Source organism: Amblyomma maculatum, chromosome 10, assembly GCF_055883805.1.
Source record: "Amblyomma maculatum isolate TAMU_Amacu chromosome 10, ASM5588380v1, whole genome shotgun sequence".
Taxonomy (NCBI): Eukaryota; Metazoa; Arthropoda; class Arachnida; order Ixodida; family Ixodidae; genus Amblyomma; species Amblyomma maculatum.
In genome coordinates, this window is record NC_139353.1 from 111398618 (window position 1) to 111470706 (window position 72089).

At 44.5% G+C, this 72089-nt stretch overlaps 1 protein-coding gene and 1 long non-coding RNA gene across 4 annotated transcripts in view; both read left to right on the plus strand.

Annotated features, from left to right (window-relative positions):
• The first annotated feature begins 20926 nt into the window (after positions 1 to 20926).
• Positions 20927 to 36684, plus strand: LOC146177243 (uncharacterized). 3 transcript variants are annotated; one of them, XM_084581112.1, is made up of 7 exons: positions 20927 to 21152; positions 22321 to 22468; positions 25516 to 25649; positions 26420 to 26543; positions 28121 to 28234; positions 36179 to 36332; positions 36470 to 36684. In XM_084581112.1, exons 1-7 carry the CDS (start codon positions 21062 to 21064, stop codon positions 36566 to 36568), a joined length of 864 nt encoding a protein of 287 aa, XP_084437238.1. In that variant the 5' UTR covers positions 20927 to 21061; the 3' UTR covers positions 36569 to 36684. The 3 variants fall into 3 exon arrangements, with proteins under 3 accessions (XP_084437238.1, XP_084437237.1, XP_084437239.1); XM_084581111.1 differs by having other exon boundaries at positions 20928 to 21152; positions 28121 to 28249; XM_084581113.1 differs by lacking the exon at positions 28121 to 28234 and having other exon boundaries at positions 20934 to 21152.
• A 30745-nt stretch (positions 36685 to 67429) lies between these two features.
• LOC146177244 (uncharacterized) overlaps positions 67430 to 72089 on the plus strand; it is a 4948-nt gene continuing 288 nt past the window's right edge. The window contains exons 1-2 of the long non-coding RNA XR_014701284.1: positions 67430 to 67673; positions 69048 to 69206. This is a non-coding gene — a long non-coding RNA (uncharacterized LOC146177244). The remainder of the gene's footprint in view (positions 67674 to 69047; positions 69207 to 72089) is intronic.

Consider the following 72089-nt stretch of genomic DNA (forward strand, 5'->3'; position numbering starts at 1 on the left):
TGACTAAAAATACTTGTAGTTTGTTGGTGCCACTTAGCAAACTAATCCTTCAGCTCAATGAGTCCCTATGTTGCGTGGGTAAAAGCAAGTGCGTGCAGCCCAAATAACTCATTTGTCGAGATAAGAGCGTCGAAATGAGTCATGACTCACACAAGTAGTTGATTCTAGATGGGTTGTGAGTCCCAGTGAGTTGTGAGTCTGTCTAATCAGATTGAGCTCATGAGTTTGGTGAGCCCGAGCATGCGCGAGCCTGAGTTTGAATGAGCCCATAGGTTGACCTAACTTGTGAGAAAGCCAGAGTGAGTACTCGTGAATTTGCTAAATTATCGATGAGATAGCTTACAGACTCGTGTGGGTTCGAAGCCGTATAAGAACGGCACATACACTGGTGAGCTAAAATGTGCCATGTTGCGCACTGTAATAAATTGCCATGGCTGCCACACGACACATATATTATACAAGCTGGCTGCTGATAAAATCGGCTTAAAATCTTCATGCACGCCTTCAATGTATTGCTTATGCACTCATGCATATCTGGACGTGGACATGCCTGGCTTCCTCAGTATTTCGGCAACCAAAATTTTGTGCCATCATAAAACACTTCACACTATCTACAAAATATTAATCTCATTGAGGGCAATTGGGGTCCCACTGCCCTCACCTTTCAAGGTAATATTATCTACATATGTGTGTTCTCTGCTACACCAATGCAGTGGGAGAACACACTAGACATTTGCGGTTCCCCGGAACAGGATATTTGCAGCCAAGCGAGGAAACATATTGCACCAAAGGCTGGCGTGTAGCGTAGAAGGACAGTTGTTGCTTTTGTTTTCTCTTCACATTCCATCACATCAATTTTCAGGATTATTCACATAATTGTTGCTCTGGTGATATATTTTCACTGGACAGATTATTGATGCACAGTCAGCAGCCCTCGGTGGTTCATTTACTTACCTATCTTGTAGCATTTTGAAAGAAAGCATGTTTTCTATCTAGAACCTTTCATTCGGAGTGGTGCAGGTTTTGTAATGTAAACTTAAGTAATCTGGACAGAGATGTTTGTGCTATACTTGTAGTGGATATTGGCAGTTTATTTATAAACTGATACCTCAGTTTTATTAGCCCATCCAACCACTGTTAAAAACAAATATATTTCATTTCTATTGTACCATTATAGGGTTTGGTAGAAGTGAGGGCTGAGGGTTTGGTAGAAGTGATCGATGTACGCTTTTTTCTTTCAAAGCTGCATGAAAATATCACGTTTTAATGTGAATATAGAATGCGATGTATTCTTATAGCCAACAATTCTCTCTCACAAGTAAATATTAGGATCTCAAGGACACATTTCACACTGAATTCAGTGGGGATGAGCTACAAATTTCTTACTACACACATTTGCCCCATCACACAGAATATTATGCTGCAGGCCACACGACGGCTCATTGTGCACCACAACAATCTGTAAAGGCAGCGTGAAATTTTGAATCCCAGTGCTCCATGCCTGGCCTAGGTGACAAAATCCTTAGGTTACATTTCTCCCATGCACTCCTAGCAAGCACTTTGGTGATATACTAGAACAATGGTATACCGTAAAAACATACGGTTAAATCCACAGTGTATACCCTGCTACAAAAATGATGCGGCGTGGTAGCCATTTTTCCCAGTTTACACGATCCTGCCTGGTTCCAAATTCACAACTCCATCCATATCAGCTGGTTAAAACTAAACAAAACGTTACCTCTGCATGCACTATAGAAGTTCTGTTTATCTAAACGGCACCGATAGCATTGATGACATGGCACAAGGAGCATTTATTACCTACTGTGTGTGATTAAGCGAAAGCAAATACCAATGTTATTAATTGTATAACTACGTCAGCTAAATAGTAAAAGCTAGAACATGAGATCAGCAGCGAGCAATGCAATATTATCATTATAAATTACATAGCCTAATGTGCATGCCTTTGAGGAACACTTAGTGCTGGCAATACGGTGTGCAAATATTGTAGCGTGCTGGTGTGCTTCATATTCATTTCATGTGCTTTGTACACCACTGTGTGCATTCCAAATTTGCTCATTTTTCTAAGAGTATGCTCTAACTAGCGCTATTTTCTTCTTTTCAGGCAAATTTAACGTCCTCTATCTTGCTATTATGCAGTTTTTTATGCCTACTATCCAACGCAACAAAAAATATTTTGCGAAATAGGGAGCTTGGTAGCACATCTTCCACCATTCCATTACTGACTGATTTTTCGAGGTGAACCAATTTCCCTTTTATTGGATGTCTTGCACCATGTGCATCTTTGGAACACAAAATAACTACGCAATCCATATATATAATGTTTATTTCATACATCCTGATGTGTTAGTGTTACAGTTTACAACTATTTCGACAGCTTGTAATCAATTTCACATGTGGTTGTAAAACATTACTCACGGGCGCTTTTCATTGGAAAATAAACTGGTTGATTTGTGGAAGTCTGGACATGGTGTATATTTATACTAAAGTGTAATATACCGGGTGTCCCAGCTAACTTGAACCAAGGGTTACAAAATAATATATTTGAGGTAGGTCAGTGAATCCAAATGCATACAACTGCCAGCCTGTTTGCGCACTAAAGGCAATTTTTTGTTTTGCATTCACTTAATTAGCTAATTAAGTTAATTTCTCTAATTTTTTAAATATCGACTTTAGACCAAACATGTGAATTGGAAAGTTGTAGAGCACCTTCAGAAATCCCCATTCCATTCACTGCGATAAAGAAAGTCTCACGTGTATCTTTTTTTCCGGGCTCAGAAGAAAACGCGCGAAATACAAATAATACCACGCGACTAGCGCATTTGTGCGCCGTGATTGTGGTGCTCTCAGTCGTGGTTTTAGCGAACGAAATCAGCTGCGGCCGTGTCTTCTTGGCCCCGTTAAAGCGGCAGGCCGATATGCCTGCGATGGCTTCTTCGCCCGCGTCAGACAGCCGGCCCACGTGACGGTGCAGTAGCAGCGAGAGCGGCGAGCCGACACCACCGACATTCTAACAAGGCCTCCTTCTCTCCCATCAGCGAACGTCACGACAAACGGATGAGCGATAAGGTATCAGCCACTGAATCTGCGCATACAGGCTTGGGTAAAGGGGCGAGATGACATCATGTAACTCGACTAAAATTAGCGCTGCACCTTCATTTGCCGGTTTTTTATCGCCATCCGCCTGTCGTGATGTAGGCTGCTGCGGTGCGCAGGTCTGGCCAAAATCGCGGTGGCGACGGGCGAGCTCGAGCTCGCTCGAACCATCGCCAACATTTCTGCCTGCCGCTGCAACGGGACCATCGGGTCACAGCCGCAGCTTATGTCGTTCGCTCAAACCACGACTGAGAGCACCACAATCGCGGCGCACAAATGCGCTAGTCACGTGGTATTATTTGTATTTCGCGCTTTTTCTTCTGAGCCCGGAAAAAAAGATACACGTGAGACTTTCTTTATCGCAGTTAATGGAATGGGGGTTTCTGAAGGTGCTCTACAACTTTCCAATTCACATGTTTGGTCTAAAGTCGATATTAAAAAAAAATTAGAGAAATTAACTTAATTAGCTAATTAAGTAAATGCAAAAAAAAATTGCCTGTAGTGCGTAAACAGGCTGGCAGTTGTATGCATTTGGTTTCACTGACCTACCTCAAATATATTACTTTGTAACCCTTGGTTCAAGTTAGCTGGGACACCCGGTATATGCAGATCAAAATATCTGTTGCTGCTGGAATGAAGCATAATACAGTAAACTCTCACTTGAGTGAACTTCAAGGAACCCGACGAGATAGCTCACTTAGTTAAAAGTTCACTAAATTAAATATTTAGTACTAAAATATGGAACAGCATGGGGCACGGCATACATTGAGTCAGCATTGTAAAATGTAATTTATCGTGTTGCATACATCAATATATATACAAGGTTCATAACAGTGACATTGCTGCCTTTCTCATTTTGAGAAACAAATTAATTTTTTTGTCATTTCAAGAAGTAAGAACTCTGTCCGAAGTCTGCTTTCGTGCACTTACTCGAACATAGCTTGTTGCTAAAACATGGAATCTTGGAACTTTCCAAGGCATCCTACAGCCTCCGTTGGAGTTACAGGGTTTAAATATGAATCTGCCACTGCTTCTCCTTCATCGAACTGTTCTTCAAGACAAATGCTGGACACAATTTCGGATCTGTTTGTTCAGCGTAGGTGATGAGCTCACTGTCCCACTGCACATGGTCTTCAAAGTTTGGCTGCCGACATCTCCTCAAACAATGACGTTCTCTCAAAATCATTCATGATTATGGCAATAAGGTAATCAGTGCTAAAGCTATGATATAAAATAAGGGATGTAAAATGAGTTTTTACTTCAATATCTGACTTGATTAAGTGGTGAATTTTAAAGATGTTGCAATAAAATAAATGTCTGGAGGTGACCCTTTTCAAAGTCAGGCTTTCAGAAATAGTCGCTCCACAGAGAGGGTCCTCTCTGTTTCTGTCTCCAAAGAGACAGAGAGGATAGAAGAGAGCTTGGCAGAAGCCAGGGCTCAACGACGGAACGAAGGAAAGAGTCAGTGGTGAGACGAGGAGACTGCGAAAGAACGCGCGAAATTCCTCGAGCAGCATCGTAAGGACGACGCGGCTAGGAAAGCGGCACGTCTGGTCTCTGAGAATGCGTCTAGAGGCAAAGACAAACCGTCGAGTTGGGCATCTCTGCCAGAAGCCACGGCCCGACAGTGGAACGAAGGCAAGAGACATGCCGCTCTCCTAGCCGTGTCGTCCTTACGACGCTTCACGAGGTGTACAGCACGGCGGAGCCCTCGGGGCTAGAGATGGAGGGTGGAGGAGAGGAAAAGCAATACCCAGACGCAGCGGATCTCAGAGGCCAGGCTTCAGTCGTGGATAGAAACCAACAATAATACTCTCAGTCGCCGGTCACACAATAGTCATCAAAAAAAGTATTGCGCCACCGAGAATCTAACTCTGCCCCTCCGATCACCAGCCCAGCACGCCAACCGATTGTGCTCCAGCACGCACGTGAGGTCTACACCTTAAATCTCATTGTTTAGCGTCCCCCAGAGGGAGTGTGACGCACGCCATCGCCCGTGGTGGACCTGCTCACCTCGAATCCGGCTTTACATTCAAGCCGAACCGAAGCGTAGCCATGCAGATGTAGCTCTTGCATAACTCCAGGCTTAACCACAAGATAAACATCTATTTTTAAGTAGTCTGCGCTCACAGAAATAACAAAAGTTAAAAGGAGGTTTTCCGCTTTTCCAGTTTTTAGTTAACTTCGTGCTTAACAATGCAATGAAAGTGCAGGTGTCCTCTTTTGAAGGCAAGCCTGCACATTTAATTGCCCATATTTTTGACTGGTTTGCAGCTAGGCCATGGCAACTATGAATGAACTGATGGGGCATCCTTTGCGTTTGGCTATTGTAAGCACCAACAGCAGAGCAAGCTGGCTGCTGTTACAGCAAGCACGCTAAGCATGCTTATTGACATCCATAGAATATGGAACATCGCTCGAGCTGCCTCGAAATGCTACAGAAGCTAGCTAGTTCAACTTGTGCATTAAACGATTCAGGAGAGCTCAAAAGTAGACTCCGAAAAGCAGCGTTCTACAAATTTTCACATGTGGGTAGGGACTTGTAGGCCTACAAAGTGACATGATTTGTTGAAAGGACCAAGCATTTTGGCAATGCCGGCACGTATACCAGTGGGCTGCAAATCTATGCTCAGCGTGGTGTTTTTGCCATTTCGAAGTTTGTAACGGTCAATGCCATCGCACATTTCGATTTTCATTTGGTAACATACCTAAGTCAGATCCATGAGCTCTTCAAAATAACGAAGGATGTTTTCGTTTGTTATACTGATACGAATACGCCCAATGACACCCTGACGCTCAGGCGCGACTGAAAGCAGCAAGCAGAGCAAGTATAAGGCATTCTCAAATATGGCGGCTGCTTGTTTTGCAAGCCAGAACTGACACGTGCAACCAATGCATAAGTAGTTGCCCATTTTTTTTTTGGTCGCACTGACAAATAGCTCCATAACGGGACGAAAGCCTTGCTTTTGAAATTGGCGCGACAGCATTAACGGCTCCCATCTGCTGTTTTCCTTGCGGATTGTTGTTCATGTTCATACACTTCGCAACTCGCTTAATCACTAATCCCTTAATATGTGCTTCAATTGTGTAACAAATACTCCCCAGCATTCAGTTTTAAGCTACCACAATAGGTGAAAGACCGGCCAACATGGATATGAAGCCCTGCGCAATGAATTCGTACGAGCTTGCGCACATATCCTAGGGGTGGCATGTTCGACTCGGATGGAAATGGTCTTCGGAGTTTCAATTACCCTCACGCTCCCATCTGAAATGAGAAGCCCGAGTTGATAGCTCCTGCAAGTTATTTTGTCATGTGGGGTCACACAACCTTACAACCAATCAGTGTCTGGCCTTGTTTGCTGCCACTACTGCCTGCCAGAGCCATGCCCATGATGTTTCACTCGCAAAACCGATGTAGGGTTTTCTAAAAGGCAGGACCTTTACCGCTGTCATATTAAAAGGGCACTGAGTACAATTTTGGTGCAAAGCAGATAACCATAGTAGTACAGAGCCCTTAATCAGTGTTCCTCAAAACCCACATTGTCGCCTTGACCGTAAACATCCTCCATAAAACTAAATGATTAGCGGTCTTTGTTTCAGCACTACATTTTGAGTGGTGAAAGCCAAAGGAACACCTTCCTCCTGGCACTCTTACAGACACCTTAGGATACCGTGTAGTATTACCATGTGTTAGGGGAGTACCCGGAGCCCGCCTATTGGTGCTCTCATGCGCTGATCGGCTGGTCTGGACACGATGAGCATGCGATGAGCACCTAGTTTTATCTGGCACCCTCAAGCTGATCTGCCGCGTGTCAAGACGAATTGGTGCGTGCATGCTGCGGTCGGGCAGGCTGCGGGTACTCCGGTACGGTACTGGAGGACCTTAGTGGTCGCCTGGGGCATTGGGTGCACCGCCTTCAAGAATACACTTTTTCTGTCATCTACAAGTCCGACCAGCTGTACGCTGATGCCGACTGCCTGTCCCGCAACCTGGTAGATCCATCACCTGGGAGCGAGTGTGACGATGACACATGTGTGTTGGCTATCTCTGACATTTTAAACATTCGCCATGAACAGCGCAGATCTCGAGCTTTGCAGCATTATAAATCGCGTCAGCATTAATCACCTTGATGCAACCCTTGCTTTGTTTGTGCTCCGCAACGGCACCTTATACCGGCGGAATATGCGACAAGATGGCGCCGAGCTTCTGCTCGTAGTCCACGAACACCTGCGTGCCAATGTTCAACAGCAACTGCCCGACGCGCCTACTGTGGGTCATATTGGTCTACCTCGTGCATACGACAGCGTCCGCCGCCGCTTCTTTTGGCCAGGCCTCTACCGCTCTGTCTGTCGTTATCTGGCTTCTTGTGGCAGGTGTCAGTGACGGAAAAATCCTCGATTGTGCCTGCTGGATCGCGACAGCCGATTAACATCCCAATAGACCCATTTTCCTGAGTTGGCCTTGATCTCTTCGGGCCTTTTCTTTGTCTGCCACGGGGAATAAATATTGCTGTGGCTACGGACTATACTACGCGCTACGCCGTTACTTCAGCGATACCCACCACCTGTGCAACTGACACGTCAGCGTTTCTCCTCCACGACGTTATCCTGCTCCACGGTGCTCCACGCCAGCTGCTCACTCACCGTGGTCTCTACTTTCTTGCTCGAGTAGTCTAAGAAATTCTCTGATACTGCTCCATTAAGCAGTACTTCTCCACCGCTTATCATCCGCAAATAAATGGTCTCACCGAACGCCTTAACCGCACACTCACGGACATGCTGTCAGTGTGACCGGGATATTACCTTACCGTTTGTAAACTTTGCGTACAATCCATCCCGTCACGATACAATGAGCTACTCGCCCTTCGATCTTCTGTTCGGCCGTGGCCCTTCACTTCCATATGACAGCGTGCTGCCTCCCACCGCTAACGCAAGTTCCTATGTTCGTGACACCATATCCCGAGCTGACGCTGCCCGTGTTATTGCTTGCCGCTGGCTGGCTTCCTCCCAAAAGTCTCAAAACTTCCGGGGCGATTCTTGTCACCGGGGCATCCACTACTGTTCGGGCTCTCTCGTCTTGCTCTGGACTCCCACTCGCAGAGTTGGGCTGTGTGAGAAGCTCTTGCCACGCTACGGAGGACCCTACCGCGTTTTACGGCCAGTCACTTCCGTCAAATAAGAGGTCACCCTTCGCATCCGCAGCAACAGTCCGCTATGCCACGTACCGAGATCGTTCATGTCACCGGAATGAAGCCGTACTACACCTGCAGTTGTTCGACATAATGCGCACCGGGACTGTGATTTTCTTGGGGGGGGGGGGGGGGCGGGGAGTATTGTTACATATATGTCCTGCGTCGCTGGGCGTTGAAGAAGACTACGATCAACAGTAGTGACACGGAAGGAAGACGAAGCTGTAGCAACGGTAGCTGGTGCTACGAGAAGGCTGGCGCCTACCCGAACAGTCATTCAAGTCATCAGCCGTTCCTTTGTTGAGTTAACCTTCTGGCCAATTATCAATATATATATATATATATATATATATATATATATATATATATATATATATTGTCACGTGGTGGTGACCAGGGTCGATGACACAAATGAAGACACAGGCCAGATGGAACGGACATTAACTCTTTATTGGGCTGACTTGCGCCCGCAAAAGACCTAAGCAACTCGGCGGCGGCGATAGAAACAAACGTGCTCGTCGAACAAAGAATGCTCGTCACACTCGGCAACACTCAATTTAAAGGTTGCACAGAACATTTTAGATAACGTAGCAAACAGCTACCAGCACGGGCTGGAACATTGTGGAAAGACACCCGAGTGGCCGGAACCTTCGAGACAGATCTCGATGCATCTTGCGCTACAACAAAACTGATAAAGGTGTGACTCGTGACATCGAGCAATAACGAACAAAGATTGCGGAACTGATACGCGGTCCAGAATCAGAGTGATAAGCGTGTATGCCGGCGGCTGTTAAAAAATAAGAAATACTGTTTTGTAGGTTTCGCGGCATTACTCCCCCCTTAAAAAAACATCGCCTCGATGTTCCAAAACGAAGAAACTTGAACATAAACACTGCAAAGATTAAACTTACAGATTCCTTAACGCGCGTAATATGGCTTCAGTCGTACAACAAATGCTGGGCGCGCGCTTTGCCGTTGTGATGCTGACGTTCCGATGCGAATGGCCTGCCGTTCTCGCGGCGATACACGATAAGGGCTTTGGCGCAGAGGTCCGTCGTGTTCGTCCGTTATAATGCGGTGCTTGGCCAGTGGTGTTTGTCGTACCTTCGATGGTGACGAGAAGCACTCCCTGTAGTTTCGAAGAAGACTGCGAATCTGATTTTTCCTGCTTTTGGTAAATACTGGGTTGATGTCAAATGTGGGCTGACGGAATTGGTCCGGTGCGTCTTCCAGTGGGTGGTCGTGGAGGGCGAATACGTCTTTGAGGTCCACTAATTCGTCGAGAAAAGCGATGGTCGTGCCCTTGCTGAGATGCCGGTATTCTTCAGTGAAGTTTGTTACGAGCACCTCAGCTTGTCCTCTCCGGAATTTCGCGATGCCTCTTGTGATTCCGATACTTCGTTCCAAGAGCAACTGGATATATCCTTTGACGATGCCTTCAGCGGTTTCGATGTCTGTGACGCTTGATCGAGGCGGCACGGTCGATACTCCGTCGAGGACGTTTAGAGCGACGTGTTGCGTCGAAGTCGTCGTAGCAGGTATGGCTTTGTCTGCAGAGAGCTTGATGAGCTTGGATCGGAGGTCGATGATAGCCCTATTTTCATTTAGGAAGTCCATTCCTAAAATCACGTCGCGGAAAAACGGCTGCAAGACCACAAAGCTGGTGGGGTAAGTACGCCCATTTACGGTTATTCTTGCAGTACATCGCCCCGATGGAGTAATCAGGTTGCCACCTGCGGTGCGAATCAGCGGGCCATTACAAGCAGTGGTAACTTTCCTGAGATGGGAGGCTAACGGTCCACTGATGACTGAATAGTCAGCTCCGGTGTCTACAAAGGCAGTGACTCTGCGACCGTCGATATGAACTTCAAGGTCACTTGTTCGCGTCCTCGCATTGCACGTGGGCCATAGTGTCCGATCTCGGCTCCGTCGTTTCTTCAGGTCATGGCCGGGGCATACCGTTGTTACTTCGCTGGGCGGCGGTGTCTGCTTGCACTCTGGTCGTGTTGTCGTCGATGTCGTCGTGTGGAGCGGCGATGAAATGGTTGCGTCGTCATTAGGGTTCGTCGGCGGCGGAGGCTCTTCGTCTTTTCGCCGTTGAGCCACCTCACCTCCAAAGGTTGCTGCCTTTAGTTTCCCCTACGGGGGCTTGGAGACCGTCCTTGCACGTAACTGCGGCCCGGCGACGCACATCGGGCATTCTACGGCGATGGGGAGCGTGATAGACGCCTTGGCGACTAGTGCTCTCCGCTGCGCAGGAAGTCATTGATTTCCTGTGGTCGCGCGCCAGGACGGGGACGTGGGGCGTCGACAGTGAAACCACGGAGGCCGATCCGCCTGTACGGGCAGTGACGGAGGATGTGTCCTGCCTCACCACAATGGAAGCAGAGCGGTCGGTTGTTTGCTGTTCTCCAGGCGTCGCACTTTCTGGGGCTTGGGGGTCGTTGGTAGGCATGCCGGGCGGGGACCAAGGCGCAGTTATCAGGAACAGGGCGGTAATGATGAGGGCTCTGAAAGTCATCACGTCGGGGCGCAGGGCGACGTAATGCGCCAGCGCAGTTCATCGCTGTTGCCTCTTGTGCTGGAACAGTCGCAGCCGTCGCTTGGGGCACGCCCAGCTCCTGCTGGACTTCTTCAAGGACGACGTCCGCAAGCGTCGCCACCTGGGGTTGTTGCGAGGATGGCATCAATCGGCGGAGCTCCTCTCGCACGATAAAGTTAATAAGTTAAATTGCTTCACCGGAAGGGAAAGGCGCAGTAACTGTCACACTTGCTCTGTGGACACCCGAACCGCGCCGTAAGGGAAGTGAGGAAGGTGGGAATGAAAGTGGAAAGAGAGAAAGAGGAGCCGTAGTGGAGGGCTACGGAGTAATTTCGACCACCTGGGGATCTTTAACGTGCGCTGACATCGCACAGCACACGGACGCCACTTCGTTTCGCCTCCATCGAAACGCAGCCGCCGCGGTCGGGTTCGAACCCGGGAACTCCGGCACAGTAGTCGGGCGTCTTGCCACTGCACCACCCCGGCGGGGCACTCGCACGACCTCCCGAATGAGGTTCCAAAGGTTCTCTCCGCTTGCAGATGCGCTGGGGTAGTGGCTTAAGTAGTCCGGTTGAAGTGGTCGCTCGTAATGTCGGATCCGGTTGTCCAACGTCGTCTCGATGGTAGACGCTTCTGTTTCAAATTCCGCCACAGTTCTTGGCGGATTTCACACAAGACCTGCAAAGAGCGACTCTTTAACGCCTCGCAATAAGAATTTGACTCTGTCACCTTCGGTCATATTAGGGTCGGCGCGGCGAAAGAGACGCTTCATCTCCTCAACGTACGCCAGGACAGGCTGGTTAGGGAGTTGAAGACTTGACTGAAGGAGGGCCTGGGCTCTTTCCTTTCGGACGACGCTTGAAAAGGCAGTCATAAACGCTTCCTTAAAAATGTCCCAATCCTTCATAGCTGCCTCATGATTTTCGAACCAAACTCGGGCATGTCATTTAAGAACAAAGTAGACCTGCCTGAGTTCCGCAGCGTCGTTCCAGCCGTTGAATTCTTCCACAAGGTCGGAAAAACCATCCAGTCTCCAGCATCTTCATCCGGTCGTCCATGGAAGCAGAGGTCTCACGGGGTTGGACGAAATCATCTGGTGCTGTAGGCTGGGCCATTGTCAGCGTCGATGCCTTCCGAGATCGAATGGAGTCAGGCAGCAGACCGTGTTCGGGTTGCAGGCCTTGAAGTCGGCGGCTGGCTCGGTGACCTGTAGGCTGGTCTTCCAGGGCGACAGGAACACGGCTTGGGTCTTCGCTTGAAATATCGAAGGCAGCACCTCCACCAGGTGTCACGTGGTGGTGACCAGGGTCGATGACACAAATGAAGGCACAGGCCTGATGGCACGGAAATTAACTCTTTATTGGGCTGACTTGCGCCCGCAAAAGAACTAAGCAACTCGGCGGCGGCGATAGCATCAAACGTGTTGGTCGATCGTCGAACAAAGAATGCTCGTCACACTCGGCAACACTCAATTTAAAGGTTGCACAGAACAATCTAGATAACGTCGCAAACAGCTGCCAGCACGGGCTGGAACATTGTGGAAAGACACCCGAGTGGCCGGAACCTTCGAGACAGATCTCGGTGCATCTTGCGCTACAACAAAACTGATTAAGGTGTGACTCGCGACATCGAGCAATAACGAACAAAGATTACGGAACTGATACGCGGTCCAGAATCAGAGTGATAAGCCTGTATGCCGGCGGCTGTTAAAAAATAAGACATACTGTTTTGTAGGTTTCGCGGCAATATACCTATATGTATGCGTTTTTTGTTTTCAATGAAGTATGTATAGTATGTGGTGTGCAAATGCCTTGACACAAAGAAATGGGCTTTAGGTTCTCGAGGTACGGCGTAGTTTCCTATATAAACAATCGCATATCACTGATGTAGGAAAACGACGTTTATGCCATTTGGAAAAAGTTGCAAGTTTGTAGATCTCCTGCTAACGTAGTAAAATTGCATCATTTATTATTTTTTGTACCCATACAATTTATCCAACTTTTATTTTTATGGCAGCTCTGTCGACAAGAAGGCTTGTCATCTCGGCTTCTTTCGTGATACAGAAATATCAAGTTCCACCTATGCTATCAAGCTGCAAAGCTGTTTAATCAAGATTGTTTGTTTGTTTGTTTTGTGGGGTTTAACGTCACAAAGCGACTCAGATCATGATTGTAATTATATGCACATGACAAAAATGGTCTTCTAGAATATGGTCAATATTTCTCATGAAGGAGAAACGAAATTATATATTTAAGAAATTAACATAACTCCCATAAAGAAAGATGTTAGGCAAGGAGACGCGATCTGCCCGGCACTATTCACAGCTTGCGTAGAGGAAGTATTCAGAGACTTGGAATTTGAGCAGTTAGGAATAAGGGTAGATGGAGAATACCTCCGTAATTTACGATTTGCTGATAACATTGCCTTGCTAAGTAACTCTGAGGATTAACTGCAAATAATGATTTATGGCCTAGACAGGAAAAGTAGAAAGGTAGGCTTAAAAGTCAATATGCAGAAGACAAAGGTAATGTTCAACAGCCTCGGGAAGGAACAGCAGTTTACGTTAGGTTGCAATGCACTGGAAGTAGTAGACGAATATTCCTACTTAGGACAGGTAGTAACCGCAGATCCGGACCATGAAAAGAAAATAACAAGAAGAATAAGATTGGGATGGAGCGCATTTGGCAAGCACTCACCGCTTATGATTAGCAACTTACCGGTATCGCTCCAGAAGAAAGTATACGACAGTCGCATCTTGTACTCACTTATGGGGCTGAAACGCGGAGGCTAAAAAAGAGGGTTCTACTTGAGTTCAGGACAATGCAGAAGGCTATGGGACGAAGAATGGTAGGGCTAACATTAAGAGTTAGCAAGCGTGCAGAGTGGGTCAGAGAAATAACTCAGGTTACTAACATTCTAGTGAAAATTAAGAAGAAGAAATGGGCATGGGCAGGATATGTAGTGCGAAGATAGGATAACAGATGGTCGCTTAGTGTAACAAACTGGATTGCAATGGAAGGAAAGCGTAGGAGGGGGCGGCAGAAAGCTAGGTGGGCGGATGAGGTTAAGAAGTTCGCAGGGGTCACATGGATGCAGCTAGCACAGAACCGGGTTAATTGGAGAAATATGGGAGAGGCCTTCGCCCTGCAGTGGGTATAGTCAGGCTGTTGATGATGGTGATGATTTATCAAATGGATAGAAACGTACAGCACCTCGCAACAAAAAAACATACTGGATAGAGAAAAAGTTTAACTGTCACCTGCGTCATACTATAAAATTGCTACAAAGAGCGCATTTATTCCACTGTAAGCAATTTTATACATGCCTAACACGCAGGAAATGCCTTTCCAAGTATTGAGAAGGCTTGAAATATTGAATAACCTAAAATGTAACTAAATTCAGCAAACAAAAAGTCTAACTTTTCTTTTGATGCCTACTCCTTAATGGGAAGCCCTAATCGCTTCTATAGAATGACTAAACATGCGTTCAGTTTCATATATATTTTTAATTTTTATTTTACATAAATAAATATATTTGCGTACACGAAGTTTATAAAATACTTAGTTATTATGCGACGTCGTTAAAATTGAAGATGTCGCAGAGTTTTAAATTACAGTCAAAGTTGACCGTCTTTTGTGAATTTTAAATTTGGCTGAATTCAAATGTAAAATGGAGAAAGAACAAACAATTCCACATTTTCCTAATTTGGCAAAAATAAAGAACAAGTCCTGAATAATATTGTGAAGAAATTTCAGTGCCGGAGCCCCGGAGCCGGAGCGTAGGGCTAAATATTGACAATTTTCAAAACCAGACCTCAGTTTTTTACTTATTTTATACTTTTAAACAATATAATGTGTAGGGATGTGTTTATTCAGTAAGCCAACATGGAGCCAGCCGCTCAGGAGGAACTCGCAGCGGAGCGCAGCGCCCAACTTCTTCGTCCTAGAGTGTGCTAGCACGCGATGCATGGTAGTGGCTATGATGAAGATTACCACACTGCATTTTCCCCCCGGGTAGAGAAGGAGCCATCCTGGCGACTTATGGAGCCGACAGAACAGGCGGATCGTAGTATGGCTTGATTCGGTTCACATGAACTGTTTCGCGTCAACGGCGACGCAAGTCCGCAGAGGGCGTAAGAGGCTCAACTACGTAGTTGACAGTGAACGTTCTGGAGGACTCGGTATGGACCGTGATATCGAGCAAGAAGCTTCTTTGAAAGGCCGGTGGTTGTGGCAGGGACCCAGAGACACACCAGGGAGTCAGGGGAATATGTAGAAGACTCGCAGGTGTCGCGGTGGTGTTTTTGTTGCCATTGGTTTTCCGTTGTAAGCGAATGAGCGAGCTGACGGCGTTCTTCTGCGTACTGGGCGGCGTCCGAAAGTGGCGTCGATTCAGAGACATCAGGGCGGTAGGGAAAAAGCGCGCCCATTGTGCAGGTTGGCTCACGCCTGTAAAGAAGAAAGAAGGGAGAGAATCCAGTGGTGGTCAGTATCGGAGTACTATACGCGTAGGTTACAAAGGGAAGAACCTTGTCCCAGTTGGAATGAGCGTCGTTAAAGTACATGGCCAACATGTCACTCAGAGTACGATTGAAGCGTTCGGTCAGGCTATTCGTCTGAGGGTGGTAAGACGTTGCAGTGCGGTGAATGATGCGGCATTCTTTCAGTAGGGCCTCAGAGCTTCGGGCAAGAAAACGCGTCCGCGGTCACTGAGCAGTTCCTTCGGAGCCCCGTGGCGAAGAATCAAGTTGTTGAGAAGAAACAAAGCAACGTCTCTTGCCGAGGCAGAGGGTAACGGTATGTTTCAGTGTAGCGAGTAAGATGGTCTACTGCCACTATATCCACTGATTTTCAGCGAGAGTAGTAGGAAGAGGGCCATAGAGATCTATGCCAACGCGGTGAAACGGACGAGCAGGACATTGTAACGGCTGCAACGAAACAGGGGACGTCTGAGGAGTTTTTCGGCGTTGATAAGATTCGCAACACTTTTTTTGGGTCGTAATATTTCTGAGGTAATGACGAATTCTGAGAGGGAATTTCATAAAAATCTATGGTGGTGTTTTATTTGAATCGGAATCACAGTTGCGCATTTTTTGCTGTTTTGGAAACTGGCGAAAATGATGCGTTGTGGAGAATATACCTAGGTATCTAGAGCTTTAAAATTAGCCTGAAAGGAAGACAATTATCTGAGTAATAAATGGGAATAGACCTAATGCTAAAAACGTAACGCACCTAGACCGTATTTAAGGTTGACAATGAACGTTTTCGTAGCGGGTTGCTGTGCACTCTTTACGCACATTTATCGGACTATGCATTTCATAATTTTATTTCATACTATTACTCCACGATGCACCTTATAGAACACATTTAATGGCCGCATTTTGTATCCCCGTTCATTTCTTTTAATCTCCTCATAATTATTTTTCCATCTTTACCTCTCAAATTCGCCCTACTACACAGAGATAGCATGTCAGCTAAATTTACACGCCGGCTAAAATCTCTGTTCTTCATTAAAGGGTCTCTCTCTCGCTCTAAAATGCCACGAGGCAAAAGTCATTAAGCAAGGTGGATCTGTTGCATTCCTGGAGAGCTGCGATTGCATAGGTGTGTGAATTATATTGTGTTCACTTTTGCTCTTTGCTGTTTTTCTAGAGCTCGCAAGATGGCATAACATGTCTATGTGAAGACTGAGGGAGACATAGGCAACCTAATTGTTTTCGGGTGTAGCTCCTCTACTTCACCACCGTTTTAGAACCATCTGTATAAAACACTCTATGACTTTTATATTTTTTTCTAAGACCAGTGGCTGAAGTATTATATGTTCGTGTTAGGTTTGCGTTTTGTGAAAGGGTGTTGGTTTGAGGACCTATAGAGAGACAAAATTGTAACGAGGTTGATTTGGGTCGGGACTATCATCAGGGAATATTAGGAATTTCAGCCCCGCAGGAGTGGCGCAGCGGTTAGAGCACTCAGCTGCTGTGCCCAAGGATGAAGAACCGAATCCCGGTCTCAGCGCTGCTTTTCAATGGAGGCAAAAAGCTAGGAACCCGTGTCCTGCACATTATCAGTGCATGTTAAAGAACCCCACATGATCTAAATTTCAGTAGGCATCGCCTACGGCATCTTTTATAGTCTCAGTCACTTTGCGACCTAAAACAACATAAACAAAACCATAAACCAATATCCGGAAGTTTATCCAGTATGTTTAATTTCTCGCATTTATTTTCAAAGGGCAGGACGAGTGCTCAGATCGCTTGAAATTTTTTGTTAAACAGTATCCTGGACGGACATATTGCGATACTCTTTACTTTGTAAAGAACCTTAAGAACCTATTAAAATGTGAATATGGTTCTTCTTTCTCCGAGATATGCTTCGTTTTCTTCTACAAAACGACTGTTTATAGATAATATATGAGTGCCAGTTGAGCTAAGCAAACCTGATATTGATACAGATATGAACGCCTTGCTCACCGTACACTATGCAGCCGTAATCTTGGCAAGAGCAAACGCCAGGACGGTCAAGAGTTATACCTGGAAGTTTTTGTTCGTGTTTTACTCGCGATGTCGTTTCATCTGTGGAAGATGGTGGGGTGAATGTAAAGATCTCGTCTAAGAAGGAAGAGAACAGCTCACGATATTTGTGTGGGAAACCTGACAACATTCGTTTCTGCTTAAACTGCAAGCTTATTTATTGTTCGTTATTACCTCTCACATGTTTATGCGCTAGAGGGTTGCAGTTCATTTTACTACGAAATGAGCAGAAATAAAAAGCACCCATGAAACAGCCAATATTCCGGAGTGAGTGTTTTAGAGAGGATAGAACAAAGACTTACTTGAAATGGGCGGCTAGACAGAACTTTTGAACAAGAAATTTTGTTTCTGTCGCAAAAGCCAAGATCTCATAAATCCCAAAGGATCACGAAGCTCCCCGTCTTGTCATAAGCTTTTTTGAGGTCAAAAAAGACTGCAAGGCAGTATTGCTTGCATGTAAAGGCTTCTAAAAATGTATTTTTGAGGCGGACAAGGTGAACAGTATTGTAGCATGTTTTCTTGAAACCAGGCTGGCGAATCTCAATAAGGCTTCGAGATTCAAGTATAAATATCAGCCATATTCAAAATACGGCCAAAAGGGTTCGTGGCACCACTCTTGAGGTCTATTGGGCTATAACTGCTTAGGAAAGTCGGCGAGTTCCTGTGCTTCAAGTGTAGTATTATAACGGTTTTGTTATAGGCGTCTTGTAGATGTGCAGATGTCCAAATTTTATTAAAGAGTTCCAAGAATGACGCTACTAGGAAATCAGATAAATGAGACAACATTTCGCAGTGTATTTCATCGGGCCCTGGGGGAGTATGTTGGCCGGCGCGCTGTAAACTATTTATTTCTTCAAGTTTCACAAAACATTTAAAAGGGGTATTTTCGTTCGAAGCCATAGTAAGTTGTGGTTTCATATCTACAGAATAGATATTCAGCTCTAACCGAGGAGGGCGACATTAACCTTGAAGCAATGAACAATAATTTCAGAGATATCATTACTGAGTGTGCGGTAGAAGTAGGCGGTAGGATAGTTAGAGAGGATAATAGTAAGTTGTCTAAGGAGACGAAATATTTGATTAAGAAACGCCAGAGTATGAAAGCTTCCAATCCAACAGACCAAATCGAATTGGCCGCGATGCCAAAGCTAATCAATAAGCGCAAGGTGGCCGATATAAGAAAGTATAACATGGAGAAAATTGAGCATGCTGTAAAGAACGAGGGAAGCCTTAAAGTGGAAAAGAAAAAATTGGGCATAGGGAAAAACCAGATCTATGCGATAAGGGACAAGGCGAGCAACGTCATCACGAATATGAACAAAATAGTCAAAGTAGCCGAGGAGTTCTATACAGATCTCTACAGTAGTCAAAGTAGTCAGGACCGTAACGAGATAAGCGGCAGGGAAAAACAATCAGACGTTCCACCAGTGACGAAGGACGAGGTCAAGAAAGCATTAGAAACTATGAAAAGGGGGAAATCGGCTGGAGAGGATCAGATAACTACAGATTTGGTAAAGCACGGGGGAGTGGGAGATATCGTGCTAGAAAAGCTAGCCACCCTGTATACGCAGTGCCTGGTGTCATCGACGGTACCGGAACAATGGAAGAATGCAAACATTATCGTAATTCATAAGAAAGGAGACTCTAAGGACCTTAAAAATTACAGACCAATCAGCCTACTGTCTGTTACGTATAAGGTATTTACTAAGGTAATTGCTAATAGAATCAGGACAACCTTAGACTGCAATCAAGGAAAGGATCAAGCAGGCTTTCGGAAACGGTACTGTACTATCGATCATATCCATACCAATAATCAGGTGATAGACAAATACTCGGAATATAACCAGCCCTTATACATTGCATTTATTGATTACGAAAAAGCATTTGACTCAGTTGAAACATCGGCGGTGATGCAGGCATTGCGAAATCAGGGGGTAGATGAGCCGTATGTGAAAGTGCTGGAAGATATGTATAGTGGCTGGACAGCAACCGTAGTTCTGCATAAAGAAAGTAACAAAATTCCCATAAAGAAAGGTGTTAGGCAAGGAGACACAATCTCCCCAGTACTATTCACAGCTTGCTTAGAGGAAGTATTCAGAGACTTGAAATGGGAGCAGTTAGGGATAAGGGTAGAAGGAGAATACATCAGTAATCTGCGATTTGCTGATGACATTGCCTTGCTAAGCAACTCGGGGGATGAACTGCAAATAATGATTGATGACCTGTATAGGAAACGTAGAAAGTTAGGCTTGAAAATCAATATGCAGAAAATAAGGTAATGTCCAACAGCCTCGTGAAGGAACAGCAGTTTACATTAGGTAGCGAAGTTCTGGAAGTAGTAGGCGCATATGTCTACTTGGGACAGGTAGTACCCGCAAATCCAGACCATGAAAAAGAAATAACAACAAGAATAAGATTGGGTTGGAGCGCATTTGGCAAGCACTCGCAGAATATGACTAACAGCTTACCGGTATTGCTCAAGAGGAAAGTATACAACAGTTGCATCTTACCTGTACCCACCTATGGGGCTAAAACGTGGAGGCTAACCAAGAGAGTTCTACTTAAGTCGAGGACAATCCAGAGGGCTATGGAACAAAAAATGGTACGGGTAACATTAAGCGATAGGAAGCTTGCACAGTGGGTCAGAGAAATAGCTCAAGTTACTGACATTCTAGTGGAAACTAAGAAGAAGAAATGGGCATGGGCAGGACATGTGGGGCGAAGATAGGATAACCGATGGTCGCTGAGAGTAACAAACTGGATTCCAAGGGAAGGAAAGCGTAGCAGGTGGCGACAGAAAGTTAGGTGGGCGGATGAGGTTAAGAAGTTCGCAGGGGTCAAGTGGATGCAGCTAGCACAGAACCGGGTTAAGGGGAGAAATATGGGAGAGGCGTCCGCCCTGCAGTGGGTAGTCAGGCTGATGATGTTTATTATTATGATGATGATGATGATCTGTTAATTTGCACTTTAAAAAGAATGTGTATAATTTGCGGAGCTTGAAACTGCTGCAAAATTTTCTCGCAATATTTTTGCGTGTTCCTCTATGCTCGTTTGGGTACCAGGGGTGGTCAAAAGTGAAATTGTTCAGAAGGAGTATGTTCCATCTAGTTTATGAACCTGCCCTTATATGTTTTTGGACGCAGTTGACCTGCTTGCCGACAATATGTAATTCTTCTATAATGTTTTCTCAGATGAGACATGAAATAGAGCTTTTAATGTTTTCATCCACTTCAATGCACGAAGATGCCTCGGATGTGTCAAAAGAATCATTAAAGTAAGATCACCTCTAGGAACGTTATTTTTGGTACTCGTCTTACGCAAAGGTCTTTATACTTATAGAATATGTGCAAACTGGCTTAGCAAGCCAGGCGCTTTCGATAAGATTCGCAGCCAGTTAGTCCGCGGAAGTGGGTGGATGATAGCTGTGCACCCTAATTTGGAAGGGGGGGGGGGGGGGAGGGCAGACATCCGATGAGGAGTAACGCTCTTCAAGGCGGATGAGGGCGTCAGTCTGAACCTGCGTAGAGCATGAGTCTGAACAGATTAGATTTTGAGCGGAAGAAAGAACGGAAATCGCGCAGACATTGTAACTTTCGCATCTCACAGTACTTTAGATTTTAGGGACGAAGGGAGCTGTAAGCCAGTGTGCACTGTAAAAGAGGGTGTTGTGTCAGCGACTAGAAAGAGATGCGGGTCCAACATTTAGTCAGCTTAGGAGCGTTGGCATTCACTGCTAGCTTTGTGCTGAGCTTCTTTTCTGTCGACGCTTCCGAAAATTGTGAGTACCTCAGCAAAAACGTTTTGTTTACCTCACCACCCAAACCAGTTGTAGCATGACATGCAGTGAAAAGCTGCTTAGCATACAATGCATCTCCGCCAATGCGGCGGCAATGACCGAGCGTTCTAAAGTGTAGTAAAACGAAAATTGTCTTTCACTCCCACTATTCCAAATCCTGCTCGTCGGTAAGTTTTCCCACTTGTCTGATAATGAACCGAAAAAATAAATTGAAATTATTTGGGAATGTTCCGCTTTATGTTCCTGCTCTGAGGAGGTGTCAGGTTCGGTGAGCATCTTCATCGTTCTAAAATGATGTGGGCGTGCGTTTGCAGAAAACTGCAGGTTGCATTCAATTTCATCGACTCATTAACATCGGTGTAAACCATGCTGCTAATTGCATTCACTGCCTATGTTACTAATTTCACCCCCTATGTTGAGTACCCAGCTTACGGTCCTCGGGGCTGGGAACTCAAATAACCCGCGACGATCACGGGTTCTCTTATAAACAGGGTGTATATGTTGCTCATGCGTCATCGCCCTTGCTGCTTCGCCGATTACGCGATAGCCGTTGCGAGGCGCGTCTTCATTCTATGTACATCTCTCTTTCTCCTTGCTCCCCTATACTCTACTCTATCCGTAAGAGCCAGTGGAGTTGACTTAACATAGAGCCAGTTGGCAGGGGCCCAGATATGGAGCCAGACTAGGTAACTGGGACGAGTTCTTTAAAACAGCATTGGAGCTGGGCTGCTTCTAGCGATCCATATATCAGAGAGCGGCACGACGCCTCGTTGGCCAGAGATAAGGTGCAAAAGCAGGTATGAACACGGGCCTAAATGCGTGTAAATATGCTTAATCGAGGTTCTTTTCCGTATCACCTGGCTCAGTTGAGGTGAACCACACTAATATTTTTGAACACAATTCTTCCAGCATGAAGGAAGGGGGAGGGGGGGAGGCGGGGTTAGCTTAGATTCGCGAAAGTACCATATCATTACCAGTTTGCCTCGAATAAACCTTTCAATCCGTTTATTGAAAAGTAAGACAAAACAACCGCTTTGTACCGCAAACCATGTGCAGGAACTTGCGCAGAACAACGACCCATACGCGCGCCTGAATACATCTATTGTACATCGATGCCTAAGTTGCTGTTCGCATATAATTCTTGGTGCAGATACGGACTACAAGGGCCCCTTGAAGGAGTGTACCAAAGGTGGGATTTCCATCTGCTACATGCAATACGTCGATATTTTCAACAGTCTGCAACTGCGGCGGAATGAAGAAGGGCAATGGAGCTACGAAGCTTTGAGGGAAACCTGCAGGTATCAGCTACCATATTGCTTTGAGCTCGGCTACAGCGAGGGCACGAAAAGGCAGGGAAGCTCTGGCCTACCGCCCTACCACATTATGGGCGAGTAATTCGGTAATAGATATGCTTGCAGAAAATACTTCTTAAACCCCACAAACCAACAAACCAACCAACTTCCGAAATGAGGTGCGCACATGGTGTGGAAACTAAATAGGACGAAATAACAAAAATTCGGCATGTTAGGCTGTTTTGACACAAACGTTTTATTTAACACACTGCGTGCTCTTAACTTGAATACATTGCAGCATATGCATAGAAGGACACTTTTTCTGCAATTCGTCTTACGTGCCCTGCTTCCGAGCTGTCCATTCTGACAGTTTTTATACCAATGCCCGTAACTGCGCGAATAGGTCCCTCGGGATGTGTGCAGTTCTGATTCGTATGAAGCAGATAAAACCTTGCGTGTTTTGTGTGCACACAGAGTTTACCTGCACAACAAGCAAGCTTTTCTCCTTCCTTTTCACTAAAGCTTCTGGATTGCACGTCACGTGAGAGAACTTTCGCGCATCGTGGAGAAGCGCTTGGCCACTCTCCACTATCTTGTCTTATATATGCATCCTGAGTTAAAAAGTAAAGAGCGTGCCCATTCGAAAACACAACTTACCAAAGTGAAACTTGTACTAGCATTATGGCATAGCCGTACATTCATGTCTTTTATGTAAGCAGAAACACCAAAATTTCGTACAGAAAGTTTATGAACTGAATTTATTTCCTAGAATCTCGACCGTAAAATTGCTGTCTCTCTCTCTCTCTATTTGCATCCGACCGGTTACGAAACTTGCCTGCAATATTATCTAAGGCTGCAAAAAATAGCGCATGTACCTTCTGTCGAATGCAGGATTACTGAGATATGTTTTTCAGATGCATAAAGCGGAAACAAAAAGTAGCAAAAAAAAAAAAAAAACGCCATGGAACTCGGCTTTTACTTTCGCTCGACGTGGAATCTGAGGCTTCTTTTTCTACCATTGCCCACCAAGCAGTGGAAGCATGGGGCCAGGTAAAGTTTTTATCGAATTGATCAGTGAGCAGTACTGGAAACCTCACGTTTATTAATGCGAATACGGTGCTCTAGCCTATAGGTGATCGCAGCGTTGCAACATGACGGGATATTGCTTTTCCTGTTGTTATTCTTCGTTGCTTGCATTATATCTGCAGTGGCTTGAATGGAATTCTCTCTGCATTACATTACATGAGGACAACGCTCCTCCGCCGTGCACAAGTGATGAACAGATTTTGGCTAGCGGAACTTTCAACTGATTGGCTAGATTTGAGGACTCGGTATGGACAGTATATCTGATGTTATCTGAAAAGTATTTATTTATTTTTCTATATCACCCCTAAACGCCCCCCAAAGAGTATTACATAGGGGATGGGTGATACAATCATAATAATGGCGATACAATTATCAAGAACAAATTCAAGAAACATTAATTAATCATGAGGCAAAACATCAAGAGAAGGAAAGAAAAACAATAGTAAAATATTGTAAACATTTCCGTTCCAGCGATGTAGCTCTTGGATTTCTTTTATGTTAGTTTCTGTAGCGATGTGCGATGACAAGTTATTCCGTTCAATGATAGTGCGAGGAATGAATGAATTAGCATCAGATGATGAATGACACTTTGCACGTTTAACTTTGAATGCATGAATCAAGTCGTGGAAGTATGATATGAGGTGACTGAAATAAATCCCTATGCAGTAATGGATGATGATAAAGCTTATGGAAAAGTGTCAACCGAGCGTGTTTACAGCGATATGATGTCTTCCAGTTCAGCACATTATTTTGATTCTGTGACGATTGTGAAAGGTGAGTATTCTGAAAATACAAAACGCACATCACGGTTCTGCAAGGAGTGAATGTTCGCGATAACATGTATGCTTGAGCAGGATTCCAAATAACCGCATAAAATTCAATTTTAAGGCGTGTTAGAGGATATAAGCAAGTTTTTTAACCTGGATAGTAGTGTCTTGGAGAGTAGGTTTAAGAAATCCAAGCGAACGGCTAGCAGTAGCTAGGTTGAAGTTAGATGCCATATTAGATCAAACTGAAGATACATCCCGTCGTATTTGGAAACATTGGTTGTATATAACATTGCCACTAAGCCTATATGTGTGGTAGATATTCGGGCTATACGAATAATGGAGAATATATGTTTTGTTTTAGCGATGTCTAAAGTCATTAACCAAGATGAGCATCATGAGTTCACTGCGTCCATGTCACTTTGTATGGATTGCCGGTCACTGCCATTAGTATTGTTGCGGTAAATTACGCAGTCATCCGCAAAAAGACGAACTATAGATGTTACACAGACAGGTAAGTCATCAATATATATTAGAAAAAGCAAAGGATCAAGCACGGTTGCTTGGGGTGCACCATATGTTACCTAAGTCGAAAAAGAATTATAATTATCCACGGATGTGAACTGAGTTCCAGAAGAAAGAACGTCGTTAAACCAGGCGAGCCCATTAGGGTGGATGCTAAGCTGTGCTACTTTTAGTAGAAATCTGTGATGAGGGACCCAATCAACAGGATTTGAAAAATCCAGAAAAACTGCGTTGACTTGAAGGCTTGCCTTAAGTTATGGTTATAAGTCAGTAACAAAGCGAGCTAGTTTAGTGTCTCATTAAAAACCCTAGCGAAAATCGTGCTGATATTTCAATTAGTCTTTTGACTTGCAACTAAATGCAAGCGTGAGGAAGAAATGTGCGCTAATTAGTAGGTGTGGTCAGCAAGAAGTGGATATTTATTACCTATTTAATGTGGACAAGAGGATGCTATTGCTGGAAAAATATACGTAATATATTGTATAGTAAGATGTAGAAGATAATAAATGTGGCATACTTTTTCCATGAAACTGTCTGGAAGGGGCTCGAGATTAATCGAAAATTCTTTCGAAATTTGTTTCCTCGCGCTGACTCGCATGACTGATGATGATGATGATGATGATTAACGCATTACAGTAGAATGTGTTCCTGTAGCTGTGTAATATTTTATTACAGCTTACTTAACGAAACGTCGTCGTGCTACGTGGGCTTCGCTCGCTGTCCTCTGTCAATGAGAAGCAACTTCACTCGGAGAGAGGAAGGTTACAGAGCGCTTCGCGCCTTGATTTGTAACACAGCGATGTTGAGGGGTAAGATACTACACTGAGGATGGCTCGTTTATCCTATCTGCCAAAAGTACGAAAGCGACGTTTCATTCTGTCGGGGTGATATTCATCAATATTTGTTAGGTGTGACATCGAGGCCAATTCTTAGTAGGCCAATGTGTGTGTGACAATTTTGTTTAGCGACTCTAAAGATGGCTGAAAATTATCTATGATTTCACCGCTACAAACTAAATTTAGCATACGAGGTGAGCTATAGTGTTTTCTGAGAGACATGACAAAGCTGGGAATGGCAATTTGTAGCTTTTCTCCTTCAACCTTGTGGTAGAGGGAGGTAAGGTCAGGCATGTAGTCTAGGCCACTGCGTCAACATGTGTTAAAGTAGGTGCGTATCTCAGAAAACAAATTGAGCGGCTATTTCAAATCAAATGAAATCTCTACCTTTTTTTCTGCCTTGTGCTGTAATCATGGGGCGCTATCGAAAAAAGCTGCCAATAGGCGGCTTGACGAGCCGGCAGTTCTAATCTGCAGATTTATTTGCTTTGTGATACCCAGGAACAGCGGCGTAATTATGACACTCGTTGTGCTGTGTTCAATATTTGTGCTACCGTCGCTGCGCAACGGTTCCTGGGAGTAGCTGCGTACATTAAGTCCTGAAGGGGTGAGCCGTCATCGATGCAGGAAGAAATGATGGCGATCGAATTGACGATAATTACAGTGGGTATGTGTGATCGTCGAAAGAAATGCGCACGTACTGCCATCATTGTAAAACTGTTATATCTCCATTTCATTCGTAGGTGCAGCCACAGCAATTAGTTGCGCAGATACGGCTAAGCTGACCTCTTGTGTAGAGGAGCAGGGTGGCGGTATGGATCCATCCCTCATGGAAACCTATGCGGATTACGAAAAAATGGCTTGCAAGTGAGTTGGATTTCGATGTGACATTGCTGGAGCAATTACTTAATGATATTAGCTAAGGGATGACGTGTTGCTCGCCTAGGTGACGTTTACCAATTCATTTAAGGATCATCACGATATGATCGACATTCATTTTCGGATCTGGCGGCGATATGATAAACTGATCTGCGTGTAAGAGATATACAATAGGGTCAGGGCAAACGCAATACTTCAGCCAGCGAAACTTATAAGGAGTAAAGAATATAGTGCTGAGAGTGGTCGGCAAGGTGGCAGTGTAAGCAAGGAGTGGCAGGAGCAATTTTAGTTTCACCACATTGTCGTGCTACCAGATTTAAGTAACAGAACTGTGCTAAAGCAAATGCATATGTACAGCTGTAATTAAATGTCTACAGACTTTGCTATCAGCAGTCATTTCTAGTACACTGAGGTGACGATAGGTGACGGTTGTGAATAATCGGACAGAAGGTGCAGATTACGTGCACCAATGTGGAATTACGTTTGCAATGTCCCTGTTAGTGGCCTTATTTCACATGATGCGAAGGAAAGAACAAGTATCGCAAAATAAACAATGAATGCTCACCATATTCTAAGTAAGAAGTAGAAGTTCCGCGAAATATTATTTCAAGAACTTGCGCAATTTGTTTCCTGATTCATACCTGCAAAAGTATCTCTTGCAGCACGGAAAAAATTTGTTTTGGGTGCAGTCAAAGTGCGGGACACCAAATAAGTTTTATCGAGTATCACATAGAGATCAGAGCGGTGCCTGCTTATGTAGCAAATGGTTGCCTCTGCAGAATCGTTGTAAGAAGTATGCAGCAGTACAACACAAAGCGTGAGGCGTAACATTTCTCCTGCTCACTATAGCCACACGCAAGTTAAGTCGACAATCAAGCTTCGCCCAGATTAAGGCGCCGCACACATCTGTTTACAACGACAGGTTGGTAGTCTTTGTTAGATATGTACTTGGGTCCTGATCAAATATCCAAGAATATAAATTTCAACTATAGAATTTTCAGCCATTTGAAGAGGCGAATCACAGTAAACTGAAAATGCCCTGTTAGTTTACTCTTCCTTTTATTTAGCAGATGAATACAGCTCCCTCCAGGTAATGCGTTCCTAGGGTCATTGTTAATTTGTGTGCGCTTATAGACATTGCTTTTTTGTGAGAGAGGAACTAGTGTTTCACTGAGCCAAGTTAGTGCTCAGTCTTTGAGATGTGTGGCTCTTGCCGGACATTACCGCAGAGTTTCTGTGCACATTATTCTCAGCCGAGAGCGTTCGATGTATTTGTGTGCAACTATGCAGCGCCAGAGGTCATCTGAGTCATCTAACAAGCCTGATAACTGAATGATTATCTACTAGGAAACGAAAATAAATCTATCAATGTATATTACCATATTGTCATGAATCTTAGAGGTTCCGTTGTGCAATGCTTCTCTTCTTTATGTAAAGTAAAATGCTTATATTGTCGTAACCGTCATGTGCTTGTGAGGGCAATTGAATATTGCATAGCGAAAAGCTAGACGAGCATTTGAACATCTCAGCTGAGGCCAAACCTGTCATTCATATAACCATTCCAGGAATATACCTGCGCAGACTGCATGTTACGACAAATCATGGAATTCGGCGTGCTCCATGCCTATGCAGTCGGCTTTGGTGGCAGTAAAAAATCTTCGCGATGCCATAGAGGTGATGTATGACTGCGAACGGTATGCTCCCCGGAACTATTTCCATTGTTTCTCGCTTCTTCGCTCATTCAGCCGCTGAATAATTTCAACATGCTCTAGATCATAGAATTTGCTTGACAGCTTTCAAGCGTAAAGTAAATCAGGCAGTAAAAAATCACGTGTATGCGCCCAAATGCCACAAGAGAGGTTTAGGCGAATGTTTCTCACTTTTTACACTGTAAGGAACATCTAGGGCGCCGTGCACTGAGTTTTACTTGTATGATTTCTTCTTCCTGCTGTTGTGCTTTCCTGTGCGCATTCGATGTCTACATTATGTGCTGTAGTATTGATATCCGCACTACCTGCGCCGGCTTATTTCGAGCCTTTTCTTTCACTTTGGGAAAAAATGGGAGAAAGTGGTGATGTAGTCTTGAGCGTTGGGTGGTTTGTTGCATACTTTTGCACGCAATTAACTTGTTAACAAGGTAAATTTGCATTACAGTTTCACTCGGTTTGCCCTCTCTGTAATTACGTCCTGTCGCTCCTAGTCATTTTTCCCCTGGATAGCCTGGTACAGTGCCACTTTTCGGCATATTTTGTTATGTCATGTTGAAAGTTTGCATTCGGTGATGTTGCTTTGATAAAGTAACTATTTTTGCTGCGCACGGTTAAACGAAGGGAAAGGGACGAGCCCAGTTCAATTCTTTTCTTTTTCCTTGCAGGCAACACACATATAGCTTTAAGATAATAACAAATAGAAGTCGGTCATGCATAAATCAAAATAGGGAACAAAAACCAACGCCAGCAGAGTACAGTAGATCATAAAGTACAAAAGAAAGCAAAATCGATACACTTTTAATAAAGGCAGTGGTGAAGAGGAATCGGATATAACTCACGTTATGAAAGAGGTTGTAATAAGCACTCTTTAAGTGGGAAATGTAAAGTCGCTGGCGAGAACGAAGCACCGAAGAATACAAGTATTATGGCCAAAGTGTATTAACAGACCACGCCGCCCTGCACGCACAAAGCCTAAAGTTTCGAGTTTGTAGAATCTGAAAAGTCTCAACAGCATTCTGATCCATAAAAATTGAGAAAAAAAGAGAGAAAACAATGGCTTGAAAATTGCAGTCCACTCAGCTTTGTTTAGCTTTTAGCGGTTAAAATTTAGAATAGTCTTACAGTCAACTCAGCTGAAGGGGTAGGTAGTTTTGGGGTAAAAATATGTAGCAGACGGAAACTTAGTGAGAGGATGATACAATCACAAGAATAACGTCAGCTTCATCACATGGACTTGGTTGAGAATGTTAGAAAATCAATTTAACAAATTCTCCCCTTCAGCAAGCACTGCGCAAGATGTCTCTAGATGAAGCATATGTAATGGTACCGGAAATGTTTGTGACGTTTGTACAGCGACCGTCGTCTTCAACATGAAATGTCAAAATTGCAAACAAGAAACAGGTTAGGCGCCGTGGCGTAATCTCTTGACAAGCATTTACCGTAATTAATAGGCCTGGAGTAAAATATAGTTTGTTTAGTGGATGATGCGTTAGTAACGTTTTCATTTCCTTTAGACATGGCCTTCCAAATACCCTCCGGGAGAACTGTATAAAATGAGGTCATCAAAGAGGTAAAGCAGGAGGCTGACCCGAAGCAAAATTGGCTCTTGATCATGTGGTGAAGAGCACCAAGGCATGCAAGCAGGAACTTCACCAAAGGACAGGCGGCTCCTCTTCCAGGACGTCTCACTTATACTCGAAGCCTGAAGCTAGTCTTAAGCAAGCATCAGCTGCCTTTCATACCTTAAAAGCACAATCACCCAGAGGTGGGAATTTGACCTCAAAAACCCCTACCTCACCTCCCAATTAAAAATATTTGGCGACCTAACTCAACCTCACCTCAAACTCAAATTTGGGGTTGAGGTCGGGCTCTCGACCTAAAAAAAGGGATCATTATATAAACCATAACTTGAAGCAAATATACATTTCTCGGGAATCCTGGGATATATAGGCAAGCCAGTATTTTGTCATATGAAGGCTGTATTTTACTATTAATTTTATACAAAAATTAATATCCCGGATAAAAGAAAAACTCCGGAGACTACATGTCCAACTCTGCACTAAAGTAGCAATCCTCTCCCCCTCCTCGTCTACCCCTTTTTGATCGTCTTCATTTTAAGGTCTACATGGGTACCAAATTACTACGCATAGGCCCATAATACAATACAAGAGTTTATCCCATCCGACCTACGTGAATAAAATTCGTATTAGAATTAAAACAAACCAATTCTTACTCTATGCTGAAAAGACAAATACTGCTGACCCTATTGACGATGACAACAATGGCGATATGCTCTTTTGCTTAATTCGAAAAAAACATTCATGGTTGCCATCCTTTTTTTTAATAAACTGTACATTACCTTGCGGCCGAATACATTAAATTAGAAAAAAATAGGAATACAGTCGTGCCTCGTTAATATGGACACTTTGGTTTCCGACCAAAACTGTACACAAAGCGTGTCATCCATAATAACAAGTCATGAATAAAAACGAAAAGTATTTTATTGCAAAAAAATTAATTATTGCTGGCATTTTAATTAAATTTGTAATTAAAAAAGCCGAGCTGTCGATGCTAACCCCTTCTCCATGAATCCGTCGATCGGAAAGAAATGTCATGTGTGCTCTTAAACCGTCAGCCAGCCTCTTGAGTAGCTGGAGTTAGTAATGCCTTGACACAGCGTAGAATAACGTTTCACAGTAAACATCCCCCTGTTCTACTAAAAAACATTTCCGTATGTCATCACAGGTAAAACCAATCAAGACGGGGGAGAAGGAACGATGCGTACCCATAGTGTTGCCGCGGCAGCGAGCCTTCTCTTGAAGCATTTCCTCGCTCACGACAGCACCATTCGCACGCACATTCCCGAAGCACATTAACAAGGCTGACTCTATTTCTTAAAACTGTGCTCGGCGCGGTCGGACTGCAGCTGATGCTGCGATGCCAACGTTGAGCCATTTATCGCCGTCCTGAGTATCGATGCTAGCGTCGACCTGGCGTGGCTGAGGCTTAGTGTGACTTGGGTCCAATTCCTCACGGCTTGGGTTGACTGAGGTAACTTTTGCCGCTTCTATTTTGGATTGACTGAGATAACTTTTGCCGCTTGTATTCAAAGATTTCCCGATTCACGCCTACCTTCAGGTCCGTTCTTTTGCGTTTAACTCAGTCATGCCAAAATTCAGACTAAAGTTGGAGGTTACGGGCTCCCGATTCTTTGCACTCTTTTTGCCTGGTTAACCTCCCTGTCTTTCCGTTCTTCTGATTCTCTCTTTTTTGCCTTGTACTGTTTCTGTAAGGAAGCGAGGTAGTCAAGTTGACTATGCAGAGGGCTATCCAACAGCCCTTTCCTGTGCCGTTTGTGTGTGTGTTGCTATGCAACAAACATTGCAAGCTGAAGTATAGTTTAGAAGTACGGCTAGTCGACTACGAAGAGCTCAGACCTTGTCAAGGCCGCATCGTTGACTGAAAGCGAAGTCGACATGCGGACCTCCTGGGGTGCGAAATGTGGCAGTTCGGCAGCGCAACAGTGACGAAAACCAGGAGCATGAGAAGGAAGGGTGTTCAGGATGGGACACCCGGTCCTGGTTGCGTGCTCGTGGCCTTTCTTTTGTCGCTCTACTTTCTGAGTGTGTCTTAACTCTGACGAAAAAGCGATAATGGCTTCAAGGAACACACTTTGTGTTCAGGAAAAAAAATACTTTAGTTCCCACCCCCACTTTTGGCGCTTGTCTTTCTTCCTATTATTTCTTTCTTACGTTTTTACCGGCCTCCCTGTTCACGTTCAGCAGAATTTATAGCGACAACATGTTGCTGCTTTCCCGACTGCGGCTTCTCGTTGCGGCGCTGCCGCTGCACCCAGAAATCTCCCTGTTCCCTCCTTTCGGGGTCTTTCTTACTTAGCTGGCCCTCAGTTTGCTGTGTCGCTATATTTCCGCTCGTACGGGCGTACGGTGGTGACCCCCCCCCTCCCCGTCCTAAAACGACGACACGCCCGCTTTGGTTCTTTCCAACTCCACAGGACTCGTTCACGCATCCGGACGTATCGGCGCGCCTTCCTTTAACTTGCGTTCGGACTCCCCTGCTTTTTTCAAACGACGTCCATATTATCGAGATAAAACCACATGGGCCCAAATGGGTTGTGTACATTCTTCCCCTGTCCATTGTATAGACACCTAGTTTCCATATTAACAAGGCATAAGCACATTTAAAAAGTTTCGTCCCCAGAAAAACTGTCCATACCTCGGGTCGTCCATATCAACGGGGGTCATATTACCTGGGCACGAATTTTTCACAATAACCACTCAAGAAACGACTTGTCATGAAAGCTAAGTCCCCAACAAAACAAAGAAAAGAAGCAAAAACAGCAACACACCAAATAATCAGAAAACTCGGCCGACGCCGATTAAACAAATGTACCTTCAGAAAACTTCAAATAGGAACGTTGTTGATGTTATAAGGTCCAAACCGGCCACTCCTAGGTGTTTTTCTACAATTCTGTGATCCCGTTGAGTATTGCAAGAATTGGCGAAACTGCTTCTTTGAATATCACGCTTCGTATACCTCCGCTTCCCAAACGTAAGCATCCAGAGTATAATACATAGCGCAGAGCCGACCGAGCCCGGCAACTCCACAAACGTATTGCCGGTCGCCCCGACGTTACATACACCGATGCTTCCCACCACCCCCTTCACCCCGCTATGGTTGCGGTTGCACTGACACCGCACTGAAACTGGCACAACGCCTGCAGCGTCCTCAACGCCGCAACTGTTACCACCGCGGAAGAGGCTGCCATCGCGTTAGCTCTGACCAACCCCTCCACCAAAGTAGTCGTTAGCGATTCTCAGCAGGCAATTCGTAACTTCGATGCAGGTCGTATATCCAGACAGGCTCACACTATCCTCCGATATTTTCCCTTACCGTCTACACCTCGTCTTCTCATATGGGCTCCAGCCCATGAGGCGCTCAGCGGGAACGCACAGGCGCATGCTCTAGCCCGAGAACTCGGCTATATACCGGGCGGAGCACCCTCCTCAGCCTGCCGCTTCCTCTGACATTCCCCAAGGCACTCCTTTACGCCTTGTTACTTACACGGACATCCTCCAGCGTTATCAGCTCGCACGGTGTCTATACCCCTCTGCACATCGGGAACTATCCCGGCGCGAGACCGTCCATTGGCGCAAAATACAAACAGGAACATTTCCATATAGCAAACTTTTCCCAAATCTCATTGCACTTACGTGCAAACACTGCTCACAGCCGGCCACATTCAGTCACATGGTGTGGACATGTACACAATACAACACAGACAATTCAGCAACAGTGGATTCGTGGGAGTCCGTCCTGCGTACCACCGAGCTCGGCCAACAGCGCCAGCTCATTTTTCGCGCATTGGAGGTCGCAGAGTCCCAAGGGATCCCTGCTGACCTTCTCTAAGCAGTGCAACCAGTCTTTCGGCTGGTTACCCCTTTTTTGGAGTAAATAAAGTGGTGATCATCATCATCATCATTACGTTGAAAAATTACAGGGGTCGCAACTGCTAGAAAAGAGGGCTAAACGTGCAGAACTTTCGTATCGCGAATATCGTCTCGTCCGTCAAATTTTGCCCGAGCAAAATGTCCAACACCCACCTGCCTCCAAAACAAAATGAAAATGATATAAATACCTGTACGTCCAAACAGAATACTGGAAACCATTTCGCCAGAAATTCTCAGACGAGCTACTTTGTGGTATTCACTTGTTTTCCTTTAAAGACTGAACTAATAAACTGCATGGTGGTATCTCCGAACCTGCTTCGCCGCATGCACTGCACGTGCATCCAGAGAAACCGTTTCCTGTTAGGGTCGGATAGTTACTGCACATAAACGTACAATAAAGGCCACAGCAACATAAAGGAGGCGAGCAACCAGCACGGAGGGTCCGCGCTCACTGCTGTGCATGCGCTCCTCCCTTCATCAATACTGTCATCAATACAAACCAAAGGTGGTGTCTTATGTGTTTCAGCTCCGTCTTCAGAGACTACATCGCGGTTTGCAATACTTGAAAAAAAAAGAGAGAAAAACTAAATGGGACTGCGCCGGTAAGTGAAAAGGCTCTGGAAAGATGCCAAAGAAAGAGTTAAATGTGCAGGAAGAAGCCTGTTCTCTGTTGGTCAGTGCACGAACGTAGATCACATACAAGAAAATATGTATAAATCAATACCATGCTGAAGAAAGTAATAACAAATGTCCAACACTAAAGACGGAAGACAGCTGCGCTTCCCAGAGCATATAGAAGACCTGAGACATCGGCTTCATTCCTCAGTGCTAGCATGTAATTGGTTTCATTTACGTATATCTGAAATGATTTTTAAAGAAAAAACGAATGTCTGAATATATGAGTCCGACATCTGATCACAAACATTTTCATCCGATTGATTTGTCCGTCTAGAGCAGGCGGCAGCTGTGACTTCAGCGCCTAGAAACAGGCATGCACACGACAAACAGTTCTGCTCCGCGCCATCTGCGCAAAGACAGTTGGTTTCGCTTTGTTTGCGGAATCCGGCAAAAGCACAGCGGGTCACCCTGAGTTATGTGGTTAGCGCGCTACTAGGTGTTCGAGCCAGCGGCAAGCATCAGCACAAAAGTCAGAGGAAGCAGAGGTAGCGGGGGTGGCGGGCGGGGTGCTCGAGGAGATTTTTCCGCAAAAAAAAAGAATCCTCCTTCCAAGAAGACCAGAGGATTGCATCATCGCGTAGCTGACATTGCGGTGGAATACCGATAGCTGGGCAGTGACTGTGGCATCGGGTCGTCCGAACGGGGGGTAACCGAACACCAAGAGTCGGCGGCCACACCGCGTTAGTACGCTCGAACAACGCGTAAAAAGGGGCACTCTTTGAAGTAAGCCCCGGCAACTGCAAAAATCTTGACCTCATAATTTCGACCTTACACAATGACGACCTCACTGAACCTCAAACTCCCGCGTGAGGTCGAGGTCCAATTTAGTGACCTCACTCAAAACATTTCGAGCTGTCACCGACCTCACCTCAACTTCACCTCACTCTGTGAGGTTGAGGTCGAGCTCATGAGGTTGTCCACCTCTGCAATCGCCTTCCTTCGCTTGTATTGATAGGTGCCGCCACGGCGCACTTTAGATCGCTAGCAGCACTTTACAAAAACGCCTCTACCGAGTGCTGAATACATCCCTTTTTGACACATGTCCTTTTTTCCTCCCAGCGTGCTTTAAGTTGGCGCAAACAGATGATAAATACCATTATATTAAGATCAATTCTTGAGACGCAGCTGCAAGAATAACAGTTGATGGCGAATAATGCAGTGCGTAGTGCGCGATGTTACCAAAGGTCCCGCAGTACAAGAGCGTGTGGCGATGGCGCAGTTAACGGCGGACATGTGGATACCCTATGGCCTCGTTCACATTCGCCAACTTACCAAGGATATATCTGGATTAAATACGTGTGTTTATTTTTAACGGAATCGTGACACTGGGGGTTACTGGCACAAGAATAGTGTGGAATTTATAGTCGGCGAAATATTGTTTAGATCAAGCAGCGAAAGGTGACTGGCAAAACATTCGACATTGTAGAAACAGAATAAATTGGCCACGATAATTCGAGGTACATCTCGGGGCATCTTGCATGACAACGCAAATGATAGAGCCGCGTCTATAGGCAAGGCTGAGTGTAAATAAATAATGAACACGTGATCGTTCCTTGCGGCTCACGCATAGTGCACAGTGCACTACTACGACTGCCAGCAGCAACAAATCAAGTTTACAAGCGTTTGAAAAATCAGCACAGATGCCCTGCGCAATCTGTTTCTCGCTAAATGCCTATATTATGATTTATTTTGATTAAATATTTGAGACTGTGCACATCCTAATTATGTACTCTGAAAATGTTCACCTCACGCTTCGTTTGTCAAGAATGTATCGGCAAAAAGTTGCGCCTGACAACACGAACGGAACCGCTGGAAGCAGGAGTGATGCAGTGAGCCTCAATGATATTGCAACAGAAATCGTCAAGATGCAAGCTCTTCTACGAGAAAACGCCCAGGCATTCGCCTCTCTCGCTTCCAAGGTGAGCCTCGTGTACGAAGCACACAAGCCTGGAAATTTGTCTCAGGTGTACCATGGGTATTCTCTAACGACGAGGAGCAGTAACGTATTCATTTATAAAATTGCTATTCTATTTCTGATCCTCATTCTCAACATCAGGTCGAAGAAAACGCGAACCACAATATGGCGTCGATGGAATCAATTCAAGAAGGTCTCCATGTATTACACAAACAACTCGGCCGTCGATGTGAGTCTTAATCAAGGCCTATTGCAGAAAACGCAAAATATTCATCTTGAATATTCCTCTCATTAGCCGGCAGCACCTGGGTAGCTCTGGCTCAAGGTCGTCTTGAATAAATTTTGTGAAACTTTCAGGGTGCCTCAAGTGCTTTGTGAAGCAGCTGGTTTGGTTTAGGTTTGAGGTTGTTTAAGTTTTATTCATCACCAGCTTAGAGACAGAGAGCCTGCTCTTCAGGTGCTCTCAGAAGCCATGGTGAAGTTGTAATTCAATGAAAAATCTTACTAAACCTCTCGGATAGTAGCGACCTCTGCGAGCCCTGGTGCCGGTGAACAGTTTCAATAATAAATCTACTTATTATACTTCATCATTTGAAGAAACACTTTTTCAGGCTACTTATGTCGCTTCTTGATTCAATCGTGGCCTTTAAATTGCTATTTACTGCGATTGCCTCCCGTGAAGAAAACCGTGATCTTGAGAGCTGTGCACAACGCTAAAGAAGAGATAACAAATGACTGCTCTTCAGAGTAGGATGGCAAGGTCAGTACATATTTCTATTCGCTAGTATTAATCTTTTGGAAAGGCAAAGCGCTGAACGTTTATGTACGAGCATCACGAGCGCGCTGTGCAATGATGATTCCCGACAGCATGTTGAAGAAGTGACACCAAGGATTACAATCATCACTAATGATAAATTAGAACATATTATTTTTTGCGTTTGTTTTGCGCTAAATCAAATACAACAACTTCATAAATACGTTAAGCTGCGTGCTAATGCTGAATATCACATTTCAAGTTAATGCATACTTTTTATTTAAGTAACACAACAGATCTTGGTTGTGATGAAGAAAACTTTGTGGTCAGAGAAATGGAGACCTACCGTTAAGTAAGGCCGAAAGTTGGCCGAGTTGGTGAACGTTCATGGTGGAAAATAGCACGAAAAGTACACGAAGGACGGAAGGACGATACGGACCAGCGCTAACTCGCAACTGGGGTTTATTGCTGAAGCACGCAATAGATGCTGGTCACTTCAACAATAAACACCAGTTGCGAGTTAGCGCTTGTCCGTGTCGTCCTTGCGTCCTTCGTGTACTTTTCGCGCTATTTTCCATATAGAAATGGAGATATGTTTTTGCGGCACCAACAGCTACTGGTGAAAGCGGTGTTCTTTAGACAGGCTTCGCGAGGTCGTCAGAGCAGTTCGGAAAGTTACAAGGAAGTGGAGCGAGACTCTTCGCCAGTATAATTGTAGGAAGTTCTGGCTTGTCTACTTATATGTCCGCCGCCACTAACATTGGTGTGAATCTAGGGCGGCTGACCGCGCTCACCTCTTTAGAGAATGCGGTTCGCAAGATACAGGCAGTCACTACCAGAAATCTAGTGTCCAACTTTACAGCACAGATTTCATCAACCTCATAACCAGCAGCATACAGTCAGATGCATACTGCTGAAAAACGTCTAAACTATGTCCACTTCTGTCGCTCCGTTTTGGTCTCTGCGAGTGCCAGAGCAGTACTGGTAGTCATTCATTTTTAAAGAGTCTCTACGCTTTCGTTCCCAGTGGTGTCTGAATGGCCACTCGCTTCTAGAGAATGAAAGTGGTCAGAAGCCGAGTAGAATATTGTGCTCCTGGATGCCTTTTGCCACTGCAACAGGCGGACCACTTGGGGCATCCTATCTCGACTACACGTAAGCTACGCCTTCAGGTGTCAAGCGTAATAGCATAAATGTTTCGTTCCGGACCGCCACAGGCTTCCCGAGATGTCTGTGAGCCAGATCACTGGGCTGGTTCACTGTTGCTTCTTCTATAACCGAGGGGTTCGAATTCGAGTAGGGAACAATTTGTTCGACCATTAGCTAAACGTCGAGGCACTCCTTGAGGTGCTGTTCTCTCTCCTACCCTCTTCAATATTTCTCTCCCCCTCTTCCCTCCCAAGCTGCCAAATTCCCATCCTTCACCACATCTTTTCAACAAGTGCCAATATTCCTTGTGGGTCATCTGCATCTACGGGTCATACAAAAGAGCTTTCATCATGGCCTAGACCCATCGATGCATTTCTCACTGCAGCCGGTCTCTATCATGCTGCGGGAAAATTCGAACCCCTTAAAGCATTATCTTGACTCAATGCAAAAGTAAAGACTTGATTTTGTACGCCGTCTCTGCTTTGCTTGACCATCAAGACCAAACTGGTACTCAGCCTACCTAGAAACAAGTCGCGCATCCTGGTTTGTATGTTAAGCTTGTATATGACCACGAGATTATTTGACCGCGTCATTCATTACGCGCAGTGATTAAATACAGGTGGTTATTTATTTTGGGATGAAAATTTAACTTCACGTTGCATCAAGTCATACATCGTTGCATACTATATCGAGTATATTTGCACAGCACTACCTGCGGCCCTAACTTATCGCCGTAAATAGCTAACTGTGATATAAAATTGAACTGTCACTACGTCAATTCATATAAAAAAGTCTCAGTAAGAATAATTGAAGCTCAAATACTAAACCACGAAATCGTATGTAAGCCAGTTAGCGCTATTATTTCTCAGTTCGAAAGTTATTAACATGCAAAATATTTTTGCATAACTTTCCTTACAAGCGCACTCCTATATGCCACTTACCTGCCTTCGACTATATGATGCAGGCATTTAATTAGTATCCAAATGCGCGTCTTGGCTCCTCTCCACATGCAGCGAACTCCGCACAACCCCTCCACCTTCTTGCAGTAAGAAGCTGCTTGATAACACTCATCTTGTGGTCACTCAGCACTCGAGTAGAACTAGGCCCTTGCTTGCCGACCTGCCTATGTATTCGCCTTCAACTACTTGTTTTATTCTGTACCTTACACTCTTTTCACCAATATACAAATAAACACCATCGACACAACCTTAGTGGGCATATTAAACACTGCTCGAAACCTTTCTTTCCTCATCACTGCACAGAGCGGTTTTCCATGGGCCTCTCATTATATCCTCTCTTATTCTGCATCGTGACAAGTGCACTCATATATGCCACTTACTCCCTTCGACTATATGATGCAGCCATTTAATTAGTATCCAAATGCACGTCTTGGCTCTTCTCCACATGCAGCGAACTCCGCTCAAGGCCCCCACCTCCTTGCAATAAGAAGCTGCTTGATAACACTCATCTTGTGGTCACTCAGCACACAAGTTGAACTAGGCCCTTCCTTGCCGGCCTGCCTATGTATTCACCTTCAACTACTTGTTTCATTCTGTACCTTACGCTCTTTTCGCCAATATACAAATAAACACCTTCGCACAACCTTAGTGGATGCTCGAAACCTTTCTTTCCTCATCACTGCACAGAGCGGTTTTCCAAGGGCCTCTCATTGTATCCTCTCTTATTCTGCATCGTGACTTTCAGTTTGCACGGATTTCTCCTTAGTCATCTACATCAGTGGTGTACGTTTCATGCGCGCATAGTTCCTATTCGTCTCCCTTACTTCTCAGCACTATCTGGCTCCCAACGTTCATGTCTTCTCTCCCTTTAAACACGTACCCCGTATTTCATGCCAGTACTGCATCGCCTTGCGGCCGCGTAGCCCCGGTCTACGCTATTCGCGACCCAGAAAGCGGCCATGAATTCACCCTTTTTGGCTCCTTAAGGATTCAAAAGATACGCTCTTCCCCTCTTCACCTCCTAGCCCTGAAACCCTAAAGAGCGCTCCCCACCTCCTCGTTCAGACGCATTGACTTTCTGCATCCTTGGAATTGCCCACGTCACCCAGACCTTTGCCTTAATTCCCTTTCCAGTCGAGTAAACAGTGTACTTCTACTTATCTGCCGCTCATGGCCGAACACTTACACTGGCACAATTGGTTCAGCCAAAGGACAAACGAAAGGTCTTCATACGGAAGTCTTCCATTGTTTTTCGCAGCAGTGTTTCTGAGCATTCAGAGATTCGCGGCAATGAGCTCATTCAGCAACAACACCACGATAACATAATTAGAGAGTATTTTTCTCGGGGAACGATGGTTGACTCACCCTGGCACGCAGCAATATAAGAGACCCGCCTAAAAATCGGTGTCGCTAAATATATGTATTATCTCGTCATTGATTTTTCATTGTCATTCAATTCATTGAACGCCCTAATTACCCTTACGCACCCCAGGCCGTCATTCACAGCCTTAAATGGGTAAGCGAATAAATGTATCGCACTATTACTGCCAGCATTATTCATTACCCTGAACGAAACGCTAGCAGAATATATAAGGTCTAAATTCACAGCAGGGAACCATCAGCGTCAACAATGCGCTGAGAGAACGAAATTAACTTTTCTGAGGGCGATTTCATTGAGGAACGTGTGATAAGCACGGAGCGAGAAATATGCGCAAATATTTGCCGAATAGAAGCTATTCTAAGGCCAGAATTGTGCCTGTGAGAATCGTAAATTGGTCATAATGTTTCAGGCAGCTGTTTGTGGAATGCCCTCACCATTGAATAAGCATTGCTTTTGGTTGCGAAACCAACATTATGCTAGGTTTCGCCTCGTCGTGTACCCCGTGGCCGGTTGGCACAAATGGCTTTGAACAGCCGTTGCCTAGAAACCAAACCAGCCGTGCTCCGTCAGATGGCGCCGCAGTCGGCACCGCATCACTGCCGCTCGCTACCGCCAGATGTTCTGCCTTGTTTTGTTGCGAAAGCAACACTCCAACAGCCAAAGCGAGACCGCGGGGGGCCGCAGCTACGCCGTGCACGTGAAGAGGCGTAGCTACGGTCTCCTCATAAAAAAATGTTGGCTGTGGTTTAGGTTTGGTGAACCGTAGCAAATTGCGATAGCAACGGCCTAAGCTTTTTTTGCCTGCTACATTATTCCCGTGTCACGCCCTATCAGTGTAAGTACTACATTTTAGGGGACACCTAAGCTCATCCTTTGAGGATATGACGCGAGAGCGTAAGCTACTAGCCCACATATAAAGTTGCGCTTCAACCAAGCCGTATGGACGTGCGTGCATGTCGTAGCGGTAACGAGAATGCAAGCGGCTCTGGCAGGCAGATTCTGATATCAATCTCTCATATTGAAAGGAGCGGCCTGAGTTGGCACCTCCTGCCCGTTGCATAGGGGTGACGTGAATGAAAATGTCATGTCAGGCTGTTTCTAATGTCTCCCTCTAACATGAAAGGAGAGGCTCCAGTGAGCGCTCTTGCTTAGTTCTCGCTCGCCGGAAATACGCTGGTGACTAGCCTATCATCATCACTACTATCATCCTCACGGTACAGAAGGAGAATTAAGATGGGCTATTCACAGTCACAGGCGTGACTCTGTTGATTAAATCGCTCTGCTGGAGAATCCGAGGCATGGATGTTCGATTCCTGGTGGAGACAATTTTTTTATTAGGAAACCGTAGCTACTCCTCACGTGCGAAGCTTAGCTGCGGCCACCAGAGGCCTCGCTTTCGCTGTCGGAGTATTGCTCTCGCAAAAAAGGCAAAACATCTAGAAGGAGAGAGCGGCAGCGGAGCTACGCCTACTGCGGTGCCATTTGGTGGAGCTCGGTTGAAACGGTTGCTAGGCAAGAGCTATTCAAGGCCATTCGCGCCCACCGGCCCCCGGCAACGCGAGGAGGCGAAACTTGGCGTAATGTTGCTTTCGCAACAAATTGTTTCTTCACCGGGAATCGAACCTCCATCCCACCGATTCTCAGCTCCCCAGCCGAGTGGAATAACCAACTGTGCCACACATGGGACTGTGAATAGCGTTAAATCTAATTTTCCTTCTCTAGCGTGAAGATGACAGCAATAAGGATAATCGGCTAGTCAGCAGCGTATTTCGGGCGAACGTGTACCCAGCAAGAGCGCTCACTTGAGCCTCTCCTTTCATGTGAGAGGGGGACATTAGAAAAAGCCTGCTATGACATTTAAATTCATGTCACCCCTATGCAAGGGGCAGGAGATATCAACACAGGTCGCTCCTTTCATTATGGGAGGGTGATATCAGAATCAGCCTGCCAGAACCGTTTGCATTCTCTTTACCCCTACGTACGCCGGCACGTTCATACGGCTTGGTTGAAGCGTGACTTTATATGTGGGCTGGTTGCTTACGTTCTCGCGTCATGCTCTTAAAGGATGAGCTTAAGTGTCCCCAACAATGTCGCACCTTACACTGATAGGGCGTGACAGGGGAATAATGTAGCAGGCAAAAGAAGCTTTGGCAGCTGCTTTCGCAATTCAACTAGGGTAAACCAGAGCTAAATCACAGGCAACGTTTTACATCCACATTTGGCAGTCAGCTGAACTTTTCGTTCTAACGTATGCCTCCAGAGGACAAAATGCTCCGGGCTGTGCCACGCGATTCTCGATACTCCTAATTTTCTTTCCATGATCTAGAACTACCAAAGGTTTTAAAAAGCTTGCGTGATGTTAGCAGGTATACTAGGTAGACCAACCTCGTGTTCCAAGACGCTGTAGGTGGTTATCTAGACGGTGTACTGCGTTTTTATTGTATTGTATTGCATTGTTTTTTTTAGCGCATAAGCAACTCCGGCTATCGTGCGTCAGAAACAAGGTTTTTTTTTTTATTTTGTGCATAAGGGTTGTTATATAGATATATTTTTTGTTAAACATTGTTCAAGAGCTTTGCATTCATTAGGAAATGGAGAACATTGTTAACTTCGACCAGTGCATCTTCTCCGAACAGCAGGCTGGGATAGACAGGGATCAATTCCGCGTAAAAATGTGCAAAATAATTTTTCTAAACTTCTCTAGCTCAGTGCAAGAAAGTAGGACGTGGTTTATTGTTAGTTCACCTCCTAATCTTTCACACAGAGGTCTGTCTTTTTTCTTTAGAATAAAGCTACGTGTCAGACAAGTCTGTCCGATATGAATACGACATAAAATGACTTCGATGAAGCGTTTTGGTGACTGCACGATTTTCATTCTTCAGTGATTGGTTTCGCAAGGTAAATTATTTAGTTCGTTGTTTCATGAAGTCTGCCATTTTACTTTCAGGTTTCTCTTTACAAGTCTTCGAACATCTTTAGTGGTATGTTGACTGGCTATAGTTTAGTATGACGGGCTACTGCGGCACATGCATCTGCTCCCTCATTGCAGCTGATTCCAACGTGGCTTGGTGCGGCTACAACGTGCGCCTATTATATTATGTATGACGTCTCCGATGAAAGGTTCTGTAGCATTTCTGTGATTTAATGCTGTGAAACGCTGAGAAAATCGGTATAAATGATGCTGTTTTCAAAACCTGTCTTTATTATTTTTCTACTGCCAAAGAAATGGCATGACATTCAGCTGTGAAAATTGTTGAGAACCCTGGTAACTGTACTATTTTTTCCAATTATTCTTATACCACAGCACTTCCAACGTAAGATGCTGCTTGTGCCCTATGAGAGTGCATTTGTATTTGGTTGTATTTGTCATTTAGTGCCACAAATTATGCCAAGTGCGAAGAACCAATGAATGTTATTTGTATTTGGTTGTATTTAGTTGTATTTGTTATTTAGTCCAAAGAACTATTATACTATACGTTCATGTGGTGTTTTTCCTTGTCCACCGTATCCTCAGATACGGTGGAGAACTGTGCAGAAGGCACAGCTCCCCACAGTTGTTTTAGACCTTTCCTTAGGAGTAAAGGCCTTGGAGCCGGCTAATCTGTTGGTCCGCGCTGTCTCGTCTTTGTGGGTCGTGGAGCCTGTCTCCACGGAGGGCGTAGCTGACGCTGCCCCGGCCTCACTGTGTACTAACTAGGCAGGCGCCGATGACCGCTGTGACTGCGCGCCCTGCGCTGTCACAGCGCAGTAGGAAGGCTTTTCTGGCAATGAAAGCCTCTTCCATGCTTCCTGTAAGTTATATTTTCCGTGACTTTCAGAGTGATTGCTTCCTTTAATTGTTTCCATGCTGAGCATAACCGCGAGTAAGCAGGATGATTGTCTTGACAGTTTGTACCATACTTTGGCTCAGCATCACAATTATCTGTGGGGTGATTGTGGGAAGTGCATTTGGCACAGGTGAGTTGGTCACGGAAGCTCTGTGACCTGTGGCCGATAAGCACCTACGTGGGTTTGGGATGTACGGCCTCAGTTGTATCTTTCTATAGCCTACTTCGACAGATTCTGGGAAAGTGCTCGCTGCAAAGGTGAATACAATGTGCTTTGTTTGTATCTCTTTGTTTTTTCGTCTAGGTCTTCAAGGATTTCTTACTCCCTCACATAACAAAGGTCATCATCAGCTAAAACAGAAGATTGGGCATGTTGGTAATCCATTGTGTAGAACAGCGCGAAAAAAACGACAGGGACGAAGGAAGACAAAAAGACGAGCGCTGACTTTCAACTGACAAGTTTATTGCATGCCTGCATCCATATCTATCGGAAGGTGAAGTAAGATTTATGAACACGAGAAAATTATGCGTTGTGAAATTCTGGATGAGACATGGTTCGATTGCATTCTTACACTTTCCGCTGTTTGTTTAGCTGTTCTTGTTTTTTTTATTGTGTGAACATGTTCATATATATGGATGCAGGCATGCAATAAACTTGTCAGTTGAAAGTCAGCGCTCGTCTTGTTGTCTTCCTTCGTCCCTGTCGATTTTTTTCGCGCTGTTCTACACAATAGTCATCATCAGATATGACTTCTCGAATAGTGTTTACTGATCGGTGCGGGCTAATTGTAACTGCTATTTCCCCAAACGATTTGACTGCACTCAGCATCTGATACTGATGACTGTAGATTACTTCTAACTGCAGGTCATCATATCTAAGTTTCTTTATTTTATAGCCCAGGCCAATGGCCTCCATAAGTGTTCCTGAAACAACAAATGGAGACACAAGTCGTGCAGTGATTTTCTCATAGTCCCTGTAGACCACGCGGAAACGAGGAAAGGTGTTTATGTTCCTTGAAAAGAACATGGGGGTCTCGGTGGGCCCCCTTTTAGTAGGAGGACGATCAGGAATGAGGAGTTCGGAGGCCATAAAAAGTATATTGTTAGGCTGCAGTGCCAGCCACCCACCATGGAGCCCGACGAGGGGACGGAACAGGAACTGGCAAGTCCTGCCCATGCCAGCTGTACATCGTAACTATAATCCAATATGGCGTAGCGCAGGGTAGCTAGCCATACGAGGTCAACCCTCGCCGAGTAGACGTAGGAAGAAACAAAGAAGGTGAGAGAAGACAGGACAGTTGTAAGAAAGAAAGTAGGAAAGTGAAAGATGAAGGGCAGGACAGGAAAAGGCGACTGCCGGTTTCCCCCACGTGGGTCAGCCCGGAGGTTCCGCCTGTGGGAAGCGTGGGCCAAAGTGGTGTGTTGCCTCTGCCAAGGGGTCTTAAACGTCCAAGCACTCGGCATCGGCACAACCACAAGGATCCCATTTTCGCCTGACACGGCGATGCCGCGCACGGCTAAGCGTGGGTGCTCGGGGTCAGTGGTATCGCACAGTACACACGAACATCTGCTTCAACAGGTGCCCCCTGCGGGGGTCCTATGGTTTTAAGCCCCGAGTTTATTATCCGTCCACAAGTTCTTCCCCACCATTCGAATCGAAGAGGCGAAGTACAGTCGCGGTATGGTAATCCTGGTTATATTGCGGGATTTGAATCCTGCCTAGAGAAACTTTGTCCTAATATAACAATGTATTAGGTGGTGTCACCCAAATCTAAGAACTCTGTCTCTTAATGCTTGAATGCAGGCCTCAGGCTCTAGCACTACGCATTGGAATGGCCACTAACCACTCATTGCCAGTCGCAGCAAAATAAGCAATCGCGGCCATTTTCCGTTCTCGTTCTGAAACGTTGCTGTTATCTTTACACAAGCACTTAGCTAGCTTCAAAACATTCGTGATGTTTGTGTATAGTCATAACATACCGGCATCGCCCCCTAGCGAATCTCACGGAGTTTTTAATTGCTACAATTCTTGGGTGCATTTCCTAGAAAGGCATCAGACGATTAGCAGAGGTCACAGATGGCACTGCACTGAGTCATCAGTAAAGAAGATTATGGCTTAGAGTTACCATGGTTTTCTTTTTAAGGACGGCAAGCAGCAAAAATTCATTGTCGCGATTTGTCACATAAGGTGGCAGAAGGTCCGCCACAAGCATCATTTGGCACTCTAACCGATGTCCCCTCAGGACATATTCATAATTTACTTCTTGGGGTTCTACATCTGCTTGAGGCTGTGCCTGAGGAACTAGGAAGAGATACAAAACACGAGGTCTTAGGGTTTCGCATGAGTGGGAGACGCGCATATACAAAAGGATTGAAAGTGTGGCGCGTCCTACACAAGCGTCGCCCGTGTCAGCAAAAGAGTGGCGGTGCACGTACATTGTCGACGCAGCTAAGCATAGTAATGAGTCATTACATCATTCAGCAAATCCGACTTATCGGAAATCTAGACGTAAATGGAGGTGCGAGGCATTCGAGTATAGAGATGGCTGCTGAAAGACTTCGGATTTGAGTGGCAGTGCGCCTCCTTCGAAACGCTGCGGGGACGTGGCAGATGGACTGCGATTACTGCTGGAGTAGAGCTCCCCTCAGAATGCGGATAGAAGCGCGTTCTCCGACCCAAGCAGGCATAACTATAGACGGACTCCGTGGTGTACTCTCGGAATATCCCACTTTGGCTCATTTCCACTCTCCCAGCAGATCTCCGAAGACATCAGGGTCACGTGGGCACCAAAATATTGTATGTCCACTGTCTGGAAGCCTTATAGATGAGTAACAACCACCAAACATGTAATCTTTTGAACAAGTTCGAAGTTTGCAACATATCTAAAGGCCTTGGTCACTGGGTGGATGTTTCCACTAGCACCACCTTCAAAGGCAGATATTGCAGCCTAAATCAACCCCAGACTGATTACGTCTGCAGTACAACCTGCCGATCTGTAGGACTCAATGTTTCACTAGAGGTGGCAGATGCAAGGAAATTTTACTTACACCGTACATCATCAAAAAGCGGTAATAGGACGCCACCTAATAAGCAGAAGCCGACAAGCAGCAGCAAAAAGCAAGCCAGCGATGTGGAACACTGCCACACAAACGTAGTTGGTATCATCAGCGCTCCAACAGCCGCCAGCAGGCTCCTTGAGATCAATATTGTCCTCTCTCTTTTAGCAAGACCCCCAACAAGTGGTCCATGCAGTGGTAGAAATCCAGAACGGGGCCCACTGCTGTCCAGCTACCTGGCCTCGCACACTCTGAGACAACAGCGGTCACGCGTCTGGGCCCCCATCACTGACTGGGCATGCGCAGGTAGTAGCTCCCCACACCATCACAGAGATAACTCAGAAAGTAACATCCCTTCTCTCACATTTCATGCAGAACGTCAGTATCATATAAAAGCGTACGGAAATGTTAGCCGAGAACTTTAGATCTCCAATCGCTGGTGGCGTTTCGGCCCAATAAATAGGCACCACGACATGTCAACCGTCAGCTCACAAACGCAGAGCCTATGAACTACCTGACACCAAGTCGAGGGATGCTCAAGACTAAACCGGACATCTCACTGCCACACTGGATAAAATAGAGGAACAATCTAACCAACGCATCATGGCCCTGGAGGCGGATATACCGAAGCACTTTTAAATAATATCAAAACAATTTGCCCTACAGCTCCAAATCATGTGCAAGACACCTTCCAAACGTATAGTGTATGCTGGTCGCTCCTTCCGCTCTCCCGCAGGGGAGCTCAAGAAATTCTCGCCATCATGGTGGCCCCGCCGCTTAATACCACCATTTGGTAACAAAACTTAGTGGGGGGGGGGGGGGTTTAGACGCAAACGCCCGGTATTCCAACAGTTCCTTGTGATCGTATGGACCGACATATAGGATTAGTACTCCAAGAAGGCGGGAAACAAGCAGAGCTATCTGGTTATAAGCCATACATATCACGTGCTATCAACTCACAGATTGCCACTCTGGAGACGGGCAACATATTAATATCATTTCCCTAGATTAGGCCCGGAGTTTTCCGATCATCTATGTTTGGAAATCATTCATGCAAGCTCATCCAGCATGGAACGAGTCTCTTAATAGTTTCTGTCTACAATGCGCCACTACAGCTTCTCGCTGCTTCCAGTATTTTTTTTCTTCAGGACTCAACAGATAACAAATAAGAGGTCGCTTATCACTCTGAGTGATTTTAAAGCGCTTCAGTTAGCATGGAGCTACCAATAAAAGCCGACTAACAGGCATACAGTGCGGAATATTTGAGAGTTCCTGGTGTACCCTCTCCACAGTGGCGCCAGGCTGTCGACGTACCCTCCACACACATGTGATTTCCCCATCTAATATAGCACTACTAGGTCTGGCCAGTTTACTGCAGGACATACGCAGTCTATAGCACAGCCTTTAAGCCGATAACTACACCTTGTGGGTCACAAAGGGCAGTAACAATCAAATAAAGGGGACGCTTCAGACGGCTAATGATCGGGCGCGCCTGTGTGCTTTTGAGATTGGCCACTCCTGCTCTGCTACGAAATCAGAGTACATCGTCATATCACCCAAGGGAAGGAAATCGGTGAAGGTTACGTTGCAACTCCAACGCAGACTCCCTATTCTGCAAACAGACCAGATCTGTATCCAACCATAGCGATTTCATTGTTCTCCAATGCATAGACCACACTGCAATGCGAATTTGTCGACTTATCTGACAGGCTGCTAGCAAGAATACCGGCATGCGACAGGTTAAATTCCTATAAAACTCCTACGCCTGGCACAATCTTTCATCTGCAACCCAACTACTTGATTTCATATTTTCAGTCAAACGCGGAGATTTTTTTATGACGAATTACCGCTTTCTTCGGCGCCTTCTTCGGGGGTACCAATAAAAAAACACAACCAGACCGACCAAACTAGCAACGAGCATTTTTGTTGACACACATTTACGAGACGAGAGTAAGGCTAACAACTAAGATTAGGACGAACCACAAATTGGAAAAAGTCACAGGGTGCTAAAGGAGGAGAAATTAACCGGTGGATACGCTCCTGGTCGGGTTGGCAGAATTGGCGAGGTATAGCCAACTAGGCCTCTCGCAAGTACTACTGAGCTTTATGGCGAGGTAAGAGGGCTCTGGGTAAGCCGAACAGACGGCCTGGTTGAGGCGAGAGGCCTCAGGTTGCCGTTGAGCAGCCGAAACGTCAGGCGTCCTGGCGACCTTGAGCCCAGCAGGGCGCAAAACACGCGTGCCGGCGTTGAGCTGCAGTCAGGGAAAAAGAGTCAGCCCCACTCAGCTCCGGTCACGCGGGACAGCAACAGGGCCACATCCGAAGGGAGCAGGCAGATCCCAGGTCTTGTCTCCGGGTCGTAGGTCTTGTGGAACATGATCTGCCAGAGCGCCGAGGATGCCCGTTCTCTAGTACCGTAGCTCCCTTATTCTCCTCCTCGCGCCGTTCTAAGCGCCCTGCACGTTTTCCCCTTCTTCCTTCATTTTCTTGAACGTACGCCACTTTTTGTCTTCTTTCCCTGATGTTTCTTCACTTCATGCACACACACACATAGGTTCTTCAAAATTATGTGCCCTTCGAGGGTTTTTTTAAGAAGAAAAAAAAATTGGGTAGAAGCCACCGAGGCATTCATCGAAGGACCGCACCACAAATCGCTCTAGACATCACGGAGCAGCGACACCACCTGCACTGGCTGCTGATTGTCTGTTTCACATGCGCCAGCAAAAATAGACACGATAGCCAACGCCAAAGCAGGGGTAACACACACTACACAAGAATTCAGACAATTCCGCAGAATATGTTTAGGGTGATAGAACAGGGGAGCATGATAAGACCATATAAAAGGGGAACGGGTCATATTTACCCCTTCAATACCAAAAGTGCAAGTGTGAGCCGTCGTTTAGTAGGCCTAAAATTTTAGAGAAAAGTCGGGACAAGATTGACCGCTAAATTTTAGAGGCGTTTTAGATTCAGAAGAAAGATGATACATGTGTTAGTAAAGCCTCACTGCCTTTAAGCAGAAAAGAAATTTCCGTTCTTGAGGAATCCTCCTGAGTCTATGGATGGGTGTGTTTTTTAGAGGTGCTTTTGGATGGATTTGTCTTACTGAAGAAGTTTCGCAAGGTTGACTTACATAAAGAGAAGGAGTGAACCTGAACGTTATATATATAAGCTGCAAATGTGTGGTGATTTTTTCTAGTGTGTGTCTATGTGGTGGAATTCGACTGCCATGTTTGGACAATTTGAGTGTTGTACAGGGATAATTGCGCTGCTAAATTTTAGTGTTGGCTAGACATCTATTTGGTAAGGAAGGGGTGTGAGAAGATGTACTTGGGTGTAGAAGAGGAAATTGTGGCTGAGTGTTGAAGAGGAAGTGCGTGTTCAGTTTCGTATCACAGTTAGTGATGTACGCCTGTGTAGTGTTTTCTGCTCTCGTGTTTGTGCTCGTTGTGTCGCGTATCGTGGTACTATGCAGCACCAACACGCCCCTCAAGCTGTTATTCTGCTCTTGTTCATTTTTTCAACGTGGCTTTTGTAGCGAAAGTTACACTGAGGCAGGGTTTGAAGCCGTCGGCATGGCACCGCAGCGCCGTGTTACCATGGCTCCGTGAAAGACGAAGAAAAGATGAAAAAAAGAAGGAGAGAAAGGTGAAGGAAACGAAAAAGAAGTTGCACAAAGAAGAAATAAAAAAAGAGATGAAGACAAAGAAGGTTAAGACGAAAAATAAGAAAGAAAAAAAGAAGAAATAAGAGAAATGCGAAGAAGAAGTAAAAGAAGAAGACCGATAACTCGATAGTTGGGAGAGGCGGACAGCGAGTGGCTAGGACAGAAGGTTCGTTCGAACGTTGTGGCAGCAGTGTGCCCCGGAACTCGCCTAGTTATTGAGTTTAAATAAATGTTTTTTCTCCTCCTCCTCGACGTAGATACGACGTCATACCGCTAGACGTCCTCTACATCCGAATGAGAATAGTCAACGAAGAGAGGCAGGAGGTGCTCACACGTGAAGTGATTCTCCTTTGGCATAAATCAAGCTGAAACAATAGAGTAAACTACTATGCGCAGAAGCCATGCCTTTACTTTTCAACCGGACCTAAGCGTAGCCATGCAGACTGCTTTTGCGTAACCCCGGTTTAACCACAGGCTAAACCACCGCTAATTTTTTTTCTCTTCTTTCCTTAAAGTTTCGTCAGTCCTGTCGCATACACACAGGTCTTCAGAGTAACCTAAATAGGTTCGACACCTCTCCACAAATCATACAAGACAGCAATGGGTCTTCACATCACAACTTCACACAGATAACCAACAGAGTTCAAGAACCTCCGCTATCACCAGTTTACCTCGTGCAGGCTGCTCGGTCCTGGGCAAGGTGGAAATTCGTTCCCGTCATGCTTCATAAACTTACCAGGACTCCGCTAGTTGTCACCGAGCGGGCCATTGGTTTCTCGTATTCCGAGACATAAGAACCGGAGCACCAATCCGGGCGTCGCCTATAGAGCCAACAAACTACAGCGGCGCTTCGGGACCAGTCTTAAAGTTACTTATACAGCACCACAGTAATCAAGCTATGGTTCCATAGCACGGGCTGCTCACCGCCGCATGTAAGCTACTCGCTCTATTCGAAATGCTACCTACCCCATCAACGCAGAGGAGGTCGCCATAGCATTAGCCACTTCCAACCTTGCTTTCAAGGCCATTACTAGTGACTGCCAACTCGCAATTAGGAACTTATAACCTAGGGCATACCTTGAAGCATACTTGTGTATTGCACAGCATACAACCTCCGGTATTCCCACGTCTTCTCATTTGGTCTCTTGCTCATGAGTCTTTAATAAGAAACATCTTAGCTCACAATCTCGCAAAATATCTTCGCTGCAGAGTTAAAGATATTGAATGCGTTGCTTTCCTCTTTTGGCAGAGCATTTGCAAACAAAGCATTCTCTTCGGGTATAATTTCATAATATTTTGTAACACTACAAACTAGGCGCATGTTTTACTCTCTCGCATACAAGAGCCTCCCTAAACAAGAGGGTGTACAATAGCGAAAACTCCAGACTGGAACTTTTTCTAATACGTGGTTATACAGGAAACTATTGCGAGTCTAGTCTCCCTACGGTTGGAATGCTCTTTAAGATGGCCGCAATTCTTCACATGACGTGGACATGCCACACATATATCGATGGCTCACAAAAATCTGACCCGTGGAAGTCCCTCCTGCCCACCACTAATCCAGCTCAAAAGCAGCGAATCATCCAGCACGCATTAGAAGCTGTAGAGTGCGAAGGGATCCCTGTCGACCATTTAAAGCTGTGCAGCTGACATTCGGGCTAGTTCCCATTTTGGAAGTAATAAAATTTTAATCATCGCAACTTACCCCCTCTCTCTTGTCGACTTCATGATAGAGAGCCAGATACAGTGCTGCGGACATTTGCAGCTGTTTCACTCTTGATGGAGCTTTTCAGAAGCGAGTAGAAACAGGAGAGAAGAGGGCAGCGCAACAGCTTGAGGAGAGGGAGCCAGCACCAGCCACAAGATGTATTCCCCCTTGCAAAGCCTAAGAACGAAGAAACGATTTAAACATAATCCTCTAATTACGGACACACATTGCTGCTAGCGCTACACATGGTGGTGAAGAGATCAACAATATAATGGGCGTCCTTTCTCTATTGCTAACACGCCTAAAGGCAAAATGTAAATTGGTATACAGGTAAGTAAATGTGCAATATCTGTCACACTCCACAGTCGACACCTACACCGAGCGTTAGGGATTAGGGGGAGAGGTGAAAGTGAAAGACGAAAGACAGAGGTGTCGACGTGAAGGAGTCTGAATAACTGGACCACTTGGGGATCTTTAACATGCACCGAAATCGCACATCACACGCACAACTTTCCGTCTTGCCGCCGTCAAAATGAGGCCTCCGTGGTCGGGCACGAGCTAGGGTACTCCGAGCCAGTAGCCGAGCGTCCCAATCCTGAGTTACTGCGATGGGTCCGCAGATGCTTCCCGAACCCTGCTTTGGACGTGGCGTTCCCAGAAACTCTTCTATGCACCAGACCCCCATCGTTGTCCGCAGGTCGATCGCCTAAAACTCTCCGGTAAAGCAGCAAATTAATCAGCGCATTGGGGCTCAATATGCGCATATACTGAATGATTGATTGATTTACAAAGTATAGCTGGCCTCAAGGTGGGACTCTAAGGAGAAAGGTGAGACATGAAGTACTGACTCGAGTAGTATATCCGAAAACAAACTAATGCACAACAAACATGGTTGCACAAAGCGACGCGGACAAAGATTGAATGCAAGCGCGCATAACAAATACTATTCTGTTGAAAAATAAAAGGAAATAAAAAATACAGACACATAAGTAAGTTACATGTGATAGAGTTCGAAGTGCTTTCAAGCACAGCAGGAAATTTATCGAATGATAGCAGCAAAGGAAGAGAGCACTTGCTGATTGATTTGCTAGCAATTAAGCTTAGTTCTACAAAACTTTAGGTTTGGCAATACTTCAACGCCAACTCTCACCTGATATCCGTCCTTGCAGTTTTTGGGGCGTTCGCGCTCAATTATGTCCAGTCCTTTCTAGCTGATTTCGTTCAGTCAACCTTCGGTTGTCAGTGTAGCCACTTATTGTTTCGCTTCTCTTCATCGTGCTATCTTTGCGGTTGGTGTTTTGCAATGCGTCGTCCGAGGACAGTCTACAAGGGAGATAGGTTCCACTTAAAAATCCCATCACCACCATGATGTGCACTTCACCATGAGGGGCAAGGCTCACCAGCTGACGAGCATCAAGCACGTCTGACCGAATTGTATCGAGAAAGCCCCATCTGATGAAACTTGAGCAAGTCACATGGAAGAAAAAACTCTTAACAAGCGTAGCAGGGCAGATATGGGTCGGTCACGCGGTGGTAGGTCACCAGCCTAGCGCCAGATATAATGAGTCAACACGGAGAGTGATCGTTTTCAGTTTTGCCGTGCGAGGCATAGAGGAACTGGAGGAGTTGCAGTTTTCGCAACTGGAGGAGTTCGCTACTATTCTGCCTGAGAGGCTGCGCCAGAGGAAGCATGAAAGAGATTTGTTCAACCATGTCTCTCTGCATAACGTGGAGAACATCCAGCTTTAGCTCTGTTTTGAACAGCTTGGAAAAATAGCAAAAAAAATTCATAACCTTGAAAGTAACACAAAACTTCACATACGGAGAAGTTATAAAACGCCTACTCTTTTAAGACGCATCAGAGTGTGGCGTCAGAGTGGATTCCAACACCTTCCCACGCCACACGCAGTGGATCTGGCTAAAGGCCACCTGCGCCCAAGGTAAAAAAAGCGAATGCTATTGTGCCACCCTCAAAGAAAGCTTTCCATTCTGCAGGGTATCCGACCATAAAGACTACACACACGTGGAGGCCAAACTCAAAATTACCCCGGTGTCCTATACAACACATTAGAGGATGCGATGGACACTTCTCCCTCATACCCTCAATGGCGGTGGCAAAGCTCTCGAGTGAGAAAATAAAGGTATAATATCGAAATAAGAAGTGCAAAAGGCACAAAAACTAAAGTTTAAACCCTATCTCCAAGGGCCTTAAAATGCGGCTTTTTTAATTCAATCGCATGGCAGAGGACTTCAAAACATGTTCAAATATAACAGATATCTTGTGGACACTTCACTGGAAAAATGCGTACGCGTGAACATTACTGCTGCACATGGTATATCCGCGCCCCTTGTAGAGGCTGCAAACTTCAGAAATTATGACAGCAGCTGGGTCGTTGACAGCATTGTGTACCAAGCTGGGCATTAATTACAACGTGGTGTAACGTTGTAATATACTATAGCTCCCGCGACGTTTTTCTACCGGCGCTCGTGCTCTCCCAACGCCGCTGGGCATACAGCGCCGATGGCTCTACATGATGTCACCATTGCTAGGGGTGTACCATGGCAGCGCGCGAATGCTAGGGACGCCATGGCGGTGCCGGCGCTGGTCACCATGGCAACGTAGTGGAGATGACGTCACCACATACCCGTCTCCATTTAGGGTTTATGGTTTTGCTTGCTGCTCGCTCTATTTTGCTCTATTTATATTTTCTTTTAATTATTTGACACTCATTATTCACATTGTGACTGATCTCTACCATTTATTAGCCCTTCTCCACTCCGACGTCGGAACACACGTCGTCTTCCGGTTGCGTGACGTATCATCGGTTCGGACGTCAACATTAGCTCGTTCGTCTATTTCGACGTATAAGCGACTCTTTTAGCTTTAAATAATTACCTAATGGCTCAACTTAGACGACGCGACCCCGCTAGCGAGAATCTTTGGTCCTCTTTCGCATACAGTTCTTTGTTTTTGTGTAACTCTCTTCAGTTCACCGTAATCGTCATGACCAACTGTAGGATAAGCTCCTTCGAACATAGCCACATAATGCTTACGCATTAATATAAGGGTCTTTCGTTTTCTAGAGGTGAGGCTATCACAAACGAAACACTAGCTGGTAAAGCATGTTTCCTTAAGTTATCCATCGCTGCATAGATGACGAAGACACAAAGAAACACACACGACGGAAGCTGACTTCAACCAATTTTATTGAAGCATACAGATTCTATCTACATTTTTAAGCGATGAAGGACCGAACGCATGCCTGTATGAAAGGTCCTGGTAGAGTGGAGAGATCACACTAAATCTAACGTCTATTTAAATAATCTTTACTTGTTGTCTCGCAGGGATACTGATGTGGTGCTGACACAGGTGTTGCCCCTTTCCTTGATGAATAACGCTTCAGAAAATTCGCTCGGTAATCTCTCTCTTGATACCTTTAGGTTATGGTTCTCAAATTTGATTTTTCTTACCTTTGCAAGAGCGACAGTAAGCGATGAATTTTCGTAAGAGTCTGAGACGTTTTCAAGTAAATGTTCATGTTTTCTGGCACGTTCCTTCACAGAGCGGTCAATTTTCCCGACATATACCGTGTCTGCTGCCATAAAATTTCTTGGAATCAGCATCCATCCTCTGTATTTCATTCTGTGTCTTTGTCATATATGTAGAGCTGTATAACGTGTTAAAAAATCAGTTGCCATTATAATTCAAAGCGGAATAGCTGGTCATGAAATTGACTTTAAAACTACAAATTAAGCTGTTGCAGTCATCATTCTCGGTATTGAAACCATCCCAATATGCTTATATGGTTCAGCAGCATTTAACGGTAACACTGCATGATTTAGAACCGCTTCTAACAGAACTAATAGAGCTATAGATTGCAGTTGAGTATTCATGCTTCTCGGCATTTTGGGGAAGTGAGCAAAGGGACATCAGCGGCGGGATTTTAGATTTGATCATCTGTAAAAACGCGCGCCTATTAAATTTATTATTTATTTATTTATTGCATACTGCAGACCCTTGGGTCCAAGCAGGGGGCATAGATGCATAAGAACAAGACCAAGCAACAAGAGAAAAATAATACAAATTTATACAATATAAGTCGCGCTGTATAGCCATCTGTAAAATATTGTTCCAGTTTAATATTGTCCAAGGGAAAAAGAAAAACATGCAAGTTGGAGCATAATAGGAGTCAATGAATCAGGATGATGTCTTGCGTGCCGTATTATTGCAGGAGATATATAAGGGGACTGGTCTATTGCTACTTTGTTATTTATAAAAAGATTAAAAGAATTAGGCTTATACTGTACTGAAGGATGGGCATGTACTGTGTTATCGAGGTTTACCAGAGAGGCGACAACTAGGAGTAGGTTTCCTTGTCAATAAGTATATAGCGGGTAATATAGATGAATTTTATAGTATTAATGAGAGGGTCGCAGGCATCGTAATTAGGCTTAATAAGCGGTATAAACTGAAGGTTGTACAGGCCCATGCACCTACAGGTAGTTATGATGACCAGGCAGTTGAAAGCTTCTACGAAGATGTAGAATCGGTAATGCGAAAAGTAAAGACGCAGTATACTGTACTAATGGGCGACTTCAATGCCAAGGTAGGGAAGAAGCAGGCAGGAAACCAGGCAGTAGGTGACTATGGCATTGGTTCTAGGAATAACGGGGGGGAATTACTAGATGAGTTTGCAGAGCGCAATAACTTAAGAATCATGAATACCTTCTTCAGCAAACGGAAGAACCGGAAATGAACATGGAAAAATCCTAACGGGGAGCCTAAAAATGAAATTGACTTCATAATGTGTTCAACTTTCACTATTGTGAGAGATGTAGAGGTAATCGGGAAAGTGCGATGCAGTGACCACAGGATGGTGAGGTCGCGAATAAGCCTAAATCTGAAGAAGGAACGCAAAAGATTAGTGAGAAAGAAACCCATCAACGAATTAGCGGTGAGGGGGAGGGCAGAAGAGTTCAGGATGTCGCTACAGAATAGATATTTAGCTCTAACCGAGGCTGGCGAAATTACCCCAGAAGCAATGAACAGTACTTTCAGAGATATCATTACTGAGTGTGCGGTAGAAGTAGGCGGTAGGATAGTTAGAAAGGTTACCGGTAAGCTGTCTAAAGAGACGAACGATTTGATTAAGAAACGCCATAGTATGAAAGCTTCCAATCCAGCAGACCAGATCGAATTGGCCGAGATATCAACGCTAATCAATAAGCGCAAGGTGGACGATATAAGGAAGTATAACATGGAGAAAATTGAGCCAGCTGTAAAGAACGGGGGAAGCCTTAAAGCGGTAAGGAAGAAATTGGGCATTGGCAAAAACCAGATGTATGAGATAAGAGACAAGGCGGGCAATGTCATCACGAATATGGACAAGATAGTCAAAGTAGCCGAGGAGTTCTATACAGATCTCTACAGCAGCTAAAGTAGTCAGGACCGTAACAAGATTAGCGGCAGGGAAAAACAGTCAGACGTTCCACCAGTGACGAGGGACGAGGTCAAGAAAGCATCAGAAACTATTAAAAGGGGGAACCAGCTGGAGAGGATCAGATAGCTACAGATTTGCTAAAGGACGGGGAGGGGGGGGGGATATCGTGCTAGAAAAACTGGCCACCCTGTATACGCAGTGCCTGGTGTAATCGACGGTACCGGAACCATGAAAGAATGCAAACATTATCCTCATTCATAAGAAAGGGGACTCTAAGGACCTTAAAAATTACAGGCTAATCAGCTTACTGTCTGTTACGTATAAGGTATTTACTAAGGTAATCGCTAATAGTATCAGGACAACCTTAGACTGCAATCAAGCAAAGGATCAAGCAGGTTTTCGGAAACGGTAGTCTACTATTGATCATATCTATACCATCAATCAGTTGGTAGAAAAATGCTCGGAATATAACCAGCCCTTATACATAGCATTCATTGATTACGAAAAAGCCTTTGACTCAGTTGAAACATAGACGGTGATGCAGGCATTGCGAAATCAGGGGGTAGACGAGCCGTACGTGAAAGTGCTGGGAGATATATATATAGTGGAGGCACCGCAATCATAGTTCTGCATAAAGAAAGTAACAAAATTCCCATAAAGAAAGGTGTCAGACAAGGAGACCCAATCTCCCCAGTACTACTCACAGCTTGCTTAGAGGAAGTATTCAGAGACTTGGAATGGGAGCAGTTAAGGATAAGGGTAGATGGAGAATACCTCAGTAATCTGCGATTTGCTGATGACATTGCCTTGCTAAGCAACTCGGGGGATGAACTGCAAATAATGATTGATGGCCTAGACAGGAAAAATAGAAAGGTAGGCTTGAAAATCAATATGCAGAAGACTAAGGTAATGTTCAACAGCCTCGGGAAGGAACAGCAGTTTACATAGATAGCGAAGCACTGGTAGTAGTAGGCGATGATGTCTACTTAGGACAGGTAGTAACCGCAGATCCGGACCATGAAAAGGAAATAACGCTAAGCATAAGACTGGGATGGAGCGCATTTAGCAAGCACTCCCAGATTATGACTAGCAGCTTACCGGTATCGCTCAAGAGTAAAGTATACAACAGTTGCATCTTACCTGTACTCATCTATGGGGCTGAAACGTGGAGGCTAACCAAGAGAGTTCTACTTAAGTTGAGGACAACCCAGAGGGCTATGGAACGAAATATGGTAGGAGTAACATTAAGAGATAGCAGCGTGCAGAGTGGGTCAGAGAAATAACTCATGTTACCGACATTCTAGTGGAAATTAAGAAGAAGAACTGGACATGGGCAGGCCATGTAGTGCGAAGAGAGGATAACCGATGGTCGCTTAGGGTGACAAACTGGATTCCAAGGGAAGGAAAGCGTAGCAGGGGGCGGCAGAAAGTTAGGTGGGCGGATGAGATTAAGAAGTTCGCAGAGGTCAAGTGGATGCAGCTAGCACAGAACCGGGTTAAGTGGAGAAATATGGGAGAGGCCTTCGCCCTGCAGTGGGTATAGTTAGACTGATGATGATGATGATGATGAAAATGATGCAATCCTCAGCTGCTTTCTGCGGTATTCAAGTGTGGGAATAGGATTTTAGGTTATATTTTGAGAGGGCGAATCAAACCTAGCAAATTTATTAAATATAGACCGAGCTGCCTTTCTTTGCTTTTTTTCAAGGCGTTTGATATTTGACTAAGTGTGAGGATGCCATACTATGCATGCATACTTTAGCTTAGGTCTATTAAATGAGAAGTAAGAGAGTAAATTTGCAGAAGAAGGGGTGTTTTTGAGTTTATGTCTCAGAAAACAGAGTTTGCGGAAGGCAGAGGAGCAGATTGTACTAATGTGCAAGCTCCCGGACAAGCAAGAATTAAGGTAACACCCAAATATTTGAAGCTGTTAGTACCGCGCAGTGGTGAAGTACCTAGGGAGTAATAAATAATCAGCGGGGTTTTTTTACGAGTAATACGGAGCAATGCTTATTTGTCAGCTTTTACGAACATCCCCCATTCACTGCAACAATTCCATATTTTGTTTAAGTCTGTTTGAAGGGCATTTTCATCGTGTGTAGTCATCACATATCTACACAAAATGCAATCACCAGCAAACAGTCTGATTTGCACACCCGGATTCCCAACATTCATGATGTCATTGATATATATGAATAAAAGTAGGGGACCAAGAACACTACCTTGGGGCACCCCTGACGTGACTGGAAGAATGGCCGAGCTGCGTTCGCGAAGTTTACGTACTGTGTTCGTTTAGCAGCTAAGCAAAAATCCAGTTTTCAGAAATGTCTGGTATGCCAATCATTCTTATTTTGAATATTAATTTGTCTTGAGAAACCTTACCAAACGTTTCGGTGAAATATAGAAACATTACATCTATTTGTCCATTACTGCCGAGGGGTAGCGCAAAATTATAAATTATTGATACAAGTTGCTACAATTGAATACCCTTTTCTGAAGCCATGCTGAAACTCAGTGCGCACGTGATTTTTAGCCAAGAGTTCTTTGATGCAGTTTGCCACAACGTGTTTCAAGAACTTGCTGCATTGAGATTTTAACGAAATGGGGCGATAATTTTGCAGTATTTTGCGATCTCCCATTTTGAAAACCGCAACAACTCAGGCCACTCTCCAGTCACCCGGTAGCGCTCTCAACGAAAGCGAAACAGAAACATTTTTGACAAGACATTTCGAAACGTATTCAGGATGCCGCTTTCAGAAGATGTTTGGTATTTCGTCAGGGCCCATAAAGTTTTGGCTTTGAGTTTTTTGAGCATATTGGTAATACAGCACAAGAAATAAAACTGGCATCAAATGCACGTTTATCGGAAAACCGAGTAATAACATTTGATAGTGAAAGGACGCTTTGGAAATTATAAAGTGGTGCTCTATGCCTTTGTCATCAGTCATCGGCGGGTCATCCGCTGTTAATTGCGAAATCGGGTTCTTTTTCTCCTTCAAATGCTTCTGGAATTTAACAGGCGAGCACATATACTGCTGCCAGAATAGAGGAAAAATGAGTAGCCTGTATTTACATTTTACGTCACCATCTGTATTTACCGATTTTAAGCGATAGCTTATAAAGCTAGTTCGGCCCAAAAACCATCGGCCTCGTAGCAGTAATGTCGGCATCTCATGTAGTAGATAAACGGGGGCTGCGTAAAAACACTGAATAATAATGATTTGTAGTTCTACTGGTTGATGGTCGACTCGTGTGCTTGGGCTATTACGAGCTAAGGTCATTTTAATTGAGTATTGAATAATTGAAATGACAATGAAAAAATTGAAAACGAAGTTCAAATATCTAAAAATGGGCAGAATGAAAAACCATTGCCCGATAATGGTAATTCAAACTTAGGGAGAACAACTATTTACCTGTGAAGATAGTTAGAAATTGGTAAAAGAGGTTCGAAGGTGTTAAAATACTCAAAATTGAAACCCTATGCTTGATGATGCTAATTCAGAAGATTTAGAGTGGGTATATGATAAATAATTACTTGAAACATTAGAAAAATTAAACTTGGACAAAAAGGGATGTCAAAATGATCGGAATTCAAAGCCAATGCTTCTTGATGGCACTTAGAGTGTGCAATTGACTAATGTTTTGGAGCAATTGAAATATCAAACATTGCAAAAAGAAGGGTGCATAGCTGTACAAATGCTAAGAATGGATATCCAATGTTTGCTGATGCTATGTATTGGTATATATAAAAAGAATAAAAAAATTAAAATAAACTTTATACGGCAAAAATCATCGTCCATGTGTATTAAACGCTATGTCGTTTATTCGAACGCGAACACCACGTTCAGCTGAACGTATACTGACACGCATCAGGTTTCAACCACCGATTTCCGAGCTTAGCGTTGACATAAGATAAAATATGTCAAAACTTAAGCACTGAAAAAGTGAAAAAACATCCGTGTTTATGTTTAACCCTATCGCGTCAAGCGCTTAACGTGGCACTACTGTGTCCCATCATTTTTTAAAATGAACTGCCTACCCCTGTCATAATCTAAAGTCCTCCTCATCCGTCGCCCTATCATAACCACGGCGGTGGAAAATTTATGTGTATAACCAGCCACAATTCCGCTCTAAATCCAACATAGTAAAACCTTTTTACATGACATCAGCGTGGATAACCTTAACGGAAAGCTTATTGCTTGAATTACTGCCGAAGCAAATTCATCTAATCGTCAGTACTCAGGAGTGGTGCAGAAATAACAATATCTGATGCACGCAACAGAGCAAACAAATAAAATGAAATAATATAAAGAATGAGTAGTATTCCGTACACACTTAACTCATGAAAACATTAAAAGTTCAAAATGGCTACAAGTAAGACACGATGCACTCGCCACACTATCGAAAAACAACAAGGCGAAATTATGCACCCTAAATAAACAGCTCAAACACGCCCAAAACATGTGGGTGAAGGTTCATAAACTGGCCGAAAAGTACTCCAACTTCGCAATTCCGTGTTGACAGCACCTGGTACCAACCGAGTATAGGGGAAGAATCGGACATATTTATTTAATCAAACACCCTGAAGGCCCTCCTAGGAGGGTATTACATAGGGGGGGACAACGAAGCACTGTAATGATACTTGGTTCAAAATCACAGGTGCACGGAAGAAAATAACAGAAATACAAACACCATTTTTCAGGTCTGTAAGAACAAAACAGAAGAAAAGGAACAACAACGCTAGACAGCAAATAGAAAAGCATAAAAATTCAAACAACTGAGATTAGGAATACAAAAACATTGAAGGTAGTGGTATTTGAGGGAACACAAAATGATCATCATCATCCTTATTATCTTGACTATACCCACTGGAGGGCGAAGGTGTCTCCCATATTCCTTCAATTAAACAGGTTCTGTACTAGCTGCATCCACTTGACCCCTGAGGACTTTTTAACCTCATCAGCCCACCTAACTTTCTGCCGGCCCCTGCTACGCTTTCCTTCCCTCGGAATACAGTTTGTTACCCTAAGCGACCATCGCTTATCCTTCCTTCGCGCAGCATGTCTAGCCCATGCCCATTTCTTCTTCTTGATTTCCACTATAATGTAACTGATTTGAGCGATTTATCTGACCCACTCTGCATGTTTCCTATGTTTTAATGATACCCCTACCATTTTTTCCATAGCTCTCTGCGTAGTCCTCAACTAAAGTAGAACCATCTTTATTAATCTCCTCGTTTCTGCCCCATTTATGTAAGAACCATAAGATGCAACTTGTAAACTTTCCTCTTGAGCGATACAGGTAAGCTGTTAGTCATAATCGGCGAGTGCTTGCCAAAGCGCTCCATTTCAATCTTATTCTCCTTGTTATTTCCTTTTCCTGGTCTTGATCTGCGGTTACTACTTGTCCTAAGTAGACATATTCCCCTACCAATTCTAATGCTTCGCTACCTAACGTAAACTGCTGTTGCTTCCCTAAGCTGTTGAACATCACTTTAGTCTTCTGTATTTTAATTTTCAAGCCATTCTTTCTACTTTTCCTGTCTAGGTCATCAATAATTCTTTGCTGTTCATCCTCTGAGTTACTTAAGGCAATGTCTTCAGCAAATTGCAGATTACTGAGGAATTCTCTATCTATCCTTGTCCCTAATGCTCTGATTCCAAGTCTGTATAATTCTTCTAAGCATGCTGTGAATAGTTCCGGGGAGATTGTGTCTCCTTGTCGAACACTTTCTTTATAGGAATTTTGTTACTTTGTTTGTGAAGAGCTATGGTTGCTGTGCAGCCCCTAAAAATGTCTATTAAGTCTTATAAAATACAGTGGTGTACAGGGACGTCACATTCTCATGTGAGTATTCAGCATTTTGTGAAATTTGTCTAGGATAATCATGGTAGCAATATCTGAGGGTAGTTTATTCCAGTCACTTATGGCTCTAGGTGCGATAGACTTTGTAGGGATGATCACGGCGAGGAAACATGAGGCAAGGTGGATGAAAGAAGTCGTCATGCAAAACGCCGTTGTGATAGAGCTTGTGAAACAGAGTTACGCGAGTGTGTTTTCGTCGTAGTGATAGTGGATCTAACTCGGTACGATTTTTAAAGATGCAACACTGGTGTACTGGTATAAAAATGAAGCGAATGGCACGGCTTTGCAGGGATTCTATGTTATGTATGATGTAATCCTTGCTCGAGTCTCGGATTGCACATGCATATTCAACTTTAGGTCTGATTAGTGTGGTGTACGCGAGCTTTATTTAAGAGTGAGAGTGCTTACCTTAGCCTGTGTTTCATGATTCCGAGTGAGCAATTAGCAGTTGTAAGGGTAATGTTGATGTGATGATGCTATGTTAGATCAGCTTGAACATTTACTCCTAGGTATTTGTATGAGGTATTGTTATCACACAATATTGTTATCAATAAAGATTTGAGGTTGAAATGCGGCAAGAAGAATGCATAAATTACAAGTAGTTAGTTTTGGTATATTTTAGGGTCATTTGCCAGTCAAAACACCACATAATAATCGCGTTTAGGTATGATTGCAACACCTGTTGGTCAGCTTCAGTAGTAATTTTACAGTAAATAACACAGTAATCGGCAAACTGCCCGACTTGGGATGAGATGCAGTTAGGCAAATCATTGATATATACTATAAAAAGCAATGTACCAAGCACACATATTTGTGGGACTTCGGGCGTTACTAAAATAAAAGAGTAATTACAGTGCTTTATAGTTGTGAATTGGGTTCGAAAGGACAAACAATTCTTTTACATAAAATAAGATGTAGTTTCGCTAGTAGCCTGAGGTGAGGAACGCGATAAAAAGCTTTAGAAAAATCCAGGAATATGGAATTCACCTGGTTGCCGACTTCAATACAGATAGCAAGTCATTAGTCAATCCTGTTAACTGCCCATCGCAAGATATCCCTTCAGAAAGACGCGCTTGCATTTCAGGATTATATTAGGTTCTTCCAGGTATAATATGAATTGCGATTGTATGATGTGCTCCAGTAGTTTGCAGACGGTACTAGTTAATTAAATGGGTCGATAGTTCAGAGGAGATGTGTGATCGTCAGGTTTAAAAATTGTTAACCTTGGCTGTGCGCCAATTATTAGAAATCCGACCGGATGACAATGGCTATGAAAAAAGTGCGCGTAAGATTCCAGCAATGCTTTCTGATGTACTTTATTATAACTTGTTGTTGAAGCCAACGTCGTCAGATGCAGACATTTTGGGATTTTTAAGTAGTAACATTATACCGGGCTTGCTGATGTGATCTGTTGCATAATCATTTCTGAAAGCCTACCTATGTTTGGGCATGAAGAGACGTCCTCGCTGGTGAATACAGACGAACAAGATTTTGTTAGTATCTGTGCGCACTCTGAATTGGAAACAGTGTCTCTTGTGTGGTCTTTAAGCGCAACTTTAGGATTACTGTTGGGGTTTATTACTTGACAAAATTTTCGAGGGTTGTTAGTCGGCACTGATGTAGGTCATGGTTAAAATGGTTCGACGAGACGATTTAAGTTTTGCCTGGTATTCTTTATCGCACTGCTTGCATTTAGGCCACTATGATGTGTGATTCCTCTGGACGGCTTGCCTGTATAATTGCTTTTTTGTTGTTTAAGCGAAAAGTTGATTGTTAAACCATCGTGCAGAACTGCTACTTCTAATTATTACGGTAGGTATATACTTATCAACAAGGGCGGAGAGCACACTTTTGAACGCAGTCCAGTTTTGCTCAACTATACGGGACGAGAAGCTAGTGAGAAACACGTCAGCAAAGTTATAGTTTAGTACTGTTTCCGTCAAAGTCAGTTTTGATATAGAATTTAATTTTCTTATTAGTCACCTTTGTACCTCTCTCTGAAAAAACAATGTTTCCAATAATGACGTTAGGATCGGAGAATCCATCAAGATAGCTGATGTTGGTGCAAATGTCAGGAATATTAATAAGTATTAGATCGAGTATGCTGGAGCATGTGGCAGTGCGTCGCGTGGGTTGCATGATGAGTGGGGATAATGAAAAATCCAAACTTGACTGAAGAAATGCGTTAGATTCTCTTTCACGTGCCGGAGGAAACAGTGTTGCCCAACGAATATGGAGAACAATTAGGTGAACATTTCACTCAAGTTTCAAGTTACGTACATATACGTACAAGTTTTGTACACATACCTTTTTAAAGTACAAAAGAACAACTAAAAACCCAGCCTACCGACAGCTGGTAGTGCCAAAGAACATTTTAATTGTTCGATTAAGCTTGAAGCAAACAAACAGAGTACTTTTAACCGTGAAACGCACCGCATACCTGCCTCATGACATCCAGTACACAATTTTGGCACATTTGTCTGAATGTTCTGTGAAAGCACCATTGAAACTCATTATTAAATATAGATATCAGGTAAAAGGTTAAGAAGGTTAAGAAATTCGCAGGGGTCAAGTGGATGCAGCTAGCACACAACCGGGTTAAGTGGAGAAATATGAGAGGCCTTCGCCCTACAGTGGGTATAGTAAGGCTGGTGATGATGACGATGATCAGGTAAAATTCCAGAAGCCAGGAAAAAAGGCTGTTATTGTGCCGTATTAAAGACTGGCAAGTCGCCAAACTCATTAAAGGGGCCCGAAACAGCCTTAGCGATACAGTTTCCCTATGTCTAGTATGTAAAAGAATGTCGATGTAAGATAACCTTCCCGCAAAAATTTTTTAAATTCGGCATTTGGAAGCAGAGTTATTTGCAATCAAATTTTGAATATCTGCGCCTTTGTGGCTTCCCTCCTCTTTTCAACTTTTTAGCGCGCTCAAAGTCTGGCCCTCCTCCAAGGCCTCGCCCACTGACACGTCACAACTGACGCATCTGCGCTTTTACTTTTTTTGCTTAGCGTCGCACGCCCCAACTTCCGTTTTGTCGTGCTTGCTTGCCGACGCGCCGCCGGGGGCCTCTTGTCGCCTGCTTCATCGTCATCGTCCTTCGGCCCAACTCGCAAGTTTTGTTGCCACGCTATACATCCCTGGCGTTGACCTCACCTTTGATTTTGTGATACGTCGTGTGCGCGACGGGTGCAGAACAGTTCTGGGCTAGACTGGTCACTCTCTTGAGTTCGCGAAGGCAGTTACCGAAGCGCTGAATTGTTGTTGACGGGACATGAGCGGGACGCTGTTACAGTGTGCAGTCCCTGGCTGCGAAGGTATTGCTAGTGACGGCAGGAAAAACATTCTGCATCAAGTGCTTCAAAACGCCAACCTCCGGAAACAGTGGCTACAGATCATCGGATAGCCAGCATCGGTGAAGACAGCGTTTATCTACGTTTGCTTTACCCGGATATGTGGTTCGCGATTTGGGGATCCCAACAAAACTGAGTCTGCGTGAAGGAGCGATACCAACGCTGTTTCTTCCAACCCTGTCGGTAAGTGTAAAATGGCAAGATTGTGATAATATTAGCTTTAGACGCGTTATCACAGTACAGAGTGGATTTTTTTTTAACTCAGGCGATCTTGCTCGGCGCTGTGGCATGCATATAGCAAGATTTGTCATGATCACTGTGAACTACACTGCTCAAAATTAACCAGTGGCGAGATTACGATGGGATTTTATTATTTTTTAATGTTATGCTAGTCGACCCCACGCACCAATGCACCCATATAAGCCGTATACTATCATCGTCGGGGTTCAGCAGCGGATTCTTCAACGACGTGTACTTGTGGAGGTCGAGTCCCATCTCGGTACTCATTCGCCGAAGTCGCTTTTCGAGCTCGGGGTTCATAATATCCGTACCGCAGCAAGGGCATGAGATGTTAGCGAAAGACTAGAAATTCACAATCGAGATCGCAGAGAGCGGTCTTCCGGGCGTTGCGGAGGGAAACTCTCTCGTGCACCTTGCCCATACCTTGAAACCTCCGTGTTTAGGCTCCTCTTGCTTTTGACTATATGATGCACCTTCGTGGAAGATAACGATCAATTGTAAAGAAAAAAAAAAGGAAGGGGATGAGGAGAAGGGGACTTCGTAGTTGTGCGCTGTGGTGTAGTTTGTCAGCCGCGGTTTGGCGTCAGCTGACTGCAACGGCGAACGCGCGCGCCGACAGGAAGTAAACAAACACTGTTCGGTGCCCAATTATTATCGCAGCATGACTCCCGCCCTGTAGCCTTTTTTTTCTTTTTTTTTAAGCTGTTTGTACAGAGCGCACCCTGAAATGTCGCGCGGATGGAGCGGCGTCCAAGGTCACCAACCGAGGCGGCCAGGAAATAGAAACACGTGAAAACCGAGATGGGCGTTGATAAGAAGAAAAAGAAGAAAGTCGGAAATGAAGAGATGGAAACAGAAAAAAAAAACGTGCCAAGAGGCTTTACCCTTCAGCAGGAAGGGGGGGGGGGTCGCGAATGAAACGTTAGTTATCGCGTGAACTGACTTAGTCGCTCAAAGTTGTGCCTTTTTATTCCTAAGCGATCAGCTGCCGATCGGAAGTGTAAGAGTTGGTTTTGACAGGAGCATAGACAGGAGTTATACACAACTAGATTTTTCCCGCGGAAAGGGGGGGGGGAGATAAACCGCAACAAGGGAAGAGGACGTCTCCAAATGGCTCGTCGACAGCAATAAGAGCAGGAGCCTTCTCCGGTTCCTAACGGAAAATAATTTGCACGATTTCTTATAATATGCTTTATGGCAAGCTTGCGTAATAAAAAGGAAAAAACACCGCGCGCATGCAGTAGTGCAACGATCGAGTGACACAGTTCGGCACAATGTTTCAAGTGGCTCACAAATGCACATTTATTTTTGTCCCAGCTTTTCCAGGAACAGCGGGTGCAGATCATCAGTCAGCTGGATGGAATGGAAGTGAACCCCGTAGGAGATGGGCGTTGCGACTCCCCGGGCTACAGCGCCAAGTACTGCACGTACAAAGTTGTTATCATTCAGACTGACCATATTCTACTACGGGAACAGGTAAGAATAAGAGAGGTAAGGCAATGCTGTGATATGAAAATTGGCAAGCTGTAATTCATATTAACTGTGTGAAGTCAGCTGCAGTGCCCAATAGTGCTAGCATGGGGCCTGGCCTCAACTTAACGAGTCTCAGTGCAGTCTTTAACAAAAGGCGACAATTTCTGCATATTATTAGGAGAAATTATTTTCAGCCTCACCAAGAGTGCCCTTGGCAAGTGCTGCTTGCATGTCTATACATACAAAGAATCAAATTAATCATTATATAATACAAACAATTGAATTACAAATTGTTTTATCGTTGCAAACCATTGGGAAGAGGTACATTTGCTGACATATATTATTATGTAATGAGTTTTTAATTTCATCCATCTACAGACCGCCACCCAGCTATCTGGACATATTGCAAGAGCAGCAAATCGCCCATACAGCACTACTTTGATGCTTGGCGCATAACTAAAGATGCATGCAGTTGCTTGCTTTAATAATTAGGGCGAATACATGGCAATAACATTATTCTATACTGCATTTAAGAAGTTGGAAGCTGTGAGCAGGTCAAAAGGCTGTGAAGCAATAGAACCATGGATCCAGACAATCACAAGTCTATGTTGCTGCCCTGGGCCAGGGTAATGGTGACCTGATCATCAGCATGTGATGCAGCGTGTTGTACCACATATGCGATAAGCGTGATGACCATGATAGACCATACAGCAAATGCCTGCATTAGCTGCTTGCAAACAGGCAATGGATGAGCAGAGGTAATCTGTTTTGTATAGGTTGTTTTTGTAAAGTTTTCACTTTGATGTTGTTTGGAAGGTGCACGGCTCACACTTGTGGCATTTGTCAACCACTGATAAATTTAAGAGATAGGTAATGCAAATAGAACTTCAGGGAAAAGCTTTGTGCACATCCGCACATAACAGCAAGTTCACATATGACATAGCCGAGAAAGAAACCCCTAATGAAGTGAAGAAAAAAAATATTGTAAATGTGAGTGCTGAGACTGCAAAATATTTTAATACTGAGGCAGCTTGGTTATACATGCCAGTATGAAACACAAATACAATGGGATTTTCCACACTGTCCTGTACTGACAATTTTAAAGAAGACAAAGTGTAACATGTTTGCTCGACGACATCTCTTAGATTTCTTTTCACCGTAATATAGTAGTACAAGACCTGGGGTCTTTTTAGGAATACGATGGTAAAACAGTTTTCAGCTGCAATGCACCAGCTGTAAGCAGATTCAGCATCTACGATTGACTAGGACACACACCAATACTGCAACTCATCAGCCAAATATTTATATATATATTTTATGTATATATTTTTAACAGATTTATGTGCTTTCAAGAAGCTTAATTCCATTCTGAAGAACTCCTGGTTTTTGATTGACACTCGACAACTGTCTCCCAAACCCAAACATCTTCCCTTGAATCTTTTCACAACTTTGTCATCAAGTTTGCTCCCAAATCAATTGCATACTCGCATGGTGGTATGCAAGTAACGTTTGTTGAATGAAAGAGAAGACTAAGACATTATTTTTCACTCCAGTGTGACTATGCAGTCCAACTTTTCTGCATGGCATGTGCAAACAATAAGTCCTTGCATGAAGCTTTTAGTGTATGTACATAATATTCTCATTATAAAAGGAACAGAGACCATATGAAATAGAACACAGTGCGAAAAAGAAAAACAGAAGTTTATGTCATTTGCTCCATTTCCTTTTGCTTCTTTTGATTCTTCAACTTGCTAAGCAGCCCATTGGAACTTGCAACTTAGCAGATCGATTTTAGTTCATGCTATGGAATAGCCCTAGAGGGCGGAAAAATTGCTTTGTGACCAATTTCAAGCACCTCAAAACAGTCTTTCTCATGGTCCTGGGGGGAGGTTTAGAGAAAAAGACTTCAAAGGTTTTTTTTAATGTGAGAAGGGGGAAGCTGCTATGTTACTGGACGCATTTGGCGAGTTCTTTTATGGAAGGTGGGCTTGACTTCAGTCTCCTTAGTGCAGTGCTTGATCTAGAGCTCTCATGTCATCAGGCCAGGTAAAATGAGACCCTACAATTGCGATTCACAGGAGTCGACCCTGACATCTGCCAAAAAAAAGTGCCCACCATGTAACTCAATCCCAACTTCTGCATAAAGTAGGCACTCAATGCACCTTATGAGCCAGCTGCCACATTCCTTCCATCCTGATAGTAAATACACTGCTGTAAAATTAGCTGAACTTATCTTGTGTCTGTCTTTTCGAAACTTGAAACACTTCCATGTCAAAGGTAGTTATCATACATTTGGAGGAGACTGCAGTGCACACTTCTGACATTCAAGGATGCTTCATACAATACGGTAAAAATATATTTGGTAGAATGGTAGCACTAGCCATTCTGTAATCCCCTTCCATGGAAAAAGTGAGACAGGCGGCTATAGACGTACTGCACAGGCCACCAATGGTCCTAATTGAAAGTCATTGCTGTTATATTAGAATAGGCAGATGGGATGAGATAAAGAACAGTGCACCAGGAATACATACAGACAGAAATGACATGAGCTGAGACACTGCGATGACACAAAGCTGAGGGCAAGCATGGCGGGCTGGCTGGAAAAACACTTGTTTCTCTTTTGTGCTCCTCATCTTAGTGCAGTCCCAAGACAAAGGTAGTTTTTAAAGAACTGGAAGTTATCGGCGCAAGTTTCCGACCCCTCTAGAACCATCTCGAATGTCCCGAAGCTAATCTATTGAAACTGAAAGAATGCTCAAGGCTCACTTGATCACTTGGACTAATGATGATCGCTAAAATACAACAGCAGGGAGAACACGGGTGATACATTCATTTTGCTGCTTGAAGATCATTGCATCGCATTCCTAATTTGATATAAAGGCGCTG

Excerpts from the sequence above, each read along its gene's own strand:
- LOC146177243 (XM_084581111.1), top strand. The coding sequence starts at position 21,062 with ATGCGGGTCCAACATTTAGTCAGCTTAGGAGCGTTGGCATTCACTGCT. Across the intron at positions 22,469-25,515 it reads GCTTTGAGGGAAACCTGCAG|CTTACTTAACGAAACGTCGT; the intron begins GTATCAGCTACC and ends ATTTTATTACAG. Across the intron at positions 28,250-36,178 it reads GTGATGTATGACTGCGAACG|AATGTATCGGCAAAAAGTTG; the intron begins GTATGCTCCCCG and ends TCGTTTGTCAAG.